The sequence below is a fragment of the Nuphar pumila genome, chromosome 16 (assembly GCF_984573655.1).
Source record: "Nuphar pumila chromosome 16, dmNupPumi1.hap1.1, whole genome shotgun sequence".
Classification (NCBI taxonomy): domain Eukaryota; kingdom Viridiplantae; phylum Streptophyta; class Magnoliopsida; order Nymphaeales; family Nymphaeaceae; genus Nuphar; species Nuphar pumila.
The window spans coordinates 19,063,255-19,135,343 of NC_143264.1; positions in this window are offsets into that span (position 1 = coordinate 19,063,255).

Here is a 72,089-nt window from a genome sequence, read left to right on the forward strand (position 1 = left end):
AAATAAATTCTTCCACACCCAGTTCAGACCTGCTGACTGGGGCATTTTTTCAAAATTTGGAGTGTTGTCTTTGCCACTAAGCTCGGCTCTCAACCGGCTTAGTAGCAAAGAGGGGCATCTGTGAACACCCCAAATTTTTCAAAGTTTTGTAAAAATGACCCTTTTGCCCCTGGTTTCATTTTCTGAGAAAACCAAAAGCTAAATTTTGATCATTCTTCAGATTTTCTGAATTAGAATCCATATTGATATATTCAAAATCAACTCCGGATCCGAATCCAGTACTTTAAATCCATATTTCCTCAAAATCCGGATCAAAACCCATTTTTGAAGAAATTCTCTCAAAATAGCTTTTAGTTCTCAGAATAATCCCCTTTTTGTAAATATTTTGCAAAAACACAAAAAAATTAGTTTTAATTCTTATTTTCTCACAAATCTTAGGTTTTCTACTTAAAAATACAAAAAAAATGGAAAAATAACACCAAAAACCAAAAAAATGGAAAAATTTTGAGAAAAAAAAAATGATGAATTAGTTTAAACTTTAAAAGTCAAATTTTTGCTAAAAAGCCCTGAGAGCCCCTTTTTGTAAAAACTCAAAAATCAGAGGGGGTCTTATGCAAAATGCTCTTTTTAGGGTTTTTTGGAAAACCCTTCGTGAATGGAAAAAAGGGGAGGGTGAGCCGCCTCCCTCAGTCGGGTATCTCCCGATTCTCTTCACCGAAACCCTAAAACCCTCTCTTACCATGGCGCACCCTCTAACCTCCCTTTGTCGAACCATCTCCTCCACCTTTAAAAGGGGCGTGGAAGGCCTCTTTTTGATCCATCGCCTTCACCCCCGCATCCCTTTGTTTTCTTCTCCTTCCTCTTGTTTTCACCCGTCTTCACCCTACCATTCTTCTCTCCTTCAATCCTTCTTCCTCTTCTTCTTATTTCCTGGATTTCTTCCACCTGACGGAGAAGAGCCTACCACTGAAGGTTCTACAACTACAGGTAAGTTCCCTTTTACTCCTCTTCTTAGATTTTCATTTTTTTTGAAGCAATATACTGCAATATTAGTCTGCTTATCGCAGCTCTGATTTGCACTCTGCAATAAAATTTCACCCTCGTTGGGGTTACATTTCCTTTATTATCCAATTTTTTTTTATTATTTTATTTTCCCATGAATTTCCATTCCATATGAACAGGGTGTTGACATTTCGTGGAATTCCAGTGTTTATCAAGATAGGATGACATTTCCTTCATTGTGATTTTAGTTTTTCTCTTCTTTTAAATTTTTTTTTTAGTCGTTATTGTTATTTCGGGTTAATATGTAGTCAGAGCTCTAGTGAATTCCTTTTCCTTCTTTCTGATTCATCATCGTGTTCTGTCTCATGACTTCTTCATTTCTTTTCTTAATTTTCTGGTTCCAACCTGCCAGAATATGGTATCGTTATGTGAATAGTTGAGTGTCAATATGTCACAGAGATCAGCATCTACCGTGAGATGCTCTGATTAATCGACCAGAAGTTTGGATTCATAATTGATTTATTACAAAGAGGGGCCTTATATCAGTTTTTTTTTTCTCTCTTCCCCTGTTTATATTATGTAGATTTAACATCCCTTTGCATTTCAGGAGGATCACGATTTACATCATTCCCGTCTATGGCTCATGTCATTTTCCATCTTCTTTATATATCATGATTCCCAGTTTTCCTTATTGGCGATCGATTTGTAACCTATGAATTCTTTTTTTTTTAGTTTCTTGTATATATTACGATCTCATCTCCTACTATTTCCTAGCTGCTTTCTGCCAATTAAGAATTGTTAGTGATATTTTGATCTTATGCTTTTTTCTCTATTTAGATATAATCCTTTTGTTTTGTTTTCCTGAGCTTACCCCATCGTTACCACAATCTGTGTTGCTGCTGGCATTACCATCCTTATTAGGAATGGTTCTGGGGTTGTGTGGTCTGAATCACTGCTCAAGATTTGAAATAATAACAGTGTTAATCTTCATTGGCTGATCCACTGTATCCCCATCATTCCCTTTGAATTTTGGTCTCTGTTTTTTTTTTATGATATATCGTCTTGCACCAATGGTATGTGTTGAAGTTCAGTGATAACCAATTCTCAAAGGGGAACTTCCAGCATTTCAATTCATTCATATCCTTGAAGTTATGAAACTCAGCTGCAATGAATGGCGTACATCTATATCATTTGAGTTTCTGAAATGACAGCTTCATCTCAGGGATCTGCGTCAGGTTTGATTTATCAGATCACCCATTCATTGAAAATCTGTTTGTCGTTATAAAAGAGGAAGTAATCTGGAGTTTGCTGATCCCACCAAGAACCAACCCATGGGTTACCTTCCAGAGTCATTTCGCAGGAGCTGATGAATGGGCTAATTGTCATAGCGTGTTATTTAGCAAAAGAGGTTATATTTTCTTCTTTTACCATGTTGAAATTTAAGTTGCAGAGGATCCACGGTTACAGGTAGTGACAACAGCCAGGAGAAGGCTTGCCAGCTGTTTCAACAACATTTCAGAGATGTATTAGAACCCTTATCCAATTCAAAAGGGAGTTGTATTAAGCACGTTGAAGAATTCAAAGACTTTTTTTTTGTGTAATCTGCAAAAGGACATTCATTAGCTACTTTTGGAGGTATGTGTTTATATTTTCACCTTTTTTTTTGCAAAACTCTTGAGATATCTGTCATGTTGAACTGTTATGCTAATCTTAAGTGCATTAAATCCTGAATGTATGATTTTGTTAATGGTGATCCAAGGAATTTGGAAGCCATCAGCTTCTCTAGTTGTATTTCCAGGTCGCCTTGCTGTTGTTACATATTTCCTCTCTCCCATTCATGATTAGATGATTAATTCTTTTGGTTTTCCCAAATTTGCAAGCACTATTGTTTGCGCCTCTTCCAAAATTTAGGAAAGGATCGTTTCCTTGACCCCCCCCTGAAATGGTAAGAAATCTTTTGTGTACATATTTCATATTAGCATCAGAACCTTAATCTAGTTATCAATTAATTAAAGTCATGCAGTCATAGAGACTGTTGCATCATTTTTTTATGTTATCACTGTCTTTTGGGGTCTGATATTCTTGTTGATGGTTCTGTGTTCCTATTAGCTTCCAGCTGGGTTGAAGGGACAAACACCTGTTGTTTATGCTCGTATGAGCCTGCAAGAATGGGGTTAATGGTTGTTGTCACGGCCAATTCAGGTGAGACTGCTGGTTGTACTTCAAGGGAGTTTCTACATTTCACTGCTAAGGCAATGATCAAGATATTTAGTAGTCAGCCATCACCTTCTAAAAAAAAATGGATTACATCCACATTTTTTTTTCTTCTTATGTATTTACTTGAATTTCATAGAAAACGTGCATAATTGGAGTTCTGGTGCTCTTGATGTGATGCAAAAATGGCTGAGCTATTTATGTGTTCAGATGGTTCCAAAAAAAAAAAAACTGCAGAAGCTTACACAACAGGAGCATTCAGATGGGAAATTAGCCTTTGCTCTCTGAAGTGCAAAGTCAAGCTCTGGTTTCAACGTGATGACATTTGACACTTCCTACTGCATGCTAAAACATTGGAGATCACAAATGTAACTTTTGTCAGGGTCACCCTGCCCTGAATATGATTACTTCAGTTCTTGTTTTGAGCATCCAAGAAGTGAAAAATCCTCTGAATTTGTAAGTTAAGAGACACCCACTGGTAGGATGAACCCCATGAAATGACTTCCATATGAAAAGGCAGCATTGCCCAGCCTTGTAGAGGGTTGTCCGGCTGAAGTATGAATCGATGTATCTCTGACAAGAATGTCATTTTGATGATATCCTGGGCACTGATTGCTAAATATCAATTATATACATAGCTCTGTTATTGGATATGGCTGGTAACCTAATTGTGGAAAGCAGGAGGGTCAGTTCTGGTCTTGATGCTTTATGGTAGTATGACTTGTGCTGCAAAGTGTTTGTAAAGTTTGATAAATTCGCCTCTTTCATATATATATATATATTTTCAGTCAGCCTGTACCTATACTAATTCCTTGTGTCCTACATCTTTCACCCTTGTAAATCATGTATTATGCTGCTACAAAAACTTTGTTCATCTCATTGCACACCCGGCTACATATGCACCTTTCATTATACTAACTGCTGTAAAGCAATTCGTTACTTAACTCATACTATTTCATGTTATGCATGGTTGATAAACTTGTGTATACACTTGTAAACACACCAAATTTTTACCTTCATCCAGTGTTTGTCCATTTCATAAGTCATCACAGATCATTGCATGTCATTGCACGCATTCTGCATAGCATTGTATGACATTGCATCTCATTTTCGAGATCCAGCACTTCTATTTCAAAACATTCAATCCAGATTTGAATTTTAAAGCTTTATTTCAAAATCAATTTCAAAACCTGGGTTTTTATTCAATACTCTGTCATTTTCCAACCCCAGGACTTTGTATTTCGAAATATTTTCTCAGAAAACAATCTGGATTCCTTTCAAATTCAAACTTTAATCGATTTCAATTCACAGATAAGACCCATTCAGATGGTGTCGCTTCTGAATGCCTCTATTCATCAAATTTCTCAAATTTTTGAAAGTTTCAGTCCGATCAGGACTCTGTCTCAGAGTCCTAATCCGGTCAGAAGTTTGGTTTTTAAGTCTGTTTTACTTCCATTCTCAATCTTTTTCGTTTGTTTTCGAAATTTAGGTCATTTCACAGAGTCCAGTTAGTTCAGGACTCTATTTTAGAGTTCGGTCGAGTTAGGAGTCTAACCCTGACTGTGTTTTCTAACTTATTTCATCATTTCTTGATAAAATCTTTTGAAAATTCTTTTGAAAATTCTTTCATTTGGCTTTTAAAATCTAAAATCTCAGAGTCCTAAGAGTTCAGGACTCTAACCCGGAGTTCCAGTTCGCTTGAGACCCTATTTTCAAAGATCTTGAATTTCAAATACTGATTTTAACCCCTTTTCAAAGCCATTTTCAGTGTTTATTTCAAAAATATTCAAAATTCGATGTGGGCCCACTCAGTTGGCACCATATCCAGAGGAATTCTAACTTAGTTAGGACCTTATGCCATTTCAAAAATCCTAATTTTAAGTTTACTTTTGAAAATCTTTTGAAAACTCCTTCAATTTCAAGTTTTAAAATCGCTTTTTGAAAAACTCAAGTAGGGCCCACTCGGGGTGGCGCCATATTCGAGTAAGTCAGGGCTAGACTAGGGTTAGTTGATGTCTTGGTTAGTGTTAGAGGTTTAGAAGAGTCAAAACCATTTTGAAAAACTCATTTTGAAAGTTAGTTTTTAAAACTAGTGTTTTTAAAGGTTTTTAAAGGTGTTTTAAAAAGCCAAATGTTGAAAATGCCAAGTGGCATTACATTTGGGGATTTTTTAGGAAAGTCTAGGGGTTAATTAGGTATTAGTTTAGATAATTTAGGCTAGGGGTAGTTAGGTCTTTCCACCCAAAAATCGCCCTCCCTTAGAAGAGTCCAATTTTTTTAAAACATTTGATTTTTAACCTAAAATTTTTTTATAAATAGAAGGCCATAGGGGGTCGATTTTCCCATCTCTCTCCTATTGAGTTCTTGGAGCTTCTCTCTCTTCTCCAGCCCTTTCTCCATTGCAGCAGCCTCAAGGTAATGTTTTTCTTTAATTTTTAGTTTTTATTTAATGTTTTTCATTGTTTTAAGCATGATTTAGCCATTGGCACCATCATCTTCATGGATTAAACCATGGATTTGACCTCAAGAACCATCAAGAATCAGCAAGAACGATCCAAGAAGGTGATCTAACCCTGTTTTGGATGATTTACAGAGATTTTAATCCATTAGAATTGATTTTAATATGATTCTTTGCATTATTAACCAATAAAATATATGATTTACCCTTTTTAATGGGTTAAATCTATGTTTTAAAGGTGATATCAAATTCCAGCCATTGATTCCCTGTTTTTAATTTATTTTCATGGTTTATTCATGTTTGTTTTACGTTCTATAGCATGGAAATATTTTTTATTTACTGTTTTATGATTTATTTTATTTATTTACATTAGTTAATGCATGGTTTTTCAAGTTTCTTAAATTTCTGTGTGTTCTAGGTTTAGAACAGCAAAGATGATGTTATTTCGGATGGAATTTCTAATTGTTTATTTCTGATTTTTTTATATGTGATGCATGCATGAGTTATTGAGTTACTGTAGAAAAATCAGAGGTTTTGGATCTCGGGAACTCTGTCAAAAAAATCAGACATCAAATCGGGTTTTTAAAGCTTTAAAATCGTGGTTAAAATCAAGAAGGTAACTTGCTGTGATGATATTTCTCTCATATTATATCCAATTTTAGATCTGTAAAGTGATATGGATTCACATTGAGTAGATATGTCTTCTGTAAAATTTTCAGATTTTTTGATCACTGTTTAGTATTTTTACCTATTTAGAGAATCTGTTTTTAAATTTAAAACTCGTTAGGGTTTACCAAAACCCTAATCAGACTTGTGTTAGTAATAAATCCCAAACCACAGATCCGATTTTAGATCTGTAAAAAGTGAGTATTGTTATTTTTCTGTCTACTGTTCACCACTAAAATTTCAGAGATTTTTGTTTAGAATTGTTATTTATTTCTGTATTTTCAATCTGGAATAGCTGTTTTAATCCCTGTTAAGAGTGATATATTTTAGCTCAGATTGCCGGAAGGGTTTCTCCCCAACCAGAGATGATTTTTCCGATCTGTAAATTGGGAAATCTCTGTTTTTTTTTCTAGTTAGTCTCTGTAAAATTTCATAAATTTTCATAGAGATTTGACACCTGGTTCAGGTCTTGGACTGAGACTGGTTGGTGAATTAGGTCAAAAATAGCATATTTTTAGGGTTTAATGCAATTTTCGGATTAATTTAATGTCAAAAAATTATTTTTATAATTCCAATTCGATATTAGGGTTATAACAAGTGCAGGTACTAATTTTTATGGATTTTGGAATCCATTTTATGGCTGAATTGAGCAAATTGCAAAACCGGGTTCCTGAAAGATCCAAAAACACTGCTAAAATCACAGTTTTTGTGATATTGTTGGATTTTCGTGCATAAGCATATATTTTTAGGGTTTTATTATGTTCATAAGCATCTTAGGATACTTTAGGTTTAATTTGATGCTCATTTGATTTCATTTAGTGCATAAAACCTAAGTTTTTACCAAAATTTATTTCTAAAAACCCTGATTCCAAGGCCATAGTCTTGCTGTCGGGGGCAATTTGGTCATTTGACCTAAATTTCGAAATCCCTAACCCTAATTTTCATATTTTTAAGCATGTCACATCATATTTAGCATAGTTTATTACATTCAAATTTCAAAACTTGCATTTTATCAAAATATCTTTCTAAAAACCCTAATTTCAAGGCCATAGTCTTGTTATTAGGGGTATTTTGGTCATTTGGACCCCAATTTCGAAATTTCATATTTTATCTTCCTTATTTATTCAATTTTATTTCATACTTTATCATTTTGATTTAAGGGAATCATGGCAAAAAGGCTTATATCTAGCAAAATCCAATAATTTCCTGATATTATTGGATAAATCTAGAAAAGCCAACATATTTTCATTAACCAAGTTTTCTAGTTTTGCAGGTACATTGAAGACTTTATTTTTCATGTATTTAAATTTCAATAGTGATGTAATTTGGAATTAAACTTTGGAATAAGAATTTACATTTCCTGCTTAGCTTAGGCAGCATTGCATATAGTTTATTTTTTTTAATAATGTTAATGTGTGATGAATGATGATTCATGCATATTCTTACAAATTCACCATGGTCTACACGAATGGAACATGCACTAGCTTCTATGAAGTTTATAAACTTGGTGGAATTTGTATTTATGGCCATAGTCAGAATATGAAGGATATCTAGATTTATGATCTTCACATTAGCCACATTCAGCTTACACTCTTAGGCTAACTTCAAAATGCACTGCATTTCTCAAAAATACAAAAAGTATTTCTCAATTCCTCAAATCCATATTCATTCATTTCATTCATTTGTCAACTCCAATTCAAAATCCAAGTCAAGGAAATTGAATTTCTCAAAATCTCCTAAGTCTTATAGCAAAATCGATTTTCCCAAAGACATTGAATTTCAAAGGATATTTCAAGTATTTCCCAAGTTACAAATTCAAATTTTCTAAGTTAGAATTTCAATTTCCAAGTTTGAATTCAGAGAAACCAAGTCTCTCAGAATCGATTTTCACCAAATGTCAAGAATTTCTCAAAATCGATTTTTACTTCTCTCAGAAGTACATTTCAAATCCCATTTCACGATTTCTCATGTGATATCATTTCCAAGATTTACATTTCCTAAATATTTCAATCATTCAAAGCAAATATCATGTTTTCAAATGTGCATTTTTCTGAAAATTCATAGCACATGCCTGATTCTTTGTGCATTTAGAAATTTGAATATGATTTAGACAAGTTGAATAGAGTAGAGCATAAGATTGATCCTTGGTTCAATTACCCCTGTTAAAGGTGGCAGGAACGGTTGAACCTCGTACCGACAGGCGAGTCCCATTCTACGGAATTTTCCCGCATTTTAAAAATGGAGGCGAGTTATTTTCAAAAAAAAACTTTTTCAAAGGTCAGTTTGATTTGCAAAAGTAAAATTTTGCGATGATAACAACACTCCACAATGCTTTAAATTTATTCATGTGTGCACAACACCCATTTATCATCATCATATATACTCATTTCATAAGATATTATATAGGTCACACATGTATGTATATACATATATCTATATATATATATATATACATATACACACATCTATATATATATGTATGTATACGTGCCTATAAATATAAATGCGTCATTTCCTATCTTTCCCTCATGCCATCTTAAGCTTTCATTGTAATATCTTTTGTGATATGTTTGTCTCTAGCTTAAGCTAACTCTTGTTTTGCAGGATTTCTCCTTTAGATTAGAAAGCCTTGACATTTTTTTTTTCAATTCAAATAATGTAATAGTTAGATCTTGAATGAAAATTTACATTTTCTGCTCTTAGGTAGAATGAGCATTATAAAATACCATGAATTACTTGTTTTCATGCTTTTTGTCTTTATTTCTCAAGAATCTCACATTGGTGAAATACGTATGGCACGTGCACCATTTCGTAAGAGGTAAATCAATCCTAAGTTGATGATCCACATCAATGGCCATAGTCAGGGTGTGGACAAAACTTAGGATTTTTATCTTTTACGAAATAACACGGGATCCACACTGAATCCATTTTCAAAATTCATCATATTTCCTTAAATATTTTCTCTTTTTATTAGAATTTAACTTAAAATTGACTCAAAATATATATCAATGGCCATAGTCAGGGTATATTGAGAGTTAATTTCATTTTAAATTCTATAAAAGCACCAAAATGTATTTTATTCTTCACTTGAATATAAATATAGATTATTATATAATACATTCAATGACCATAGTCAAGGATGTATTATATCTTCAATCTGATTTTAATTCATTTAAAGGATGGAATAGCTTTTCAAAAATCTAAATTCAAAAATTTAAATTCATTCATCATTTAGATAGAATTGCATCATATTTCTAAATTCTTTTTCATAAAATCCAAGTAATTCTTTCCTTCATTTCTCAGATCAAATCCTATTTATAAATTCAAATTCAATTCTATTCCTCAATAGGATTCAAGAATTCAATTTCAAAGTCCCATTTTGACTTTGAAACTTCAGAATCATCTTGTATTTCAAATTCCAAATTATATCTTAAATTTAAAATTCAATTTAACTTTGAAATTCATTTGTATATTCAAGATTCAATTTCTAAAAAATCATTTTCCAAGTTTAAATTAAATTTGGAAGTTCTTGATTCATCTTCTGAATTTAACTCCAAATCCATCTTAGGATCCAAGATTCAACACTCATATTGGATCTCCGACTTCAGATCCAATTCCTCCTTAGGATCAAAACTCCAATTCCATTTTTGGATCTCAGACTTCAGATCCAATTTTCTTATAGGATTTAGAACCAATTTCACTTTGGATCTTAGACTTCAGATCTAATTCCTCTTTAGGAATCCAGAGTCCAATTTCACTTTTGGATCTCAGACTTCGGATCCAATTCTCCTTTAGAATCTAGACTCCAATTTCACTTTGGATCTCAGACTTCAGATCCAAAATCCATGTTAGGATCCAGAATCCAACTCTACATTGGATCTCAGACTTCAGATCCAAATCCATCTTAGGATCCAAAACCCAATTCTACATTTGGATCTCAGACTTCAGATCCAAATCCATCTTAGGATCCAGAACCCAATTTTATATCAGATCTCAGATTTTAAATCCATCTTTAGATCCAATTCCATTCTCAATTCTAGGTTTCAAAACAAATTCCCATTTCGGATCCTAAATCCAAAAATCAACTTTAGACTCTATTTAGAATCCAGACTTTGGATTCAAAATTCCATCTTGAATTCCAACTTTTAAATCAATCCTATTTCTCAATTCTATTTAGATTTCCCACATTTCATTGTGATTTCAAAACTTCAAAGTTAGAATTCAATTCCATTTCATTTCTATTCTGATTCAAAGTCCATTTATGACTTTGAAGTTCCTTTTCTTCTTCTTTTATCTCAAAACTTGAAAATCAATTTCCAAATTCCAGATTTATTTTCCCAAGCCCTTGATTATTCTAAAAACTTAGACCTTTAATCCTAAGTTCTAAGTTAAAATCATTTCTTCACTTTATCAGATTCACCTCAGAAACACTTGGAAATTCTTCAAAACACTTTCAAAAAGAGCATACATCTTTGCATTTGCACAAGCATGATTCATTGTGCATTTAGACTTAGGATAAATACTTAGATAAATTCTTCGCAAAGAAAAAGGCATAAAATTCGACCCTTGGTTCGATTACCCCTGGTAAAGGCGCCAGGAACGCTCGAACCTCGTACTGACGAGCGGATCCCGTCTCCCAATTTTTCCCGCAAAATATTTCAAAAACGGAGGCGAGTTATTTCAAAAATTCTCAAAATTAAGGTCAAGTGAAACCCGCAAAGTAATTCCTCTTCTCTTCTTTCTCTTCTCTTCTTTCTCCTTTTCTCTCTTTTATTTTTCTCCCTTCAAAAAGGAGGAAAATAAGGGATTAGAAAGCAAAAGAGAAGGAAGAGAGAGAATATTACGAGAGAGGAAAAATTTTGCGATGATCACATCGGTGGAACTTGCAGAATCTGTCCTTCATTTTTCCCATAACCACTGGCGGGTCAGCTACCCTTGGAAGCTTAATCATATCACTGCCGAGCATATATTCTAATACTGTCTCGAGGGACTGGTCTAGAGGAGTAAACTTGCGGTTATAACTCCATCCTTCCCACTTCGGCTTTTCTTGTGGTCTTGATCTTTGTTCGAGGGTCTGCTGTGGCTGCTTATCATATTGAATAATCGACTTGCCTTTCTGATCACTTTTGTTGGGATTTGACCCTCCTGAAGCATAACTATGATTTTTTTCATTTCCTTTGTTCTGATTCTTGTTGTTACTGGCAGAGTAGGTAAAATGGGCTTTCTTCTTTGATTCTTGTTGACTGTTATTCTTTGTAAACATAAAACCTTCATAAGACCCATTCTCTATACTCAACTCGAGCCATTCGGCTCGTTCTGTTAGTTCTATGAAGCTCTTCGATGGAGATGTAGAAATTAGTCCCCTCAGGGGTTGCGAGAAGTTGCTCAGGATCAAAGATAGTGCGTGTCTTTCTGCTATTGGCTCACACATCTTATTGCAAGCGGATCTCCATCTATGAATGAAATCCCTGGCCTTCTCGTTTTCCTTCTGCCTCAGACTGCAGAGATGACTGAGAGTCAGGAGTGCTTCAGCATTGAATAGAAAGCGCTCAATAAATAAATTGACCACTTTGTCGAATTCTTTCAGTTCTATCGGATTAATGTGCTCTGAGTACCACTTTGCTGCGACACCTTCCAAACTGCGAGGGAAGCAGAGAAATAAGGCACGATTGTTCCTCTTGAACCTGGAACATTCTGCGAAGAATAGGGCGAGATGCGCTTTTGGATCGCCTGAACCATCAAACTTGATAAATTTCTTGAGGAGATTATCAAGATCATCATCCCCATCCAGTCCATCATAGAAGTCTTCGCTGGTGAAGACTTTCTTTCCCTTGTCGCGGGCTTGCAGATCCTTAACCATCTTCATCACATCTTTCAGTTGTGACTGCGTAGGGTCGTCAACAGACTGATTCTTGGATTTGTAGGCCGACCCCTGCCCCTGAGTCGACCTTCTGAATTCATACTTATTTTCACATTCCTTGTCAGCATCGTCAGCTGATTCTGACTCATCAGATATTTCCTCGTGACGACTCTGCTTTTTGCTGATCTTCACATTTTTGACGGCCTGACCCTTATCTTTCTGTTTGGTCTGAATTTGCTCAGTACTGGCCTCAGCTTGCTCTGCCAGCATCTTGGTCATCATTTTTTTGAACATGACGTACATTTGGGGATCGATGCCATCATCCGCCTGCTGACCCTGACTCTGGATGGATCGAGGTGAGTCCATCTCTTCTTCTGAAGCTACTGAGTACGCGACGCCTTCAACTGATGCGGCTTTCTTTCTGGATCTTGTATCAACCATCGGGTATCGCAAATGTTCTCTTGGATATTACTGATGCTCTCTGCAGGGCAGAACTGATGGTTAGGCTTCTGAAGGAAATTTGGTTTGGAGGAAAATATTTGTTGAGAATTTTGGTAGACAATTGAAATAATATCCCATTACTAGGGATTGAGTCGTCGCTGGGATTACGACAATTGTGTTGCTATTCTTTGCAGGATAAACAACTAAAAATATGCCTTGTTACCTAGGCGAGGTCGTCAAACCAATGTAAAATAAAGGAATTTTTATTGAGAGGAAAAACATGATTTTATCAATAATACACTTGACAGAGGGGAGGGGGTCAGACAATTTTCCACCACTCCAGATAATCAGAAGATACACGAGGACCAGGAAAAATAGTAAGACTGACAAAGGAATCCCAGCCATGTCTGGCAGAATGGTATGCTCTGGACCACTGATCTGATGCGAGATCGAATTCTGGCAGAACCCCGGCTAGTGGACGAATCTCTACGCGCTTCTGCCTCTGAGAGAACTGCCTGACACACCGCTCTGGATGATAGTATGCGCAGAAGAATGGGCCAAGTAGCCTGAATCGCTTGCCATAAGCATAAGTGTATCTGGGAGGTGATTCCTGACGATCAAAGTAGTCCCATACGACCTCTTCCTCCTGAAGGTTGTCGATCAAGAACCGGTATCGCGCAACTGGAAGAAGCTTTTCACCATTGTATCTGAAGGAACTGGCTCGGACTGGCACATGTCGGAGGAACCAAGACTGCAAGGCATAGGTGTACCCTTCGACTAGGATCGACTCTCCGAGTGCGAAACGAGTCAACCCTCGGTATAGAAAAGCGAGTGTGGCCATGGCTATTGAGAGGCGGCTGGTCTGTCGACTTCCCCATCTCTTTAGAAGCTGAACTATTCTGATATCCATGTAATTTCGTCCATCGGGAAAGAAAGCTAATCCCACCGTGCACAGAACCATCGCGTGCTGAATTCTCTCTCGAGCTGTTCTGGACAACGAGCTGACTTCCACTAATGTCCCATACTGTCTGTAGATTTCGAGCAGATCCACATATTCGTTTCCATCTTCTTCAATCAGAGGCCAAGACTTGCGTCCTGTCATGCGAGCTAAAGCGTCTCGGGGATCCAGACCCTTGACATTGATCAAAAACTGTTTCTCTAATGGATCTCCAGGCTGACCGGCTGGCTCGGGCAATCCCATAATCTCTGAAAATTCATCTATCAGTACTGTCATCTCGCCCCACGGGAACCAGAAGGTAGAAGTGCTCGGATTCCACCGCTCTGCTAGTGCATGGATCAAGTTGCCGTTGACTATCTGCTTTCCCACTGCGGATGCCAGTTCCAATCCACACTCGTCCAGATGGTCCGGAAACATACGAGAGAAGTTCTTGAACCATGAATAGTACCACCGGGGAAAGAAGGATCCGATGCTGAGGACTCGATGTTCGGGAAGACTTTGTCGCACCTCGTAGGAGATGTGACCCTCAGGGAAGACTGAATCAAGCTGACTGGATGCCATCGGACTGGAAGACATGGAAATTGGAATAAGACTTAGGAAAATACAGGAAATTTGAGAAAAATGCAGGCAGGATAAAAATAAAGCAGGAAATTTGAGATCCAGAAGAAAGGAAAGATGGGAAATCACCTGGAGTTTTGAAGGAAATTAAGGAAAATTTGGAAAATCGTCCAGGGTTTGATGAAATATGAAGAAATAAATGGAAAATGAAGTATTTGGAAAATCGTCCAAGGTTTAAAACATGGATAGTACATGGACATAGATTGGGGAATTTTGAGAAAATCGTCCAGTATTTTAGAAAATTGGGGAAAATATGGAAAATAAAAAGGAAATAACATATTCAATCAAATTCTGCACAAACAAGTATGCACATACAGCATTCCCTAAAAGCTGACTCTAGATGCACAAATTTTGAAATGGCTGTAGGACCTTAATCCTAACTCTAAGGTTCAGATCATCTGTATCCAATCTAGTTATGCCTATATACTCAAGCCAAGGCTCGATGTACGTGGCATAAAATCAATTCCTCCGGTTCTAGGTTCAAGTTTTCCAACATCCTTGAGCACCTGCCGATATACGTTGGACTATGGCCCTTGGTACGTGGCAGGGGGGTTTTCACTCAAATAGGTGGCCCAGTTGTGAGACTCTATCCCGAACTATGGTTCTGGAAGAGAGCCCAGCAATGTGAAGACCAGGACAATATAGGTGGGGTGGTTTTTTGAAAAACATGAGCACATGCAAGCAAATAGAAGGCTCTAAGTCCTAAAGAGATAGATTTTTGAAAAAAATTGAAGAAGCAAACATTGTTTTCATACAATTCCTAAATTGAGGAGTGTTGTATTAGACCTAAGTCTATGTGAGCATGAATAATTCTCCTCAATATGGTCCTACCAAACCATACCTAGTCTATATGTATTCCATGTCAGCTGGGTTCAAGTCTAGGCTCCTAGGTTCACATGATATCATAAAGCAAAACTCACATTCCATGGAAATCGATTTTGACAATTTGAACTAAGTAGAGCGTTAGATTGATCAGGCAACAACAGGTCCCATCACGGTCGCCAAACCTGTTATCATCGCAAAAATTTTTACTTTTTGCGAGTCAAACTGACCTTTGAAAAAGATTTTGAAAATAACTCGCCTCCGTTTTTAAAATGCGGGAAAATTCCGTATAATGGGACTCGCCTGTCGGTACGAGGTTCAACCGTTCTTGCCACCTTTAACAGGGGTAATTGAACCAAGGATCAATCTTATGCTCTACTCTATTCAACTTGTCTAAATCATATTCTAATTTCTAAATGCACATAGAATCAGGCATGTGCTATGAATTTTCAGAAAATGCACATTTTGAAAACATGATGTTTGCTTTGAATGATTGAAATATTTAGAAAATGTAAATCTTGGAAATGATATCACATGAGAAATCGTGAATTAGGACTTGAAAAATATTTCTGAGAAAAGTAAAAATCGATTTCTGGGGAAATCTTGAGATTTTATGAAAATCAATTCTGAGAGAACTTGGTTTCTCTGAATTCCAACTTTGAACTTGAAAATATAACTTGAAATTTCGAATTTTGAACTTGAGAAACACTTGAAACATACTTTGAGATTTTCATATTATGAGAAAATCGATTTCTCCATATGACTTAGAAAATTTTGAGAAAACTGATTTCTCTGAATTGAAATTTGAATTGGAATTGGAAAATGCATGAAATGAATGGATATGGATTTGAGAAATACTTTTTGTATTTTTGAGAAATGCAGTGCATTTTGAAGTTAGCCTAAGAGTGTAGGCTGAATGTGGCTAATGTGAAGATCATAAATCTAAGTATCATTCATATTCTGACTATGGCCATAAATACAAATTCCACCAAGTTTATAAACTTCATAGAAGCTAGTGCATGTGCCATTCGTGTAGACCATAGTGAATTCATAAAAATATGCATGAATCATCATCCATCACACATTAACATTATAAAAATACACTATATGCAATGCAACCTAAGCTAAGCAGGAAATGTAATTTCTTATTCCAAAGTTTAATTACAAATTACATCACTATTGAAATTTAAATACAGGAAAAATAAAGTCTTCAATGTACCTGCAAAACTAGAAAAGTTGGTTAATGAAAATATGTTGGCTTTTCTAGATTTATCCAACAATATCAGGAAATTGTTGGATTTTGCTAGATATAAGCCTTTTCCATGATTCCCTTAAATCAAAACTAATAAAATATGAAATAAAATGAAAAAAATATGAAAATGGAATTTGAAATTTTGAAATTGGGGTCAAAATGACCAAAATACCCCTAATAACAAGACTATGGCCTTGAAATTAGGGTTTTTAGAAAGATATTTTGATAAAATGCAAGTTTTGAAATTTGAATGGAATAAACTAAAACCAGATTAAAAATATGAAATTAGGGTTAAGGATTTCGAAATTTAGGTCAAATGACCAAATTGCCCCCGATAGCAAGACTATGCCTTGAAATCAGGGTTTTTAGAAATAGATTTTGGTAAAAACTTAGGTTTTATGCACTAAATGAAATCAAATGAGCACAAAATTAAAACTAAAGCATCCTAATATGATTATGAACATGATTAAACCCTAAAAATATATGCTTATGCAAGAAAATCCAACAATATCACAAAAACTGTGATTTTAGCAGTGTTTTTGGATCTTTCAGGAACCCGGTTTTGCAATTTGCTTAATTCAGCCATCAAATGGATTCAAAAATCCATAAAAATTGGTACCTGCACTTGTTATAACCCTAATGTCGAATTGGAATTATAAAATTAATTTTTTGACATTAAATTAATCCGAAAATTGTATTAAACCCTAAAATATGTTATTTTTGACCTAATTCACCAACCAGTTTCAATCCAAGACCTTAACCAGGGGTCAAATCTCCATGAAAATTTATAAAATTTTACAGAGACTAACTAGGAAGAAAAACAGAGATTTACCAATTTACATATCGGAAACATCATCTCCGGTTAGGGAGAAACCCTTCCGGCAATCTGAGCTAAAACATATCACTTTTAACAGGGATTAAAACGGCTACTTCAGATTGAAAATACAGAAATAAATAGCAATCCTAAACAAAAATCTCTTAAATTTTAGTGGTGAACAGTGTACATAAAAATAATAATACTCACTTTTTACATATCTAAAATTGAATCTGTGGTTTGGGATATATGAATAACACAAGTCTGATTAGGGTTTTGGTAAACCCTAACGAGCTTTAACTTTAAAAACAGATTCTCTGAAAGGGGAAAAATACTAAACAGTAATAAAAAATTCTTAAAATTTCACAGTAGACATATCTATTCAATGTGAATCCATAGCACTTTACAGATATAAAATCGGATATAAGATGAGAGAAATATCATCACAACAAGTTACCTTCTTGATTTTAACCACGGTTTTAAAGCTTTAAAAACCCGATTTGATGTCTGATTTTTTTGACAGGGTTCCCGAGATCCAAAACCTCTGATTTTTCTACAGTAACTCAATAACTCATGCATTCATCACATATAAAAAAATCAGAAATAAACAATTAGAAATTCCATCCGAAATAACATCATCTTTGTTGTTCTAAACCTAAAACACACAGAAATTTAAAAAAACTTGGAAAACCATGCATTAACTAATGTAAATCAATAAAATAAACCATAAAACAGTAAATAAAAATTATTTTTATGCTGTAGAACGTAAAACAAACATGAATAAATCATGAAAATAAAATAAAAACAGGGAATCAATGGCTGGAATTTGATATCACCTTTAAAACATAGATTTAACCCATTAAAAGGGTAAATCATATATTTTATTGGTTAATAATGTAAAGAATCATATTAAAATCAATTCTAATGGATTAAAATCCCTGTAAATCATCCAAAACAGGGTTAGATCACCTTCTTGGATCGTTCTTGCTGATTCTTGATGGTTCTTGAGGTGAAACCATGGTTGATCTTCCATAAGGAGGGGTGTCCAAGCCTAAATCTAGGTTTAAAGCATAAAAAAACATTAAATAAAATAAGAAAAGTGAAGAAGTTCATACCTCGGAGTTGCAGCAATGGAGGAAGGGCTGGAGAGGAGAGATAAGCTCCAAGATTTGCTCCCAAGGTGGCTGGAAAAATCGTCCCCCCTATGGGGGCCTTTTATAACAATTTTTTAGGTTTTAAAATTTAGCAATTTTGAAATTTTTGGACTTCTAAAGGGGGGGGGGGCGATTTTGGGGTGGAGTTACCTAACTACCCCTAGTCTAAATTATCCTAAATAATTCCTAATTAACCCCTAGCTAATCCTAAAAAATCCCCAAATGTGATGCCACTTGGCATTTTCCACATTTGGGTTTTTAAAGTTCTTTAAAAACCTTTTAAAACACTAGTTTTAAAATCCAAAGTTCAAAATGAGTTTTTAAAATAACTTTTGACTCTTCTAAATCTCTAACACTAACCAAGACACTGACTAACCCTAGTCTAGCCCTGACTTACTCGAATATGGCACCACCCCGGGTGGGCCCTACTTGAGTTTTTCAAAAAAAGATGATTTTAAAACTTGAAATTGAAGGATTTTTCAAAAGATTTTCAAAAGTAAACTTTGAAATTAAATTTTTTGAAATGGAATAGGGTTCTAACTGGGTCAGAATTCCTCTGGATATGGTTCCAACTGAGTGGGCCCATATCGATTTTTGAAAGTTTTGAAATAACTACTGAAAACAGCTTTGAAAAAGGGGTTAAAATCAATATTTGAAATTCAAGATCTCTGAAAATAGGGTCTCAAGCGAACTGAAACTCCGAGTCAGAGTCCTGAACTCTTAGGACTCTGAGATTTTAAATTTTAGAAAGCTAAATGAAAGATTTTTGAAAGATTTTATCAAGAAACGATGAAATAAGTCAGAAAACACAGTCAGGGTTAGACTCCTAACTTGACCGAACTCTAAAATAGAGTCCTGAACTAACTGGACTCTGTAAAATGACCTAAATTTTGAAAATAATCGAAAAAGACTAAAAATGAAAGTAAAACAGACTTAAAAACAGACTCCTGACTGGATTAGGACTCTGAGACAGAGTCCTGATCGGACTGAAACTTTCAAAAATTTGAGAAATTTGATGAATAGAGGAATTCAGAAGCGACACCACCTCAATGGGTCTCATCTGTGAATTGAAATCGATTAAAATGTGAATTTGGAATGAATCCAGATTATTTTCTGAGAAAATACTTCGAAATATAAAGTCCTGGGGTTGGAAAATGACAGAGTATTGAATAAAAACCCAGGTTTTGAAATTGATTTTGAAATAAAGCTTTAAAATTCAAATCTAGATTGAATGTTTTGAAATAGGAGTGCTGGATCTCGAAAATGAGATGCAATGTCATACAATGCTATGCAGAATACGTGCAATGACATGCAATGATCTGTAATGACTTATGAAATGGACAAACACTGGATGAAGGTAAAAAATTAGGTTGTTTACAATCCATGCATCACATCGCCAATGTGAGGAGAAAGAAAAAAAATACATGTACACTTATCATTACAGATTGCTGATGACATCAAAAAAGAGAAAAAAAAAACCTGTAAGCTGAGAAACTGTAGGCAAGAGTGCAAGTGACCAGCTGGGCTAAGACAGAGGACCTTGCCTACCCAAGAGATGTCATGCAGGCTTAGCAACAATCGGAACCAAAAATAGTCACTGCTCCTTGTGATTCAATGATGAACAGGTCGCTGCTCCAGATAGAGGAATCAACCTGCTAATGAATCCTTCAACTAAGACCTGAAGCTTCATGGCAATAATGGGTTTTATAACATCATTCAGTGATATTTATATTGACAAAAATCAGACCACCTGATGTCACGCAGGAAGTGCCCCTTATAAGGAGTGTATATCCACACTCAGATGTGCAACCTAAGCTTTCTTTCTTTCTTTTTTAACAGACGATGGAGCCACATGATGGCAATGTCGGAGAGAATGCCGATAGGTGACGTGACACACCAACACTATGAGTGTGTGATACTGCAAAAGTTCTGCAACAGTGAAAACCGAGTGTAGTGTATTCAGATATCACCATTTTCTGAAAGCTTCAAAAAAAATTCTTTTATTTCCCATGAGCTATGATGCATTCATATTCCTCTTTTATAGCTGTAGTTGCTGTTTGCAGAGAAACAGATGTCGTTAACAATGGAAGCATAAATAAAATAAAGAAATTTCCTGCAAAATGAATGGCTAACTACAAGCTATGGGGATTTCCCTCTCTTTTTCTCTTCTTTTTTTTTTATTTGCGAAAAAAAAGATGTTCTCAAGAGCACTATATCACTTAAAATGAGCATCTGCATAAGGAGGAACAGGACACTGAGGGCTAATACAGTCCAGACATTGTTTATCGCCCATCATCAACTTGCTTCTAACAGGAAGAGAGCATTCAGCTCAAGCATAGCAATTAAGGTGTCTGTAGCTTAGAAATAAGGTAACATTTTTTTCTTATCCATGAAATTAGGTGAACAAGATTTATGATGGTTTCAACTTTTCAAGCTACAAATAGAATCTTCCAAAAGACCCTGCAACAACGATTGATCTTGCCTTTATAACTCTTCCTTTTCAACCCTGCTCACCGAAGCTATAGGGTGATATAACAGCATTATCATGTTTGGATTTGAGGCTCTTAAAAAGGATAGATCAAGTTTTAAAACATAAACAAAGCTTTCCTATTCTATGGATATTGCCATATTCTTTATGGAGAGCAATACAACACAGCTTTTTGGTGGGGCCAGTTTTAAGATAAGATAACCATTGCCTAACCAAGAAATTTTGAATCAGATTCACACTATCTGTAATGAAAACATGGCCACGTGATCATACTGGAAATCCTTGCAAATTCTAAATGCCTAAAGCTAGAAATACAAACACAGATGAGCCAAATAGGCAGATGCACATTAAGATGATTATTATCACAACGGGGAAAATAACGGAGAAGACAATTAAAGGGATGAAACATAAAATCTAAAGGAATGTACAGGGTATTCCATCAGAACCATAGGGATGATATTAACAATGGGACTTCATAAATCTAAAACATCAACACAGTAATGAATGCAGTGAAATGGAAAACCCTGAATCGAGTAAGAGGAAAATGTCGATTAATAACCATAGCTAACAAAAAGCAAATCCGATCAGCAGCATTGCCGATTGATTCATCATGAAGGATTCAGACTCCCCTATATTTCAGGGTAACACGATGAAAATCAGGAATCGATCACGATGAAGATTGGCAAGCAATGTAGTCAATAGAATGAACGAAAGGGAAAAGAGAAAGAAAAAAAAATGTCAGAATGTTTTATTCCTTTACTGTTGCACTATGTAATCCGATTTACTATGCATAAATCGGTTTTACAAAGTGTGCATCCCCTGGACAAAGTAAATCAAAGGCATTAATGGGAAAATGAACCATGAGTAGAAGACTGTAGTAAGATGCGGATCGATCATGTTATGAACAGGCCGATCATACCTCCCAATGCTTTTATGATGACAAAAGAGATGGAGAAAAGCAAAATTGTAGAGGCATTTTGGGAAAATTTAAATAAGGAGGAAAGGAAAAGAAAAGAAAAAGAAGATGAGCTACTTACCCTTTTGTATTGCCGCAGATCTTGATTCCCGAAACGGATTGTTGAAGGAGTGATTGATCTTCAACTGCTTAAAGTGGTTGTCTCAGAGAGCCTGGAGATGGAAGATGAGGCAGGGAGCTTTGTAGATGACCAAGAGAACAAAGGTAAAGGGGAAGGAAATGGGCGTTTAGAAGGAAACGGCCGAAGAATGAAGATGATCAATATGACTGGCTGCTCAGTGATGCCTCCTCCCCCTTCTCTGTTGCTTTCTTTTATAGATAAAGGAAGAAGAATCGAGAAGGAGGGGTTTGTTAGAAATCAACGGGGGGAGGTGAGATCAATTGATCGAAGCGTTCTCCGCCCTTTGGTCCCTGCGATGAACTCTCGAGAAGGAGCCGTTGCACATTTCGCTGTAGGGGTCCTACTTTTTTTTGAAATTTTTGAAACAATGTTTGTTTTCAAAGGAGTTTTTCTTTTTCTTTTTTCTAAAAAGGGGTTCTAGTGGAAGTAAGTTTCAGAAGAGGTTTTTAATCTACATATACATATATATATATTGAAATAAAACTGTGAAACTAGGGAGAAATAAGGGATTTAGAAATCATTTTATAATTTTTGAGAAATATTTACAAAAGAGGGGTTTTTCTGAGAATTCAAGGCTATTTTGGGGAAATTTCTTCAGAAAATGGGTTCGGACCCAAGTTTTGAGAAAAATATCCAAGTTTTAAACCTTGAATCGAGGAATATATCGTGATGGATCCAAACGGATACCGGACGAAGTGTCTGAGCCTTTCAAAAGGTTATTTTGGTAATTTTGAGAATTTGATTTAAAAATTAGACAACGAAGCTCAGATTTGGATCTTTTATTTGGATCCGGATCCGAAATTGAGTCAGATATATAAAATAAATTTAATTTCAGTAAAACTTTGAGAAATAAAATGGAATTTATATTTAAAGGTGACTCAATTGCTCAAAAAAATGAAATCAAGGGCAAAAAGGGAATATTTAAAAGATTTTGAAAAATTTGGGGTGTTCACAATTGCCAAGTGGGAAGTTCTATTAATGCAGTATGACTTAGAATACGTCTCTCAACAGTTAATCAAAAGCCAGGCTATCGCCGACCAGCTAGCCGATTTTCCTTTGTTAGAAGAAGTGAAAGCAGATGATGATTTTCCTGATGAGCGCATTCATAACGTTCGGAAATCTCCAGTTTTGAATCTATTCTTTGATGGGTCCAAAAACATGTCTGGCATAGGAGTCAGAATCTTGCTGATCACGCCAGAGAAGGAGATAATCTCTTTCTCTCTCAAACTTGATTTTCAGTGCACTCATAATATGTCCGAGTGTGAAGCTTTAATACAAGGACTGGAAATTTTGCAAGACTTCAAAATTAAGAGAGTGCATGCTTTCGGCGATTCATTGCTCATCGTTAGCCAAGTCAAAGCCGAGTGGAAGGTAAAAGACCAGAAGTTGCTTCCTTATCAAAAGATCATTCTAGCCCTCATCGACAATTTCGATGAATTTCAGCTTTTTCATATCAAAAGAGAGTTTAATCAAATAGCTGACGGTTTGGCCAGCCTAGGATCCATTATGTCTTTCAAAGACAGAGAATCTTGTCGTTCTTTTGAAATTGGCAGACTTGACCAACTTGCCTTTATTCCAGTAATGTGAATCAACCAGGCGGAACAGAAGAAGAAGCCTTGGTATCAAGATATCAGAAATTTCATCGAAACTAGTAAGCTTCTATCAGAATTGTCGAAGAAAGAAAAGAAAGCAATTCAACGCATGTCCGCTCGTTATTTTATTCTCGCCAATGTTCTCTACCATCGTGGGTTCAGTTCTGAGTATTCCAGGTGCCTAGACGAAGAAGAAGCCAAGGAAATCATTCGAGAAGTGCACGAAGGCATTTGTGGTGGCCACGTCGGTTACCAAACTCTTGTTAAGCAGATCATTCGGGCAGGATATTATTGGAAGACCATGCAGTAAGACTGTTATCGTTTTGTGAAGAAATGTGTACAATGCCAGATGCATGCACCTTCTATTCATGCGTCAACAACATATTTGCAATATGTTGTCTCTCTATGGCCGTTCTTTATGTTGGCCTTGGATGTTGTAGGTCCCATCACCCTTTTTGCTTTGAATGGCCACAAATATTTTCTTGCCGCAATAAAATACTTTACTAAATAGGTGGAAGTTGTCACTCTATGCATGGTAGAAGGCTGACATGTGGTCTCATTTATTCACAAGAATATTCTTTGTCGTTTCGGTATACCGCATGACATTGTTTCAGATAATGGTATTCATTTCAAGAATGAGAGAATGAAGACCTTTTGTTCGAAATTCAGAATTCATCATCATTTCCCAGCTCCATACTATCTCCAAGGGAATGGTTAGGCGGAAGCTACAAGCAAAATTTTGATTTGTATCTTGGAAAGAACCGTTGAAACATGGCGTGATTGGCACAAGAAAATCCATGATGCACTTTGGGCATATCGAACCACCGTTCGAACCCCGACCAACGCAACTCCTTCAGAGCATGTTTATGGAACTAAGGTGGTATTGCCTCTTCATGTTCAGAAACCTGCCTTTAAATTTGCATCTCTTCTAGAGCTACCACTTGATCAGTTTCAGCAGCAGAGGTTGATACAACTTGATCTACTCGATGAGAGAAGACTCAAAGTAGCAAAGCATGCCCAGTCTTATCGTCAGAGGATAGCTAGGCAATGTCAAGTCGGTCATTGAAAGAAGATTCCAAGTTAATGATTTGGTCCTTAGATCAATGGCTTATCTCAAGCACCGCCCACGTGGCAAATGGTAACCAAACTGAGAAGGACCCTATGTGGTTAAAAAAACATTACCACGAAATTCATATCGTCTGATTAACGCAGATGGTGTAGAATTACCCGATCTTATCAATGCCCGACATTTGAAAAAAATTCTATACTTAGAAAACTTCTATTCTACCTTTTGTATCCTTCAATAAATTCCCTTCCAATAAATGATCAATTATTCTTTTACCAGAATATTTCTTTCCTCCAGACTACACTGGGGCATTTTTGTTATAAAATTCATTTTTTATTCAAAATACCCTATATGCAGGCAGGATCAAACAAAATCTTTCATCATTCACTCGTTCACATTCATTCGCATACATTCATGTTTTATCGCATGTGTTTGCATTTGCTTACATCCATTTTGCATTCGCATCAAATTTCATTCGGGATAAGGGACAAATCTAGAGATCCCGATCAACTGTCCGAGTCTTAGTGACGGTGAAGATTGGAAATCTCTTATCATAACTAAACAGATAATCTTTTAAAATCTGATGCTCGTACTGGTAATCTTTCAAAAATCTAGTGCTCGTATTGGTAATCTTTTAAAATCCAGTGCTCGTACTGGTAATCTTTCAAAAATCCAGTGCTCGTACTGGTAATCTTTTAAAATCTGGTGCTTGTACTGGTAATCTCTTAAAAAATTAGTGCTCATACTGACGGTCTTTCAAAAATCTAGTGCTTGTACTGGTAATCTTTTAAAATCCGGTGCTCGTATTAGTAATCTTTCAAAAATTTGGTGCTCGTATTGGTAATCTTTCAAAAATCTAGTGCTCATACTGGTAATCTTTTAAAATCCGATGCTCGTATTGGTAATCTCTTAAAAAACTACTGCTCGTACTGACGATCTTTCAAAAATCTAGTGCTCATACTGGTAATCTTTTAAAATCTGGTGCTCATACTGGTAATCTTTCAAAAATCCAGTGCTCGTACCGGTAATCTTTTAAAATTCAGTGCTCGTACTAGTGATCTCTTGAAATCCAGTACTGGTACTTTGTCAAAATTCAGTATTCATATTGGTCATAATCCAAACACTAGACACACATTGGGGTTCAGACTCAATGTTAATCTTCAGATCTGCGAACCAAAAACAATCTTCGTCAGACCCTTGGGTCACTCCAGTCTATCAATCATACCTTTGGGTCATCTATTTGGTTAGTCAGACCTCCGATCATCAATTTTTAGTAAGCAAAACCTTTGGGTTAGCAGATTCTATCAAAGTCAATCACATCTTTCAAACCTTCGGGTCGCGTCCGCCAACTAGCTCAACATCATTTATCAATCATTTCTCTTGCGAGGGACCCTTTTTCCAGGGAGAGTTCGAGGGAGCTCATTCTTTTTGCATGTCTTTAGTGTTCTTTTGTTGAACCCCTTTTTCTAGGGAGAGTTTAAAGGGACTCGTGCTTCACAAATAGTTTGCAAAACAATCTTTATTGTCACACAAGGAACCCTTTTTCCAGGGAGAGTTTTGACGGAAGCTCGTTCTCCTTGTAACCCTAAATGTCTTTTGTTAGGCCACTCCGTCATTGAGGACCCTTTTTCCAAGGAGAGTGTGATGGACTCGCTCCTCCATGATATCCTTTTCAACCTTTGTTAGCAGCCCCCTTTCCATAAGAGAAGTCTAGAAATAGGGAGTTTTGACGAAAACTTTATCTCTTCGAAAGTTCATTTTGCAAACACCTCCTCTTTAGGGAAGAGAGGAGTATCTTTTTGTTACCCGTTCAGGTAAGGGTCAAGCCTAAGTCTCTCTTTTGGGAAAAGGAGAGGAGAATCTAGCCATGGATGTGTCATTTAGACCTCAAGCGATTTCTTTCATTATAGATTCCAAGAATATTTTGCCAATTTGTCATGAAAAATAGTTGTTAATCTCAAAAATCTTTTATTGCACAAAAGAATTACCTCAGATTACTTTCAGTATTACTTCCAAAAAGAGTGAAGCTTTTGCGAAAAAGGATTCAAAATCCAAATTCTTTCTATTGACCAACCAAAGGGATGAAGAATAAATCCTTGATATGGCCAGTAAAGAAAATTCAATGTTGTTGCAAAAGCCATAAGTGATTGATATTGATCACAGTCAATGACACATTTTTAAAGATCATTCTTGTGGAAATAAGGCAGTCAAAATATCCTGGATGATACAGAAAAATCCACTCAATTTCCATATATTCTCAATCATTTAAGTTGCAATTAAATATCTGCAAAAGGTATCTCTCAATTGTTGTCAAGTTGAAGACGAATATGCGAGTTAGACCCCCGGGGCCAAAGAAGATTTGGATCATCTCCAAGATGGAGTTTGTGACGGATCCTTCAAGGGAAAGTTCAGATCACCACAAAGTTGAAGGCGAATGCGATGAACCTCCCTACAAACCCTAAAAAATATTTAATTTCAGCTATCATCAAGAGACCACCAACCAATGAGCCAATATCGTCAATATAATCCATGAGGCAAAGAAGGATCGGAACATCTTCAAGATGAAGGAGTTTGTGATGTACCCTTCCAAAAAAGAGAAAATCTATGACATCTTCAAAATACAGGATGATGTAATAAATTCCCTAGAAACTCAAAAGAGCTCCAATCATATCAAAAAAGTGCAGAAAGACCATCATGAGAAAAGAATCTCAGGATATCAAACTGCTGAATCTACCAAGAATCTTCTTTAATTTTGTGAAATTCTTTTATCAATATCCTTTCACCAATTGCTTTCATAATGAGAATTCTTTTTTTTCCATTCATATCAAAGAAATTGATAGCCTCCTTAAAAGAAAGTCAATTGCAAGCAATTTGAATTCGAATCTTAATTCTACGAAGTTAAGTCCAGTTGGAGGTAATACTTCAGGTAGAAAAGAGGGAATATTTTTCATATAAATATACTTACATTTCAATCATTTTTTAATCAATCACAATTTTTATCTTATTGGCAATCTTTTCAAGTTATCCTCACAGGAAGTGAGAGCTTGATATATATCTTAATGCATCCAGGCATTGTTTTTATCCCTTTTAGGATCGGATGATGGGAGTTGTTCAAGATCCTTCCCTTCTTGTTTTGATCTGAGCGTATGGGCTCTCAGATTCGCACACTTCCCTGTGCTCCCCACTATCCCACCATAGACAGTTCTTGTTCACGGTAAGGGTTAAACCTGAATTGTTTCTGTAAAAGGTCATCTGTTTTAAAAGCCATCTAGTCTTAGCAATGAGACGTCCAAGACCTATCCCTTTTCAAGCTTTAGGGAACTCCCTTTCTTCCTTTTGCAAACCCCTCTCAGAGTTTTTGTGCAAAATTCGAATGTCCCATCATGGCTTCTTCATTTGAAGATTCTGTTTATCGTTCCCCTTTAGGTTAAGGGTTAAACCTGAACCTCATTTTTCCACGAGGTATCGTTCCCCTTCAGGTTAAGGGTTAAGCCTGAACCTCATTTTTCCATGAGGTATCATCCTCTTCAGGTTAAGGGTTAAGCCTGAACCTCGTTTTTCCATGAGGTACCGTCCCTTTCAGGTTAAGGGTTAAGCCTGAATCTCATTCTTTCATGAGGTATTTTTCATTCCATCCAGGTTAAGAGCCAAGCCTGAGCCTCATTTCGATGAGGTGAATCTTCTTCTTTATTCTTTATTCCATATCTGTCATTACTATCAGAGCCAATTCTTTCATACCCGGTCAGATTCTTTTAACTGGGGCATTTTTATAGTCCAAATTTGGTGTGTTTTCTTTGCCACTAAGCTCGGCTTCCAACCGGCTTAGTAGCAAAGAGAGGTATTTGTAAACACCCTAAATTTTCACCCTCATCCAGTGTTTATATTTCATGTGTCATTGCATATCATTGCACACATTTGGCATATCATTTCATTGCATGTTATTTCATCTTATTATCGAGATCCAGAACTCATGTTTTCAAAATATTAAATCCAGATTCAAGCTTTTAAAACTTTTCTTTCAAAGTCAATTTCAAAACCTGGGTTTTGAATCGACATTCTACCTTTTGTCAACCTCCAGGATCTTATATTTTAAAGTGTTTTTCTTAGAAAACAATCTTGATTTATTTTAAACTCAATTTCAATCGATTTCAATTCTCAGATAAGACCCAGTTAGGTGGTGTCGCTTTTGGATTCCTTTATTTATAAAAAATCTCAAAAATTTCAGAGCCCTATTTGGATCAGGACTCTGTATTTTCATCTTTTTTAATCTTTTCAAAACTCCATTCTGATTTTAAACATAATGTAGTCATATATCTTGCCCATTCTCGTCATTTTGGCCAAAATTTCATAATCCCAGACCAATCAGGACTCTTTTTCCAGAATCCTAGTTGGATCAGGACCCTTTTTTCAGAGTCCTAGTCGGATCAAAACTCTATCTTTTACTAACCTTTTTACTTATTTTTTAGAAAACTTGTCAAAATCCTTTGTTTTTGGCTAAGATTCTAGAGTCCCAGTCGAATTAGAACTCTTTCTCAGAGTCCTAATTGAATCAGGACTCTATCCTGATTTCGTATGTTACTCCTATTCTTTACTTGTTTTCAAAACCTTCTTATCTGACTTTCAAAATCTTTCATTTTAGCCAAAATTCTAGAGTTCTAACCGGATTAGGACTCTTTCTCGGAGTCCTAATCGAATCAGGACTCTATCTTTTATTGGTATTCTGCCTATTTTTAATCAAATCTTTCGAAATGAGTTAAAAAGTCAGAGTTCTAGTTGAACCAAGACTTTATTCAAAGAGTCCCAGTTGGATTAGGACTCTGACCCTGATTTTAATTTTGAGAGAATCTTTCGAAAATTCTTCTATTTATCTGTTCAGAAATCAAAATTGTTATACCTTTATCATGAAATTTCAAAATTCTGGGATTTTATCCCAGAGTCCTGATCGAATCAAGACTCTATCCAAAGTTTGTTTTCTCACCACATTTTCACTGGTTTTCAAAAGCTTTGTTTAAATCTCACCATTTACTTCCTAGAAAACCAAAAATTCTCAGAGTTCTAGTCGAATTAGGACTCTTCCTCAAAGTCCTAGTCAGATCAGGACTCTGAACCAAACTTCAATTTTATCGTATTTTCATCTATTTTTCAAAATCCTTTCATTTATTTTCTCAGAAAATCCAAAATTCTGAGAGTCCTAGTCTAATTAGGACTCTGTCTCCAGAGTCCCAGTTGGATTAGAAGTCTGTTTGATTTCAATACTCGTCATTATTTTCACTGTTTTCCCAAGTTCTTTCATCTATTTTTCAGAAAATACCAAAAAAAATTTAGAGTTTTAGTCTGATCAGGACTTTGTCCCAGAGTCCTAATCCAGTTAAAAGTCTATTCTGAAGTTTGGTTTTACTTCCAATTTTTATCTTTTTCACTTGTTTTTCCAAAATTAGTCTATTTTGTAGAGTCCCAGTTTATTCAGAACTCTATTTTAGAGTTTCAGTTGAGTTAGGACTCTAACCCTGACTGCATTTTTCAACTTGTTTTTACCAGTTCTGGTAAAATCTTTCAAAAACTTCTTCATTTGGCTTTTAAAATCTAAAATCTCAGAGTCCTAATTGGTTTAGGACTCTGGTCCAGAATTTGAGTTCGTTTAGAACTCTGTTTTCAAAACCTTTGAATTTCACATGTTGATTTTAACCCCTTTTCAAAATCATTTTCAATTTTTGTTTCAAGTTTTTCAAAACTTCGATGTGGGGCCCACTCAATTGGTGCCATATCTGGAGGAGTTTTGACCCAGTCATAACTCTGTGCCATTTCAAAACTTTGAATTTCAAGTTTTATTTTGAATGTCTTTTGAGAAAACCTCTTATTTTCAAGTTTTAAAATCGCTTTTTAAAAAACCAAATGGGGCCCACTCTAGGTGGCGCCATATTTGCCAAAGTCAGGGTTAGACTAGGGTTAGTCAGTGTCCTAGCTAGGTTAGGGGTTTTAAAGAGTCAAAATCCATTCTAACTTTGGTTTTAAACTATTATTTTTCTCAGCTTTAAATTGAAGTTAAAAAATAACCAATGTGGAAAAACGCCAGGTGGCACCACATTTGGGAATCTTTTAGTCTAGTTAGGAGTTTAATTAGAGGCTAAATAGGTTAGTTAGGGTTAGGGGTAGTTAGGTAACTTCACATCAAAATCGCCCCCCCCCCCCCCTTTTAGAAGTCCAACCCTTTTAGAACTCTTTTAGAAAAAAACCTAAAAAAATTCTATTTAAAGAGAGCCCAAGGGGGGTCAACCCCCACTCTTCATCTTTGTGAATCTTGGAGCTTCTCTCTCCTTTCTTCAGCACGTCTTCTTCCTCCATTGCAGCTGCAACTTCAAGGTAAGGTTTTCATAAATTTTTTTATGCTTTATTTAATATTTTTTCACGTTTTAATATGGATTTAACCATTGGTGCCCTCTCTTTCATGGTTTTAACCATGGATTCTCATCCAAGAACCTCAAGTTTGGTCCAAGAAGATGATCTAACCTTGTTTAGTGCTGTATTTTGAGATTCTAATCTATTAGAATTGTTTACATTATCGTTTTTCATGTTCTTAACCTATGAAACATGAGATTTATCCGAAAAAATGGATTAAATCCATGTTTTCAAAGGTAAAAGTAATTTCAGCCATGGATTCCCTGTGTTTTATTTATTTTTTTATCATATTAATGTTCATTGCATGTGTTTCAGCATTAAAATAAATTTTGTGTTGCTGTTTAGGTATTTTTTTATTGTTTTCTATTATTAAACCATGTTTTTTTAGTGTTTCTTAGATTTCCATGTGTTTTGATTCTAGAACTGTAGAAATCATGTTATTCCATGTCTAAATCTTTGTTAAAAATTGCTGAAATTTTTATATGTGGTTCACGGATATGTTATTGAGTTTCTGTAAAACATCAAAGGTTTTGGGATTCAGGAACTCTGTCAGAAAAATAAAAGATCGAATCGTGATTTCTAGGTGTTAAAATCACTATCGAAATTCATAGGTAACTTGCAAGTGTGTTATTTCTATCATCCAAAGTTCGATTCATGATCCGTAAAGTGCAGTGGATTTGTTAATGCCTATTATTTACTGTGATTTTACTGTATTTTTATATTATTGTTCACTATTTTTCCTTTGTTGTAAAGTCAGACCCATGTTTTAAAACTTGTTATGATTAATTAAAACCCTTGTTCAAATCGTGGCAATCATAGATCTTTAACCGTAAATCAAATCAATGATTTGTAAAAAGTGAAGTTCATTATTTACATGTCTATTATCCACTGCTGAAATCTCAGAATTTTTTTATGAAGTCTGCTATTTTTCTCTGTATTTGCAACCGAAAGTGCATGTTTTGATTAATTTTATATTCGTTAAATTCAAGTACAGATTTCATAATGATATCTCCCCAACCGAAGATGATTTTTCTGATCTGTAAAAAGAAGATTATTTGTTTTTTTTTTAGTAATTCTCTGTAAAATTTTATGATTCTCTATGGTGGATTGGCTCCTGATTCGGGTCTGACACTGAAATAGGTACGTGCTCGCGGGTAAAAATAGCATATTTTAGAGTCTTTTTATAATTTTTGTATTAAAATCATGTAAAACTTTGATCTTTCTATTTTCAATCTACTTTTAGGGTTACAATAGGTTTATGTGTCAATTTTTTTCAATTTTGGATATGATTTGATGCTTGTATGAGTTAAATTACAAAATAGGGTGCCCATAGGATCCTGAAACACTGCCAAAATCATGATTTTCATGATATTTCTGATTTTTTGGGTATAAGTTCATGTTTTTAGGGTTTTTTCATGTTTAGAATCATTCTAGGACACCTCATGTTCGATTTAGCTGCTATTTGATCTTTTTAAACCCTAAATCTCAAGTGTTTACCAAAATATTTTCTGAAAACCCTAGTTTCAAGGCCATGGTCTTACTATGATGGGCAATTTAGTCATTTGACCTCAATTTCGAAATCCCTAACTTTGATTTTCTTATTTTCAATCATATCATATCATCTTGTGTTTGATTTATTCTCATTTGAATTTTAAAATTTGCATCATAAAATATCTTTCTGAAAACCCTGATTTCAAGGCCATAGTCTTGTTTTCAGGGGTATTTTTGTCATTTTTCACAAATTTCTGAATTTCAAAGTTGTTTATCTTTATTATTTCTTCCGTTTTATTTCATATTTCATTATGTTTATCTTAGGGAATCATGAAAAAAGCCTTTTGTCTAGATAAGTCCAGCAATTTCCAGATATTGTTGGATAAATCTAGAAAAGCCGACATGTCTTCACTAACAAGCTTTTCTAGTTTTGCATAAACATTCAAGAAGAATATTTTTATTTATTTTTCTTTATTCAATTCAATGTAAATATCAAATGTAGTATTTAGAATAAGATTTATATTTTCTACTTAGAATAGGGAGCATTGCATATAGTTTAATTCTGCAAATTTCAATATCTGATGTATGTCAATTCATGAATATTTTTACAAATCCACTATGGTCTACACGAATGGAATTTGCACAATCTCTTTGGAAGTTGACAAACTCGGTGGAATTCATATTCATGGCCATAGTCAGAATACGAATAAGACCCACATTTGTGATCTTCGTATTAGCCACATTCAACCTACACTCTTAGGCTAACTTCAAAATGCTCTGCATTTCTCAAAAATACAAAAGGATTTTCTCAATCCTTCAAAACAATGTCTTTCAAATACATATTCATTCATTTCATTCAATTTGCAAATTCCAATTCCATTTTAGAGAAATCGATTTTCTCAAATATTTCCAAGTTTTACTCAGAAAAAATTTTTCTAAAAAATCTAAGCTTTCAAGTGGAATTTCAAATATTTATCAAGTTTAAATCACGGTTTTCCAAGTCATAATATCTTCAATTTCAAAGTCTGAATTTAGAGAAATCAAGTTTTTCCCAAAGTTATTTGAAATTCCTCAGAAATCGATTTTCACAAAATACTTGTATTTCTTCAGAAATCGATCTTCTCTTCTTCAGAAACTCTCTCCCAATCATGATTCACGATTTTCAAAGTGTTATATTTTCCAAGAATTTTCCAAGTATTTCAAATATTCAAAGCAAACATCATGTTTTCAATCTGCATTTTCAGAAAATTTATAGCACATGCCTGATTCTTTATGCATTTAGGAAATAGAACAAGATTTAGACAAGTTGAGCAAAGTTAAGCACACTTTTGATCCTTGGTTCAATTACCCCTGGTAAAGGCGCCAGGAACGGTTGAACCTCATACTGACAGGCGAGTCCCATTCTATGGATTTTTTCCGCATTTTAAAACGGAGGCGAGTTATTTTCAAAATCTTTTTCAAAGGTCAGTTTGACTTGCAAAAGTAAATTGTTGCAATGATAGCAGCAACGAAGGCTTCCTGCCTACAGGCTGTAGAGGCAGAGACTCTGCACTCTGCCTGTAAGGGTGCTAGAGGTAGGGGGCTCACCTCTGCCTGGCAAAAAGCAACAGAGCCAGGGAGCAGGGGCTTCCTGCCTGCTAGGACAGAAAAGGCAGGCGAGGGAGCAGACGCTCTGTGCCGAACCTGCCACAACAGAACAGGGGGTGCCACCCCCTATCAGAACACGAATCGGGACAGGGTGGCACAACCCTGCTATAAGCGACACAGGCAGGCGACGACAAGATCAAGGCAGGGGGGCGAAGCCTCCTGCTGGAAAACAAATGAGATGCAGGGGGCTTCGCCCTCTGCTTGGAAAACTAGAGGAGGCAGAGCCCCCCACCAAAAAATCGAGAGACAGGGGGCAAAGCCTCTCAACGAGAAGAGCACACAGAGGCAGACCCCCATCAAAAATACCAGCATAGGCAAAGGGGGTTGCCTCTGCCAGGAAACAGGAAGAAGGTAGGGGAGGCTTCGCCCCCTGTCGAGAAACCAAAGGAGGCAGGGGCTTTGCCCCCTGCCGACAAACCATAGGAGGCAGGGGGTGAGACCCCCTACCGGGAAGCAAGAAGTGGCATGGGCGGAACCCCCTACCGAAAAACAATCACGAGGCAGGGGGCTTCAACCCCTACCAAGGAACAACAAAGTGCATGGGGGTCTAGCCCCTACCAGACGGACAAAGGCAGGGAGGCCCACTCCCTGCCTGTCGGAGTTGTAGAGGCAGGGGGGGCAACCCCATGCCAAGCATGAGAAGATGAAGGCAAATAGTAGGGGGCTTTACCCCTATCTGACGAAGACCAAAAGTGGCAGGGGGCTTTGCCCCCCGCCTGACGAAGGCCATGGAGAGGCAGGGGCGAAGCCCTTGCCTAATGAAAATCAACAAGAGGTCAGGCAGAGGCGATGGCCCTGCCTGTCAGCCGGAATAACATAAGAGGACAAAGACAGACGAGGGGTGAAAGCCTTTGCCCGAAGACCGACATCAGAGCTACCCCAGCGAAAGAGAAAAGACAAGAGGAGAAGGGGTAAATCGTTACCTGAGGGCCGATGGGGTTCCCAGCATGATGGTCGACGATCGGGGTTGGAGGTCGGCGATGATGGAGGCGTCGATTAGAGAAGGGGTCTGGTAGAGATGGCCGCCAGTTGCCGACAGAAGTAGAGAAAGAGAAAGGGGATCAGGGGTGGTCGGTGACAGCCACAATAACTAGAAAAGGGGGCAAGGTGAGCGGCAGCGATCGCCGGGAAACATAGTAGAGAGGGAGAGACCAGGGGAGGTGCTCGAGAAAGGGGGATTGTTGTTTGGATGCTGGCGGAAGGTGGCCAGATGCAAGGCAAGCATCATCTGACGAGGGTCGCTATTATCGTCGCAAAATTTTTCCCGTCTTCCCTTCCCTGCGGAAGAGAGAGGAAAATGCTTTCGCAATTCAAACTTGATCGGATTTTGGAAATTGTTTAGAAATACTCGCCTCCGTTTTGAAAATTGTGGGAAAATCCATGGGATGGGGCTCGACCTGTCGGTACGAGGTTCGACCATTTCTGCCGCCTTTAACAGGGGTAATCGAACCAAGGACCAAAATTGTGCTTGACTTAGTTAAACCATCAAAATCGCGTTCTATCCTAAATGCACAGAGAATTCAGGCATGTGCTATGAGATTTTGGAAAATGTAAGTTGGAAAAACATGATGTATGCTCAGAAAACATTTGGAGTTGAAAGATATTTCTCAGGGAAAGACAATTTCTCAGGAAACTCAGATGAAAGGGGTTTTGAAATCACGAGAAAGTTCATAAAGGTGTGGGAAAATCATGAATGAATGAAAATCCTGAGAAAATGGAAAGAATTCTTGAGAAAAGGGTAAACATTTGAAGGGAAAATGCTTGTCAGGAAAAGCTTCAAGTTTTGAAAGCTTTCTTTGGAAAATTCTTTGGAGAGGGAGAATTGAAACTCGGGAAACTGAAATCCTGAGAATCTTAGCCTTAAAACACTTGGAAGTCGATTTTGATCTTTGAGAAAGGTGAGAGACTTCTTTTGAAAATCTTGAGAAAATAACCTTTTCCATGGAAAACTGTGGAAAAACTTGACTTGGGAAAACCGATTTTGAAAAATTCTCAGAGTTTCTTGAGAAATTGATTTCTTGAGAATGAAATTTTCTTAAGAAAACCAATGATTTTATGATGCAAATGATATGAGTGAATGAATGCACTTTGAAAAGATTTTGTTGGAAAAATGTGTATTAAGTCAAAATAAATCCTTCACATATTCTGACTGTGGCCATGAAGATGTTCAGAGCTTAATTGATTTAATGCACAATACTTTGCAAAATTGGAAATATGATGTGCATTTTAAGATAGCCTAAGAGTGTGGGCTCAATGTGACTGGTAGAGAGATGATGGATCTGGGTCTCGTCCATATTCCGACTAGGGTCGTAAATATGGACTCCACCGAGTTCATTAACTCCCTAAGAGTTGGTGCATGTGCCATTCGTGTACATCCATAGTGCTTTTTGGAATAGAATGCATGAATCACTTAAACAGGATATTGCATGAATTCAAACTATATGATATGCATCCTAATCTAAGCAGAAAATAAAATTTCTTACTCCAAAATTTACATTATTACATCACTAATTAAATGAAATAAAAGAAATTGTAGACTTCAGCTCCCTTTTTTGAATGTCCCTGTCAAACTTGAAATGGGGTTAGCTCAAATATGTGGGTTTTTCCAAGATTTTCCAATAATATTCTGAAATTATTGGACTTAGTCGGATATAAACCCTATTTTCATGCTTTCTTGATATTTGAAATGATGTAAATGCAAGAAATTCAGTCAGAAATAGTTTGAAATTTGAAATTGTGGTCAAAATGACCAAAATACTCCTAATATTGAGGTTATACCTTTAAAATCAAGGTTTTTTTAAGGAAAACTTGGTAAAATTGAGATTTTGAAATTTGAATTGAACCAAATAATGGTGAAATGCAGTATGAGACATGATGACATGCTGCTAAACACATTAAGACTGTAAAATCAGAATTTGACATGCTACCCTTCATCAAAAATAACGAATTTTGCTTGTTTTTCGCTTCGATCTGGGTCCCGCGAGGCCTTGTTTTGATGATACAGCTAGACCGAGCATTAAACGAATTCCAAATGCTGTCAATTTCAGTATGAAGCATCTACCTATTCTGATAAATAGCCTAGAATGCTAAAACTCATGAAATGACATGGTTTAGATACTAAAATTTAAAGAAAATCTTAAAAAGGGCGAATTTCGCCTACGGACCCGAACCAAATGCAACACTTAATGCAGTAATATGAGAATTCCACCATAGAAACATCTGAGATTTTTCATACTGCTAAATGACATGAAATAAGCAATTTTGTATTTTACAGCCTCGGGATTTGAACTACGGTGAGTTCGGTAACGAGAATTTGGTTCTGACGGAGGCAAAATCAACCTGATCCGATGTAAAATTGCATAAAAAATAGCATCCTACCATAGAAATTTCTGATATTTAACTGAGGAACTAACGATACACACAGGAACAACTTTCTTTTTTATGATTTTGGCATTTGATCAACAAGAACAGAGATAAAAATACAAATTTTCATGCCTAAATCAACAGGATAGATAAATATCACAAAACAGGAGACTGACAAGACAAATCCGAAACAGATAACAAAACTATTCTAAAAATCATAAGCTTTTATATACAAATAGAGGACATCCCGTACATAACATTCACTTTTTACAAATTCTGATTTGGAGCAACACCCAAAGAGAACCTATCGACTTAAGTCGATCCAAAGTCTCAGAGGCCCAAATCAGGCTCTGACACATGTCCCAAGCTCTTGGATTTTTGTCAGACATGAAAAGACATTAGAAAAATCGGAGAAAATCATATTAAACACTAGACATCATCCTGAGTTCAGGACATCTTTCGGATAAAAAATCGGACCTAATATGAGAGAGATCTCGATTTTACAAGTCGGAGATAAATTTTCAAAACGTATCCCGGGTAACGAAACCCGACCTACCATTTTGAACTTTTACCGCAGTAAACAAATTCAAATCATTTCAAATTTTTGGAAGATTGTTGGGGACACCTAGAAACGTATTCCATGATTTTTTTAGCATTTGTAACGAAAAATAAATACATGAAATAACGTGTGGACTGACTGACAAAAACAGAGAGTTACATAAATGAAGCTGAATGCATGGGATATTAAATAAATTCATGAAACATTATATTTAAATGAAATAAAACATAAATCTAACCTATTTTTAATGCATGAACATGATGAATGCATGAAATCTAATCAAGAAAGCATTAGAAACATTTTTTATATATGTCGTTTTATGAGAATAGCTTGATCCATCCCTCGGATGAGCTCTTTCTTCAAACGACAAAACGAATCAAACCAAAGGCATTATCATGATAAAATCGATTGGAATAGGGGTTTACCTTGCATTTTTTTGCAGCTTTGGAACTCCCAAAATGAACGGCTACCGACGGCTTCTTTTGTCCTTCGATCCGGGCTTCCGAAGGTTCCCGAAAATTGATCCGCGCCTAGATCGAATTGAAAGTGGTGCGAGCAAGATTGGTGCTTCAATGCACCCTCTTCACTGAGCCCAAGGGGGGCGTGAATTCAGAAAATTAAAATCGTGTACTAGAGGAAATCCAAGTTGAAAATGCCAAATCCAAAAAGAACTCCCCTTTAAGCTGGGTGTGGGACCTTGTATTTGTAGCAATTCTGGAGAATTTTGAATTTCAAGCAGGCTTAATCTGAGCCCTCCATGTGGCGCCATCTCAGGGTATGCCACTTGGATTTTTGAAAAAATAAAAAATGAGAATTTTGTAGGCGAGACACCTCAGCAGGGAAATTTGGAATTTTTCAAAAAGCTTGTTTGATGTTCTCTGCAGGAGGCTCCCAAATGGCGCCACCTCAGAGGGTGTTGCTTGGGTTTGAAATTCAAAATTTGCCTTTTGCAGGGAGCCCTCATGTAGCGCCACCTCATGGGGCTACTTTTATTTTGAATAAAATAAAAAATGAAAATTGAAGCCAAGTGAGGCTCTGGAATGGCGCCACTTCAAAAGGGGGTTTGAGGTTTGATTCTAGAGGAGGTAGGAGCATGCCATGTGGCGCCACCTCTGAGGAGTTCAAATATTCAAATTTCTGCTTTTTCTAGAGGGAGCAGAGGCTTACACGTGGCGGAGGGAAGAGAAGGAGGGCCAAGTACATGTGGCACCATCTCAGACCAAATAGAAAAGGTGAAGTTCAGGATTTGCGCCACCTCTGGAAGGATTTGAATGTTTAAATTCTAGCTTTTTTTGAAGAGAGCAGAAAATGACATGTGGCATTTGCTTTTTCTGAGAAGAGCAGAGAATGACATGTGTCATTTGCTTTTTCTGAGAACAGCAGAGAATGACATGTGTCATTTGCTTTTTCTGAGAAGAGCAGAGAATGACACGTGTTTTCTGCAGGAGACACACTTCAAATGGCGCCACCTCAGAGCAGACAAGCCTTACTTTTTCTGAACAGGACAACACATGACACTTGGCATCTCATGGTGACTTGGGAATGACACATGGCACAGGGTGAAGATGGTGGACACTGACACATGGCATGGAATGAAGAGGATGTCTAATGACATGTGGCAACATCTTAAGGTGGCCCATACTGACACATGTCGGAGGAGAGAGAAAATGACATGTGTCACCAATCCAGGGACAAGGCTCCTATATTTTTGGATTTTTCAAAATTCAGTTTTTTCAAAAGAAAAGCCTAAGTGACACCAGCTCAGGGTGGGCCCCACATTGCTTCTTTATTGAAATAAGGACAAGACAGTAAAACCACTTTTTGGAATTTTCATAAAATCTAGACTAATTGGCAAAACAGAAATTTTGAAAAGAGTTGGCCTCTGTAGGGCAATTTTGTAAAAGGAAGATATTTGAAATTGTCAAAAGGGAAAAATCTGAGATAAAGTGGCTGAAATCCATATTGAAAACTATCCAGATCATTTCCTGAGAAAATATTTTGAAATTCAGAGTCCTGGGGGTAAAATGGGAAGAATTGACAATTTTGAAGACCCAGGGTTTTGAAATCGATTTTAAAAATGGTTGAAATTCGAATCTGGACTGAAAATTTTGAAATTGAGAGTTCTGGACCTCGAAATGACATGTTGTGCAGTGCAGTGATATGAAATGCTCATGCAATGCTATGCAATGACATGTCTTATGAAATGTAATCTTGAATCCGGATTTGGAGATTTTCATCTCCTGTCAGGAATAGAATTTTGAACATCTGAGCTAAAAATAGAGCAAAATTGAGAGTTGTAGATGCAATCTGGACTTTCTGCGAGGTCCGGGCTCAGAAAATAACTATTTTGCCCTTCGACGATTTAAAAGGCTGGATGATGATGCTTGGTGGAAATGTCGGAGAGGTGAATGAAAATTTGGGGTGTTTACAGATGCCCCTCTTTGCTACTAAGCCGGCTTGTTGCCGAGCTTAGTGGCAAAGAAAAACACACCAAATTTGAGCCATATAAAATGCCCCAGTAAGAAGGATCTGACTGGGTGTGAGGAAATTAGCTCGGTGATTATGGTAGAATGAAGGAGAAAGATTCACTCTTTGATAGCGAAGTTCAGGTTTTTGCCCTTAACCTGGATGGGACAGAAATACCTTGCATGGAACGAAGCTCAGGTTTTAACCCTTGGCCTTATTGGGGAATGAAACATCTCATAAAATGAGACTCATGTTTGTACTCTTAACCTGATCGGGCGGAAAATGAAATACTTCTTTGATTGAGGCTCAGGTTTGTACCCTTATCCTGATTGGGTAGAAAGTGAAATACCTCTTCAAATGAGGCTCAGGTTTGTACCCTTATCCTGATCGGGCGAAAAATGAATTACCTCTTTGATTGAGGCTCAGGTTTGTACCCTTATCCTGATCGGGCGGAAAATGGAATACCTCTTTGAATGAGGCTTGGGTTTATACCCTTATCCTGATTGGGCGGGAATCAAGTCCTTAAGAGAGATTTAAAATTGGTGTCTGGATGTATCAAAGACAGACATCACGCTCTCACTTCGCGTCCGGATAGCTAGAAAATATTGTCAAAATATTGAGAATTTTGTTATTGATCCAAAATATTTGAAAATGATGCATATTGTGGCAAAAACATTCTTTCTTTTCTACCTGAAGCACTACCTCCAAACGAGATTCACTTCGTAGAATCGAGATTGGGAATCCAAATTACTTGTGATTGACCTTCTTCAAGGAAGTTATCAATTTTCTTGATATGAACAGGAAAGAGAATTTGATATTATGAAAGCAATTGATGAAAGAGTATTGATAATAGAATTTCACAAGTTTAAAGAAGATTCTTGATAAATGTGGTAGTTTGATATCCTGGGAGCTTCTCTCATGACAATTTTTCTGCACTCTTTTTGGGCTCTTTTGGGTTTCGGTTACATTCTCCTTTATTTTGGAGATGTCCTGACTTTTCTCTCTTTCTTTTCCCTCTCTTGCTCTCTTTTGGAAGGGTACGTCACAAACTCCTTCAACTTAGAGATGTTTTGATCCTTCTTTGACGGTATTGACTTATGGATTAGAGATCTTTGAAGGATAGCTGAAATTAAATATCTTTTAGGGATTGTCGGTAGGTTCATCGCATTTGCCTTCATCTCGACAATGCTTTTGACTTTCCCTGAAAGGATCCGTCACAAACTCCGTCATCTTGGAGATGTTTCAAATCTTCTTTGGCCCCGGGGGTCTACTCGCTTAATTCGCCTTCATCTTGACGACAATTGAGAGATCCCTTTTGCAGATATTTAATTGCAGCTTAGGTGATTTTGAGGAGACGGGGCTTGGATGAATTCTCTCTTTTTCTAGCGCTCAGGATATTTCCACTGCCTCATCTTCAGAAGAATGGTCTTTAGAAATGTATCATAACTGCGATCAATATCAATCATTTGTGGCTTTGCAATAACATTGAATCTTCTTTTCTAGCCATATCGAGGATTTATCCTTCATCCTTTTGGTTGGCCAATAAAAAGAATTTGAATTTTGAATCTCTTTTCGCAAAAGCTTCACTCCTTTGGGAGTAATGCTGAAGGTATACTGAGGTAAAGATTTGTATAATAAAGTTTTTGAAATAAACAAATAATTGATTGACAGATTGACAAAATTTTCTTGAAATCCTTGGTGAAAGAGAGCACTTGAGGTTCGGCTCAACACATCCGTGACGAAAATTATCCTTTCTTTTTCAAAGGCTGCGACTAACAATATCACTTCAATTAAGAACGACCATTGCTGAGAATAATATCAGTTCAATTAAGAATGATCATCGGTTCATTTGGAACACTATCAGTTCAATAAAGAACGACTTATCAGTTCACTTGGAACACTATCAGTTCAATGAAGAACGACTATTAGTTCGATGAAGAACGACTATCGGTTCGACTATGAGTTCGCTGGGAACACTATCAGTTCAGTGAAGAACGACTATCAATTCACTTGGAACACTATCAGTTCAATGAAGAACGATTATCAGTTCACTTGGAACACTATCAGTTCGATGAAGAACGACTATCAGTTCACTTGGAACACTTATCAGTTCAATGAAGAACGACTATCAGTTCATTTGGAACATTATCAGTTTGATAAGGAACGACTATCAGTTCACTTGGAACACTATCAGTTCGAACGATTATCAGTTCGCTTGGAAACACTATCAGTTCGATGAAGAACGACTATCAGTTCGCTGGGAACAATATCAGTTCAATGAAGAACGATTATTAGTTCACTTGGAACACTATCAGTTCGATGAAGAACGACTATCATTATAGAGAGTTGGATTGCTTCTATAAACGGTTTTAGGATTATCCCCTTATCCTGAATGGGGAATGGAAATTGGATGACCTGGTGGTCGAAATTGAGGATTTTGGTAATTTGAAAATTGGAAATTGGGTGACCCAGAGGTCAAAATTGAAGAATTGAATGACCCGAGGGTCGAAATTGAAGAATTATGGAAAATGATTCAGGTTTATCCCTTAACCTGAAGGGGAAATTTTGACACAAATTTAATGCAAATGCATATGATTGAATGCAAATTGATGCAAATGAATGCAAAATTAATGCAAATGGGTACATATATATGCAAAATGAGAGATTGGTTTATCCTGCCTGCATACAGGATGTTTTGAGATAAAGATAAATTTTCAAAAAAAATGCCCTAGTGTGACTAGGGAGGAAAATTAAGAATAAAAGAAGGATAATTTATGAATAAAGCGACAAGCTTCTTGACTGATAGACATTCTCAAGATCATTCCTCACAAGAGAGACATTGTTAAAAGGAAGAAGAAGCAAATAAGATGGCGTCAAGCTATTGAAAAATTTGATGACTTTATTGATGCTTTAAAATCAAGGAAAGAGAATGAGATTACATTATTCTCTTGAAAAAGCAAGATGAGAAATGGTAAATTGTTGGCATTGTCATCTTCTGGAATGATTGTGGAAAAAACTTAGTCAGGATGACTAGTCTTCCTTTTCATCTTCAACGAGGAGCTTTTTGTCAATGCAGTCTTGAACAATGTTCTTAAGGACGAAGCAGTTTTCTTTATCGTGCCCTACTGCTCGATGAAACTTGCAAAACTGTTCTTTGAATCTGCCCATAATTGCTGGAGGATCATCGGCTTTAGGCAACCGGACAAGGTCTTTCTCAAGCATATACTCGAGAATACTCTCGAGTGTCTGATCCAGAGGGGTGAATTCTCGATCAGTTCTCCAGTCCTTGCACTTTGATTTTTCCTAATCTTTCTTTTGATGCTGAGGGCTGGATTGAAGAGGTTTATCACTGTTGATGTCCTTCCCTTTTTGCCTTTTGATTCTCTCCAAACTGTTGCCATGATCATTCTTGTTGCCTTTGCTATTATTGAAAGACTTAGCCGCAAAAGTGAAGTGAGCCTTCTTTTTGGCATCTTGATTGTTTCTTGCAATGGTAATGCCTTCATAGACCCCATTCTCTATTCCCATCTCGAGCCATTCGGCTCGTTCAATGAGTTCAATGAAAGACTTGGATGGTGAGGTAGAAATTAATCCTCTCAGAGGTTGCGAAAAATTATTGAGGATCAACGATAAAGCATGCCTTTCTGATATAGGATCTCTCATTTTGTTGCAGGTCTCTCTCCATCTGCGAATGAAGTCCTTGGCTTTTTCACTATGTCCCTGCTTCAGATTACAGAGGTGATTTAACATTGGTAGCGCTTCAGTATTGAACATGAATCGTTCAACGAACAAATTCACAACTTTGTCGAACTCTTTTAGTTCTATAGGATTTATATGTTCCGCGTACCATTTGGCTGCGACTCCTTCCAAGCTGCGGGGAAAGCATAAGAACAGTGCTCTGTTGTCCTTCTTGAACCTTGAGCACTCAGCAAAGAATGTGGCGAGATGGGCTTTCTGGTCGCCACAATCATCGAACTTGATGAATTTATGGGGAAGGTTCTCTAGATCTTCATCACCTTCTAAGCCGTCATAAAAGTCCTCGCTAGTGAAGACTTTCTTGCCCTTGTCGCGGGCTTGCAGATCTTTTACCACTCTGGCCATTTCCTTGAATTGCGCTTGCAAGCGCTCTTCTGCAACTTGACTTTTTGGTTTGTGGCTCCTCCTTTGGCCACGTTTCTGGAATGCCGGAGGCACCTCATACTCTTCATCGGTGTTTTCAGTTGAGTCTGCTTCATTTGAAATCTCCTTTGGCTGGACCTGCTTTTTGGAAGCCTTCTTATCACTGTGACTATGGAACTTCTCTCTGAATGGATTTCTTTCTGAGCTGGTCCCGGACTGCTCATTCATCATTTTTCAGAACATGGCATACATTTGTGGGTCTATGCCATCATCCTCTTGTTGCTGCTCTTGACTCCTCTCGGATCGCGGGAAGCCCATCTCTTCTTCTGAAGCTGACGAATATTGAGATGTCGTTGTTCTTTTGCCTGATCTTGTTCGAACCATCAAATGCTGTGGATGCTCTCTTGTGTTCTCTTTCTTTCTCTTTCTCTGCAGGACTCTGCATGGCAAAGACATGATCAAATTTTGAGGAAAATTTTTGGATTTTTGGAGGAAGATATTGAGGAAAATATGGTAGACCATTGAAATAGTATCCCATTACTAGGGATTGAGTCGTCATAAGGATTACGACAATTGTGTTGTCATCCGTTTGCAAGAGAAATGAACAACGGAAAATGTGCCTTGTTATCTAGGTGAGGTCGTCAACCACGAGGAAAACACCATTTTTGAAGGAAAGAGATATCTTTTAGAAAAACAATCCGCAAATGGATTTAGAATAAGGAGAAGGCAAGTGGGTAAACAATTTCCACCACAATAATCAAGGTATGCACGAGGAAAATAAGATAAAGAATTTTGCAAATAGACAAAAGGATTGAGAATCCAATGAGAGAAAACATATGATTTTTGAAAATTGCAGGCAGTATAAAAATGCAGCTGGAAATTCAAGATCCAGTGGAACGGGAGAATGAAAAATCACCTGGAGTTTTGAAAGAAATTGGATATTTGGGAAAATCATCCAGGGTTTGAGAAAATAAAGGGAAAAGATGAGAATATGGATATTTGAAAATATTTTGGGGGAAAATATGAGAGACATAAAGGTAGCATACAAACTCACATCCTACACAAACATTTATGCACATTCAGCACTCTCTAAAAAGGCTGACTCTAGATGCATCATTTTGAAAAACAGCTGTAGGACCCTAATCCCAACTCTAGGTCCAGATCATCTTTATCCAATCCAGTTATGCCGATATACCTGAACCAAAATCCGAGGTACGTGGCATAAAATCTCAAACTCCGGTTCTAAGGTAAGGTTTTCTAACATCCTTGAGTGCCTACCAATATACTTTGAACTGTGGCCCGCGGTACGTGGTAGGGGGTGTTAACCCAAATAATTGGCCCAGTTTTGAGGCTCTGTCCCGAACTAGGGTTCTGGAAGAGAGCCCAACAACGTGAAGACCGGGTAATGATAGGTAAGGGGGGGTTGGAAAAAATGATCACATGCAAGAAATAGAAGGCTCTAAGTCCTAGAGAGATAGATTTTTGAAAATCTTTGAAGAAGCATACATTGTTTGCATTCAGATCCTAAATTGAGGAGAGTTGTATTTAGACCTAAGTCTATGTGAGCATGAAAATATCTCCTCAATCTGGTCCTACCAACCCATGCCTAGGCTATATGTAGTCAATGTCAGCTAGGTCAGAATCTAGGTTCCTAGGTTCGCATGATATCAAGAGTAAAGAGCTGACATTTTGTGAACACGATTTCGATAATTGAACTAAATCAAGCACGATTTTGATCAGACAAGGACAGGTCCCATCACGGTCGCCAAACCTGTTATCGTCGCAAAAATTTTTCCGTCTTCCCTTCCTTGCGGAAGAGAGAGGAAAATGCTTTCGCGATTCAAACTTGATCGGATTTTGGAAAATGTTTAGAAATACTTGCCTCCATTTTGAAAATTGCGGGAAAATCCATGGGATGGGGCTCGATCTGTCGGTACGAGGTTCGACCATTCCTGCCGCCTTTAACAGGGGTAATCGAACCAAGGACCAAAATTGTGCTTGACTTAGTTAAATCATCAAAATCGTGTTCTATCCTAAATGCACAGAGAATTCAGGCATGTGCTATGAGATTTTGGAAAATGTAAGTTGGAAAAACATGATGTATGCTCAGAAAACATTTGGAGTTGAAAGATATTTCTCAGGGAAAGACAATTTCTCAGGAAACTCAGATGAAAGGGGTTTTGAAATCACGAGAAAGTTCATAAAGGTGTGGGAAAATCATGAATGAATGAAAATCCTGAGAAAATGGAAAGAATTCTTGAGAAAAGGGTAAACATTTGAAGGGAAAATGCTTGTCAGGAAAAGCTTCAAGTTTTGAAAGCTTTCTTTGGAAAATTCTTTGGAGAGGGAGAATTGAAACTCGGGAAACTGAAATCCTGAGAATCTTAGCCTTAAAACACTTGGAAGTCGATTTTGATCTTTGAGAAAGGTGAGAGACTTCTTTTGAAAATCTTGAGAAAATAACCTTTTCCATGGAAAACTGTGGAAAAACTTGACTTGGGAAAACCGATTTTGAAAAATTCTCAGAGTTTCTTGAGAAATTGATTTCTTGAGAATGAAATTTTCTTAAGAAAACCAATGATTTTATGATGCAAATGATATGAGTGAATGAATGCACTTTGAAAAGATTTTGTTGGAAAAATGTGTATTAAGTCAAAATAAATCCTTCACATATTCTGACTGTGGCCATGAAGATGTTCAGAGCTTAATTGATTTAATGCACAATACTTTGCAAAATTGGAAATATGATGTGCATTTTAAGATAGCCTAAGAGTGTGGGCTCAATGTGACTGGTAGAGAGATGATGGATCTGGGTCTCGTCCATATTCCGACTAGGGTCGTAAATATGGACTCCACCGAGTTCATTAACTCCCTAAGAGTTGGTGCATGTGCCATTCGTGTACATCCATAGTGCTTTTTGGAATAGAATGCATGAATCACTTAAACAGGATATTGCATGAATTCAAACTATATGATATGCATCCTAATCTAAGCAGAAAATAAAATTTCTTACTCCAAAATTTACATTATTACATCACTAATTAAATGAAATAAAAGAAATTGTAGACTTCAGCTCCCTTTTTTGAATGTCCCTGTCAAACTTGAAATGGGGTTAGCTCAAATATGTGGGTTTTTCCAAGATTTTCCAATAATATTCTGAAATTATTGGACTTAGTCGGATATAAACCCTATTTTCATGCTTTCTTGATATTTGAAATGATGTAAATGCAAGAAATTCAGTCAGAAATAGTTTGAAATTTGAAATTGTGGTCAAAATGACCAAAATACTCCTAATATTGAGGTTATACCTTTAAAATCAAGGTTTTTTTAAGGAAAACTTGGTAAAATTGAGATTTTGAAATTTGAATTGAACCAAATAATGGTGAAATGCAGTATGAGACATGATGACATGCTGCTAAACACATTAAGACTGTAAAATCAGAATTTGACATGCTACCCTTCATCAAAAATAACGAATTTTGCTTGTTTTTCGCTTCGATCTGGGTCCCGCGAGGCCTTGTTTTGATGATACAGCTAGACCGAGCATTAAACGAATTCCAAATGCTGTCAATTTCAGTATGAAGCATCTACCTATTCTGATAAATAGCCTAGAATGCTAAAACTCATGAAATGACATGGTTTAGATACTAAAATTTAAAGAAAATCTTAAAAAGGGCGAATTTCGCCTACGGACCCGAACCAAATGCAACACTTAATGCAGTAATATGAGAATTCCACCATAGAAACATCTGAGATTTTTCATACTGCTAAATGACATGAAATAAGCAATTTTGTATTTTACAGCCTCGGGATTTGAACTACGGTGAGTTCGGTAACGAGAATTTGGTTCTGACGGAGGCAAAATCAACCTGATCCGATGTAAAATTGCATAAAAAATAGCATCCTACCATAGAAATTTCTGATATTTAACTGAGGAACTAACGATACACACAGGAACAACTTTCTTTTTTATGATTTTGGCATTTGATCAACAAGAACAGAGATAAAAATACAAATTTTCATGCCTAAATCAACAGGATAGATAAATATCACAAAACAGGAGACTGACAAGACAAATCCGAAACAGATAACAAAACTATTCTAAAAATCATAAGCTTTTATATACAAATAGAGGACATCCCGTACATAACATTCACTTTTTACAAATTCTGATTTGGAGCAACACCCAAAGAGAACCTATCGACTTAAGTCGATCCAAAGTCTCAGAGGCCCAAATCAGGCTCTGACACATGTCCCGAGCTCTTGGATTTTTGTCAGACATGAAAAGACATTAGAAAAATCGGAGAAAATCATATTAAACACTAGACATCATCCTGAGTTCAGGACATCTTTCGGATAAAAAATCGGACCTAATATGAGAGAGATCTCGATTTTACAAGTCGGAGATAAATTTTCAAAACGTATCCCGGGTAACGAAACCCGACCTACCATTTTGAACTTTTACCGCAGTAAACAAATTCAAATCATTTCAAATTTTTGGAAGATTGTTGGGGACACCTAGAAACGTATTCCATGATTTTTTTAGCATTTGTAACGAAAAATAAATACATGAAATAACGTGTGGACTGACTGACAAAAACAGAGAGTTACATAAATGAAGCTGAATGCATGGGATATTAAATAAATTCATGAAACATTATATTTAAATGAAATAAAACATAAATCTAACCTATTTTTAATGCATGAACATGATGAATGCATGAAATCTAATCAAGAAAGCATTAGAAACATTTTTTATATATGTCGTTTTATGAGAATAGCTTGATCCATCCCTCGGATGAGCTCTTTCTTCAAACGACAAAACGAATCAAACCAAAGGCATTATCATGATAAAATCGATTGGAATAGGGGTTTACCTTGCATTTTTTTGCAGCTTTGGAACTCCCAAAATGAACGGCTACCGACGGCTTCTTTTGTCCTTCGATCCGGGCTTCCGAAGGTTCCCGAAAATTGATCCGCGCCTAGATCGAATTGAAAGTGGTGCGAGCAAGATTGGTGCTTCAATGCACCCTCTTCACTGAGCCCAAGGGGGGCGTGAATTCAGAAAATTAAAATCGTGTACTAGAGGAAATCCAAGTTGAAAATGCCAAATCCAAAAAGAACTCCCCTTTAAGCTGGGTGTGGGACCTTGTATTTGTAGCAATTCTGGAGAATTTTGAATTTCAAGCAGGCTTAATCTGAGCCCTCCATGTGGCGCCATCTCAGGGTATGCCACTTGGATTTTTGAAAAAATAAAAAATGAGAATTTTGTAGGCGAGACACCTCAGCAGGGAAATTTGGAATTTTTCAAAAAGCTTGTTTGATGTTCTCTGCAGGAGGCTCCCAAATGGCGCCACCTCAGAGGGTGTTGCTTGGGTTTGAAATTCAAAATTTGCCTTTTGCAGGGAGCCCTCATGTAGCGCCACCTCATGGGGCTACTTTTATTTTGAATAAAATAAAAAATGAAAATTGAAGCCAAGTGAGGCTCTGGAATGGCGCCACTTCAAAAGGGGGTTTGAGGTTTGATTCTAGAGGAGGTAGGAGCATGCCATGTGGCGCCACCTCTGAGGAGTTCAAATATTCAAATTTCTGCTTTTTCTAGAGGGAGCAGAGGCTTACACGTGGCGGAGGGAAGAGAAGGAGGGCCAAGTACATGTGGCACCATCTCAGACCAAATAGAAAAGGTGAAGTTCAGGATTTGCGCCACCTCTGGAAGGATTTGAATGTTTAAATTCTAGCTTTTTTTGAAGAGAGCAGAAAATGACATGTGGCATTTGCTTTTTCTGAGAAGAGCAGAGAATGACATGTGTCATTTGCTTTTTCTGAGAACAGCAGAGAATGACATGTGTCATTTGCTTTTTCTGAGAAGAGCAGAGAATGACACGTGTTTTCTGCAGGAGACACACTTCAAATGGCGCCACCTCAGAGCAGACAAGCCTTACTTTTTCTGAACAGGACAACACATGACACTTGGCATCTCATGGTGACTTGGGAATGACACATGGCACAGGGTGAAGATGGTGGACACTGACACATGGCATGGAATGAAGAGGATGTCTAATGACATGTGGCAACATCTTAAGGTGGCCCATACTGACACATGTCGGAGGAGAGAGAAAATGACATGTGTCACCAATCCAGGGACAAGGCTCCTATATTTTTGGATTTTTCAAAATTCAGTTTTTTCAAAAGAAAAGCCTAAGTGACACCAGCTCAGGGTGGGCCCCACATTGCTTCTTTATTGAAATAAGGACAAGACAGTAAAACCACTTTTTGGAATTTTCATAAAATCTGGACTAATTGGCAAAACAGAAATTTTGAAAAGAGTTGGCCTCTGTAGGGCAATTTTGTAAAAGGAAGATATTTGAAATTGTCAAAAGGGAAAAATCTGAGATAAAGTGGCTGAAATCCATATTGAAAACTATCCAGATCATTTCCTGAGAAAATATTTTGAAATTCAGAGTCCTGGGGGTAAAATGGGAAGAATTGACAATTTTGAAGACCCAGGGTTTTGAAATCGATTTTAAAAATGGTTGAAATTCGAATCTGGACTGAAAATTTTGAAATTGAGAGTTCTGGACCTCGAAATGACATGTTGTGCAGTGCAGTGATATGAAATGCTCATGCAATGCTATGCAATGACATGTCTTATGAAATGTAATCTTGAATCCGGATTTGGAGATTTTCATCTCCTGTCAGGAATAGAATTTTGAACATCTGAGCTAAAAATAGAGCAAAATTGAGAGTTGTAGATGCAATCTGGACTTTCTGCGAGGTCCGGGCTCAGAAAATAACTATTTTGCCCTTCGACGATTTAAAAGGCTGGATGATGATGCTTGGTGGAAATGTCGGAGAGGTGAATGAAAATTTGGGGTGTTTACAGATGCCCCTCTTTGCTACTAAGCCGGCTTGTTGCCGAGCTTAGTGGCAAAGAAAAACACACCAAATTTGAGCCATATAAAATGCCCCAGTAAGAAGGATCTGACTGGGTGTGAGGAAATTAGCTCGGTGATTATGGTAGAATGAAGGAGAAAGATTCACTCTTTGATAGCGAAGTTCAGGTTTTTGCCCTTAACCTGGATGGGACAGAAATACCTTGCATGGAACGAAGCTCAGGTTTTAACCCTTGGCCTTATTGGGGAATGAAACATCTCATAAAATGAGACTCATGTTTGTACTCTTAACCTGATCGGGCGGAAAATGAAATACTTCTTTGATTGAGGCTCAGGTTTGTACCCTTATCCTGATTGGGTAGAAAGTGAAATACCTCTTCAAATGAGGCTCAGGTTTGTACCCTTATCCTGATCGGGCGAAAAATGAATTACCTCTTTGATTGAGGCTCAGGTTTGTACCCTTATCCTGATCGGGCGGAAAATGGAATACCTCTTTGAATGAGGCTTGGGTTTATACCCTTATCCTGATTGGGCGGGAATCAAGTCCTTAAGAGAGATTTAAAATTGGTGTCTGGATGTATCAAAGACAGACATCACGCTCTCACTTCGCGTCCGGATAGCTAGAAAATATTGTCAAAATATTGAGAATTTTGTTATTGATCCAAAATATTTGAAAATGATGCATATTGTGGCAAAAACATTCTTTCTTTTCTACCTGAAGCACTACCTCCAAACGAGATTCACTTCGTAGAATCGAGATTGGGAATCCAAATTACTTGTGATTGACCTTCTTCAAGGAAGTTATCAATTTTCTTGATATGAACAGGAAAGAGAATTTGATATTATGAAAGCAATTGATGAAAGAGTATTGATAATAGAATTTCACAAGTTTAAAGAAGATTCTTGATAAATGTGGTAGTTTGATATCCTGGGAGCTTCTCTCATGACAATTTTTCTGCACTCTTTTTGGGCTCTTTTGGGTTTCGGTTACATTCTCCTTTATTTTGGAGATGTCCTGACTTTTCTCTCTTTCTTTTCCCTCTCTTGCTCTCTTTTGGAAGGGTACGTCACAAACTCCTTCAACTTAGAGATGTTTTGATCCTTCTTTGACGGTATTGACTTATGGATTAGAGATCTTTGAAGGATAGCTGAAATTAAATATCTTTTAGGGATTGTCGGTAGGTTCATCGCATTTGCCTTCATCTCGACAATGCTTTTGACTTTCCCTGAAAGGATCCGTCACAAACTCCGTCATCTTGGAGATGTTTCAAATCTTCTTTGGCCCCGGGGGTCTACTCGCTTAATTCGCCTTCATCTTGACGACAATTGAGAGATCCCTTTTGCAGATATTTAATTGCAGCTTAGGTGATTTTGAGGAGACGGGGCTTGGATGAATTCTCTCTTTTTCTAGCGCTCAGGATATTTCCACTGCCTCATCTTCAGAAGAATGGTCTTTAGAAATGTATCATAACTGCGATCAATATCAATCATTTGTGGCTTTGCAATAACATTGAATCTTCTTTTCTAGCCATATCGAGGATTTATCCTTCATCCTTTTGGTTGGCCAATAAAAAGAATTTGAATTTTGAATCTCTTTTCGCAAAAGCTTCACTCCTTTGGGAGTAATGCTGAAGGTATACTGAGGTAAAGATTTGTATAATAAAGTTTTTGAAATAAACAAATAATTGATTGACAGATTGACAAAATTTTCTTGAAATCCTTGGTGAAAGAGAGCACTTGAGGTTCGGCTCAACACATCCGTGACGAAAATTATCCTTTCTTTTTCAAAGGCTGCGACTAACAATATCACTTCAATTAAGAACGACCATTGCTGAGAATAATATCAGTTCAATTAAGAATGATCATCGGTTCATTTGGAACACTATCAGTTCAATGAAGAACGACTTATCAGTTCACTTGGAACACTATCAGTTCAATGAAGAACGACTATTAGTTCGATGAAGAACGACTATCGGTTCGACTATGAGTTCGCTGGGAACACTATCAGTTCAGTGAAGAACGACTATCAATTCACTTGGAACACTATCAGTTCAATGAAGAACGATTATCAGTTCACTTGGAACACTATCAGTTCGATGAAGAACGACTATCAGTTCACTTGGAACACTTATCAGTTCAATGAAGAACGACTATCAGTTCATTTGGAACATTATCAGTTTGATAAGGAACGACTATCAGTTCACTTGGAACACTATCAGTTCGAACGATTATCAGTTCGCTTGGAAACACTATCAGTTCGATGAAGAACGACTATCAGTTCGCTGGGAACAATATCAGTTCAATGAAGAACGATTATTAGTTCACTTGGAACACTATCAGTTCGATGAAGAACGACTATCATTATAGAGAGTTGGATTGCTTCTATAAACGGTTTTAGGATTATCCCCTTATCCTGAATGGGGAATGGAAATTGGATGACCTGGTGGTCGAAATTGAGGATTTTGGTAATTTGAAAATTGGAAATTGGGTGACCCAGAGGTCAAAATTGAAGAATTGAATGACCCGAGGGTCGAAATTGAAGAATTATGGAAAATGATTCAGGTTTATCCCTTAACCTGAAGGGGAAATTTTGACACAAATTTAATGCAAATGCATATGATTGAATGCAAATTGATGCAAATGAATGCAAAATTAATGCAAATGGGTACATATATATGCAAAATGAGAGATTGGTTTATCCTGCCTGCATACAGGATGTTTTGAGATAAAGATAAATTTTCAAAAAAAATGCCCTAGTGTGACTAGGGAGGAAAATTAAGAATAAAAGAAGGATAATTTATGAATAAAGCGACAAGCTTCTTGACTGATAGACATTCTCAAGATCATTCCTCACAAGAGAGACATTGTTAAAAGGAAGAAGAAGCAAATAAGATGGCGTCAAGCTATTGAAAAATTTGATGACTTTATTGATGCTTTAAAATCAAGGAAAGAGAATGAGATTACATTATTCTCTTGAAAAAGCAAGATGAGAAATGGTAAATTGTTGGCATTGTCATCTTCTGGAATGATTGTGGAAAAAACTTAGTCAGGATGACTAGTCTTCCTTTTCATCTTCAACGAGGAGCTTTTTGTCAATGCAGTCTTGAACAATGTTCTTAAGGACGAAGCAGTTTTCTTTATCGTGCCCTACTGCTCGATGAAACTTGCAAAACTGTTCTTTGAATCTGCCCATAATTGCTGGAGGATCATCGGCTTTAGGCAACCGGACAAGGTCTTTCTCAAGCATATACTCGAGAATACTCTCGAGTGTCTGATCCAGAGGGGTGAATTCTCGATCAGTTCTCCAGTCCTTGCACTTTGATTTTTCCTAATCTTTCTTTTGATGCTGAGGGCTGGATTGAAGAGGTTTATCACTGTTGATGTCCTTCCCTTTTTGCCTTTTGATTCTCTCCAAACTGTTGCCATGATCATTCTTGTTGCCTTTGCTATTATTGAAAGACTTAGCCGCAAAAGTGAAGTGAGCCTTCTTTTTGGCATCTTGATTGTTTCTTGCAATGGTAATGCCTTCATAGACCCCATTCTCTATTCCCATCTCGAGCCATTCGGCTCGTTCAATGAGTTCAATGAAAGACTTGGATGGTGAGGTAGAAATTAATCCTCTCAGAGGTTGCGAAAAATTATTGAGGATCAACGATAAAGCATGCCTTTCTGATATAGGATCTCTCATTTTGTTGCAGGTCTCTCTCCATCTGCGAATGAAGTCCTTGGCTTTTTCACTATGTCCCTGCTTCAGATTACAGAGGTGATTTAACATTGGTAGCGCTTCAGTATTGAACATGAATCGTTCAACGAACAAATTCACAACTTTGTCGAACTCTTTTAGTTCTATAGGATTTATATGTTCCGCGTACCATTTGGCTGCGACTCCTTCCAAGCTGCGGGGAAAGCATAAGAACAGTGCTCTGTTGTCCTTCTTGAACCTTGAGCACTCAGCAAAGAATGTGGCGAGATGGGCTTTCTGGTCGCCACAATCATCGAACTTGATGAATTTATGGGGAAGGTTCTCTAGATCTTCATCACCTTCTAAGCCGTCATAAAAGTCCTCGCTAGTGAAGACTTTCTTGCCCTTGTCGCGGGCTTGCAGATCTTTTACCACTCTGGCCATTTCCTTGAATTGCGCTTGCAAGCGCTCTTCTGCAACTTGACTTTTTGGTTTGTGGCTCCTCCTTTGGCCACGTTTCTGGAATGCCGGAGGCACCTCATACTCTTCATCGGTGTTTTCAGTTGAGTCTGCTTCATTTGAAATCTCCTTTGGCTGGACCTGCTTTTTGGAAGCCTTCTTATCACTGTGACTATGGAACTTCTCTCTGAATGGATTTCTTTCTGAGCTGGTCCCGGACTGCTCATTCATCATTTTTCAGAACATGGCATACATTTGTGGGTCTATGCCATCATCCTCTTGTTGCTGCTCTTGACTCCTCTCGGATCGCGGGAAGCCCATCTCTTCTTCTGAAGCTGACGAATATTGAGATGTCGTTGTTCTTTTGCCTGATCTTGTTCGAACCATCAAATGCTGTGGATGCTCTCTTGTGTTCTCTTTCTTTCTCTTTCTCTGCAGGACTCTGCATGGCAAAGACATGATCAAATTTTGAGGAAAATTTTTGGATTTTTGGAGGAAGATATTGAGGAAAATATGGTAGACCATTGAAATAGTATCCCATTACTAGGGATTGAGTCGTCATAAGGATTACGACAATTGTGTTGTCATCCGTTTGCAAGAGAAATGAACAACGGAAAATGTGCCTTGTTATCTAGGTGAGGTCGTCAACCACGAGGAAAACACCATTTTTGAAGGAAAGAGATATCTTTTAGAAAAACAATCCGCAAATGGATTTAGAATAAGGAGAAGGCAAGTGGGTAAACAATTTCCACCACAATAATCAAGGTATGCACGAGGAAAATAAGATAAAGAATTTTGCAAATAGACAAAAGGATTGAGAATCCAATGAGAGAAAACATATGATTTTTGAAAATTGCAGGCAGTATAAAAATGCAGCTGGAAATTCAAGATCCAGTGGAACGGGAGAATGAAAAATCACCTGGAGTTTTGAAAGAAATTGGATATTTGGGAAAATCATCCAGGGTTTGAGAAAATAAAGGGAAAAGATGAGAATATGGATATTTGAAAATATTTTGGGGGAAAATATGAGAGACATAAAGGTAGCATACAAACTCACATCCTACACAAACATTTATGCACATTCAACACTCTCTAAAAAGGCTGACTCTAGATGCATCATTTTGAAAAACAGCTGTAGGACCCTAATCCCAACTCTAGGTCCAGATCATCTTTATCCAATCCAGTTATGCCGATATACCTGAACCAAAATCCGAGGTACGTGGCATAAAATCTCAAACTCCGGTTCTAAGGTAAGGTTTTCTAACATCCTTGAGTGCCTACCAATATACTTCGAACTGTGGCCCGCGGTACGTGGTAGGGGGTGTTAACCCAAATAATTGGCCCAGTTTTGAGGCTCTGTCCCGAACTAGGGTTCTGGAAGAGAGCCCAACAACGTGAAGACCGGGTAATGATAGGTAAGGGGGGGTTGGAAAAAATGATCACATGCAAGAAATAGAAGGCTCTAAGTCCTAGAGAGATAGATTTTTGAAAATCTTTGAAGAAGCATACATTGTTTGCATTCAGATCCTAAATTGAGGAGAGTTGTATTTAGACCTAAGTCTATGTGAGCATGAAAATATCTCCTCAATCTGGTCCTACCAACCCATGCCTAGGCTATATGTAGTCAATGTCAGCTAGGTCAGAATCTAGGTTCCTAGGTTCGCATGATATCAAGAGTAAAGAGCTGACATTTTGTGAACACGATTTCGATAATTGAACTAAATCAAGCACGATTTTGATCAGACAAGGACAGGTCCCATCACGGTCGCCAAACCTGTTATCGTCGCAAAAATTTTTCCGTCTTCCCTTCCTTGCGGAAGAGAGAGGAAAATGCTTTCGCGATTCAAACTTGATCGGATTTTGGAAAATGTTTAGAAATACTTGCCTCCATTTTGAAAATTGCGGGAAAATCCATGGGATGGGGCTCGATCTGTCGGTACGAGGTTCGACCATTCCTGCCGCCTTTAACAGGGGTAATCGAACCAAGGACCAAAATTGTGCTTGACTTAGTTAAATCATCAAAATCGTGTTCTATCCTAAATGCACAGAGAATTCAGGCATGTGCTATGAGATTTTGGAAAATGTAAGTTGGAAAAACATGATGTATGCTCAGAAAACATTTGGAGTTGAAAGATATTTCTCAGGGAAAGACAATTTCTCAGGAAACTCAGATGAAAGGGGTTTTGAAATCACGAGAAAGTTCATAAAGGTGTGGGAAAATCATGAATGAATGAAAATCCTGAGAAAATGGAAAGAATTCTTGAGAAAAGGGTAAACATTTGAAGGGAAAATGCTTGTCAGGAAAAGCTTCAAGTTTTGAAAGCTTTCTTTGGAAAATTCTTTGGAGAGGGAGAATTGAAACTCGGGAAACTGAAATCCTGAGAATCTTAGCCTTAAAACACTTGGAAGTCGATTTTGATCTTTGAGAAAGGTGAGAGACTTCTTTTGAAAATCTTGAGAAAATAACCTTTTCTATGGAAAACTGTGGAAAAACTTGACTTGGGAAAACCGATTTTAAAAAATTCTCAGAGTTTCTTGAGAAATCGATTTCTTGAGAATGAAATTTTCTTAAGAAAACCAATGATTTTATGATGCAAATGATATGAGTGAATGAATGCACTTTGAAAAGATTTTGTTGGAAAAATGTGTATTAAGTCAAAATAAATCCTTCACATATTCTCACTGTGGCCATGAAGATGTTCAGAGCTTAATTGATTTAATGCACAATACTTTGCAAAAATGAAAATATGATGTGCATTTTAAGATAGCCTAAGAGTGTAGGCTCAATGTGACTGGTAGAGAGATGATGGATCTGGGTCTCGCCCATATTCTGACTAGGGCCGTAAATATGGACTCCACCGAGTTTATTAACTCCCTAAGAGTTGGTGCATGTGCCATTCGTGTACATCTATAGTGCTTTTTGGAATAGAATTCATGAATCACTTAACAGGATATTGCATGAATTCAAACTATATGATATGCATCCTAATCTAAGCAGAAAATAAAATTTCTTACTCCAAAATTTACATTATTACATCACTAATTAAATGAAATAAAAGAAATTGTAGACTTCAGCTCCCTCTTTTGAATGTCCCTGTCAAACTTGAAATGGGGTTAGCTCAAATATGTGGGTTTTTCCAAGATTTTCCAATAATATTCTGAAATTATTGGACTTAGTCGGATATAAACCCTATTCTCATGCTTTCTTGATATTTGAAATGATGTAAATGCAAGAAATTCAGTAAGAAATAGTTTGAAATTCGAAATTGTGGTCAAAATGACCAAAATACTCCTAATATTGAGGTTATACCTTTAAAATCAGGGTTTTTTTAAGGAAAACTTGGTAAAATTGAGATTTTGAAATTTGAATTGAACCAAATAATGGTGAAATGCAGTATGAGACATGATGACATGCTGCTAAACACATTAGGACTGTAAAATCAGAATTTGACATGCTACCTTTCATAAAAAATAACGAATTTCGCTTGTTTTTCGTTTCGATCCGGGTCCCGCGGGGCCCTGTTTTGATGATACAGCTAGACCGAGCATTAAACGAATTCCAAATGCTGTCAAATTCAGTATGAAGTATCTACCTATTCTGATAAATAGCCTAGAATGCTAAAAGTCACGAAATGACATGGTTTAGATACTAAAATTTAAAGAAAATTTTAAAAAGGGCGAATTTGGCCTATGGACCCGAACCAAATGCAACACTTAATGCAGTAATATGAGAATTCCACCATAGAAACATCTGAGATTTTTCATACTGCTAAATGACATGAAAATAAGCAATTTTGTATTTTACAGCCTCGGGATTTGAACTACGGTGAGTTCGGTAACAAGAATTTGGTTCTGACGGAGGCAAAATCAACCTGATCCGATGTAAAATTGCATAAAAAATAGCATCCTACCATAGATATTTTTGATATTTAACTGAGAAACTAACGATACACATAGAAACAACTTTCATTTTTATGATTTTGGCATTTGATTAACAGGAACAGAGATAAAAATACGACTTTTCATGCCTAAATCAACAGAGTAGATAAATATCACAAAACAGAAGACTGACAAGACAAATCCGAAACAGATAACAAAACTGTTCTAAAAATCATAAGATTTCATATGAAAATATAGGACATCCCGTACAAAACATTCACTTTTTACAGATTCTGATTTGGAGCAACACCCAAAGAGAACTCATCGACTTAAGTCGATCCAAAGTCTCAGAGGCCCAAATCAGGCTCTGACACGTGTCCCGCGCTCTCGGATTTTTTTCAGAGAGCAAAAAACTTTAGAAAAATCGTATAAAATCATATTAAACACTAGACATCATCCCGAGTTCAGTACATCTTTCGGATCGAAAATCGGACCTCATATGAGAGAGATATCGATTTTACAAGTCAGAGATAAATTTTCAAAACGTATCCCGGGTAACGAAACCCGACCTACCATTTTGAACTTTTACCGTAGTAAAAAAATTCAAATCATTTCGAATTTTTGGCAGATTGTTAAGGACACCTAGGGACGTATTCCATGATTTTTTTAGCATTTGTAACGAAAAATAAATGCATGAAATGACGTGTGGACTGACTGACAAAAATAGAGAGTTACATAAATGAAGCTGAATGCATGGGATATTAAATAAATTCATGGAACACGATATTTAAATGAAAAAAAACATAAATCTAACTATTTTTAATGCATGAACATGATGAATGCATGAAATTTAATCAAGAAAGCATTAGAAACATTTTTGATATATGTCGTTTTATGAGAATAGCTCGATCCATCCCTCGGATAAGCTCTTTCTTCAAACGACAACACGAATCAAACCAAAGGCATTATCATGATAAAATCGATTGGAATAGGGGTTTACCTTGCATTTTTATGCAGCTTTGAAACTCCCGAAATGAACGGCTACCGACGGCTTCTTTTGTCCTTCGATCCGGGCTTCCGAAGGTTCCCGAAAATTGATCCGCGCCTAGATCGAATTGAAAGTGGTGCGAGCAAGATTGGTGCTTCAATGCACCCTCTTCACTGAGCCCAAGGGGGGCGTGAATTCAGAAAATTAAAATCGTGTACTAGAGGAAATCCAAGTTGAAAATGCCAAATCCAAAAAGAACTCCCCTTTAAGCTGGGTGTGGGACCTTGTATTTGTAGCAATTCTGGAGAATTTTGAATTTCAAGCAGGCTTAATCTGAGCCCTCCATGTGGCGCCATCTCAGGGTATGCCACTTGGATTTTTGAAAAAATAAAAAATGAGAATTTTGTAGGCGAGACACCTCAGCAGGGAAATTTGGAATTTTTCAAAAAGCTTGTTTGATGTTCTCTGCAGGAGGCTCCCAAATGGCGCCACCTCAGAGGGTGTTGCTTGGGTTTGAAATTCAAAATTTGCCTTTTGCAGGGAGCCCTCATGTAGCGCCACCTCATGGGGCTACTTTTATTTTGAATAAAATAAAAAATGAAAATTGAAGCCAAGTGAGGCTCTGGAATGGCGCCACTTCAAAAGGGGGTTTGAGGTTTGATTCTAGAGGAGGTAGGAGCATGCCATGTGGCGCCACCTCTGAGGAGTTCAAATATTCAAATTTCTGCTTTTTCTAGAGGGAGCAGAGGCTGACACGTGGCAGAGGGAAGAGAAGGAGGGCCAAGTACATGTAGCGCCATCCTAGACCAAATAGAAAAGGTGAAGTTCAGGATTTGCGCCACCTCTAGAAGGATTTGAATGTTTGAATTCTAGCTTTTTCTGAAGAGAGCAGAAAATGACATGTGGCATTTGCTTTTTCTGAGAAGAGCAGAGAATGACATGTGTCATTTTCTTTTTCTGAGAAGAGCAGAGAATGACATGTGTCATTTGCGTTTTCTGAAAAGAGCAGAGAATGACACGTGTCTTCTGCAGGAGACACACTTCAAATGGCGCCAATCAGAGGAGACAAGCCTTACTTTTTCTGAACAGGACAACACATGACACTTGGCATCTCACGGTGACTTGGGAATGACACATGACACAGGGTGAAGATGGTGGACACTGACACATGGCATGGAATGAAGAGGATGTCTAATGACATGTGGCGGCATCTTAAGGTGGCCCCATACTGACACGTGTCGGAGGAGAGAGAAAATGACATGTGGCGCCAATCCAGGGACAAGTGTAAACACCCCAAATTTTCACCCTCATCCAGTGTTTGTCCATTTCATAAGTCATTACAGATCATTGCATGTCATTGCATGTATTCTGCATAGCATTGCATGTCATTACATCTCATCTTCGAGATCCAGCACTCCTATTTCAAAACATTCAATCCAGATTTGAATTTTAAAGTTTTATTTCAAAATCAATTTCAAAGCCTGGGTTTTTAATCAATACTCTGTCATTTTCCAACCCCAGGACTTTGTATTTCGAAATATTTTCTCAGAAAACAATCTGGATTCCTTTCAAATCCAAACTTTAATCGATTTCAATTCACAGATGAGACCCATTTAGATGGTGTCGCTTCTGAATGCCTCTATTCATCAAATTTCTCAAATTTTTGAAGGTTTCAGTCCGATCAGGACTCTGTCTCAGAGTCCTAATCCGGTCAGAAGTTTGGTTTTTAAGTCTGTTTTACTTCCATTCTCAATCTTTTTCGTTTGTTTTCGAAATTTAGGTTATTTCACAGAGTCCAGTTAGTTCAGGACTCTATTTTAGAGTTCGGTCGAGTTGGGAGTCTAACCCTGACTGTGTTTTCTGACTTATTTCATCATTTCTTGATAAAATCTTTTGAAAATTCTTTCATTTGGATTTTAAAATCTAAAATCTCAGAGTCCTAAGAGTTCAGGACTCTAACCCGGAGTCCCAGTTCGCTTGAGACCCTATTTTCAAAGATCTTGAATTTCAAATATCGATTTTAACCCTTTTTCAAAGCCATTTTCAGTGTTTATTTCAAAAATGTTCAAAATTCGATGTGGGACCGCTCAGTTGGCACCATATCCAGAGGAATTCTAACTCAGTTAGAACCTTATGCCATTTCAAAAATCCTAATTTTAAGTTTACTTTTGAAAATCTTTTGAAAACTCCATCAATTTCAAGTTTTAAAATCGCTTTTTGAAAAACTCAAGTAGGGCCCACTCGGGGTGGCGCCATATTCGAGTAAGTCAGGGCTAGACTAGGGTTAGTTGATGTCTTGGTTAGTGTTAGAGGTTTAGAAGAGTCAAAACCATTTTGAAAAAAACTCATTTTTGAAAGTTAGTTTTTAAAACTAGTGTTTTTAAAGGTTTTTAAAAGTGTTTTAAAAACCCAATGTGAGAGAATGCCAAGTGGCACCACATTTGGGGGATTCTTAGGTTTAGCTAGGGGTTAATTAGGAACTATTTAGGATAATTTAGACTAGGGGTAGTTAGATAACTCCACCCCAAAATCACCCCCCCTTTAGAGTCCAAAATTTTCAAAATTGTCAATTTTTAAACCTATTTTTTTTATTATAAATAGAGGCATAAGGGGGGTCGATTTTCCGAATCTCTCTCCTATTGGATTCTTGGAGCTTCTCTCTCCTCTCCAGCCCTTCCTCCATTGCAGCAACCTCAAGGTAATGTTTTTCTTTAATTTTTAGTTTTTATTTAATGTTTTTCATTGTTTTAAGCATGATTTAGCCATTGGCTCCATCATCTTCATGGATTAAACCATGGATTTAACCTCAAGAACAATCAAGAATCAGCAAGAACAATCCAAGAAGGTGATCTAACCCTGTTTTGGATGATTTACAGAGATTTTAATCCATTAGAATTGATTTAAATATGATTCTTTGCATGATTAACCAATAAAATATATGATTTACCCTTTTTAATGGGTTAAATCTATGTTTTAAAGGTGATATCAAATTCCATCCATTGATTCCCTGTTTTTAATTTATTTTCATGGTTTATTTATGTTTGTTTTACGTTCTATAGCATAGAAATAATTTTTATTTACTGTTTTATGGTTTATTTTATTGATTTACATTAGTTAATGCATGGTTTGTCAAGTTTCTTAAATTTCTGTGTGTTTTAGGTTTAGAACAGTAAAGATGATGTTATTTCGGATTGAATAACTCATTGTTTATTTCTGAATTTTTTATATGTGATGCATGCATGAGTTATTGAGTTACTGTAGAAAAATAAGAGGTTTTAGACCTCGGGAACCCTGTCAAAAAAATCAGACATCAAATCGGGTTTTTAAAGCTTTAAAATCGTGGTTAAAATCAAGAAGGTAACTTGCTGTGATGATATTTCTCTCATCTTATATCCGATTTTAGATATGTAAAGTGCTATGGATTCCCATTGAGTAGATCTGTCTGCTGTGAAATTTTCGGATTTTTTGACCATTGTTTAGTATTTTTCCCCTTTTAGAGAATCTGTTTTTAAATTTAAAACTCGTTAGGGTTTACCAAAACCCTAATCAGACTTGTGTTAGTCATAAATCCCAAACCACAGATCCGATTCATGATCTGTAAAAAGTGAGTATTATTATTTTTCTGTATACTGTTTACCATTAAAATTTCAGAGATTTTTGTTTAGAATTTCTATTTATGTTCGTATTTTCAATATGAAATAGCTGTTTTAATCCCTGTTAAGAGTGATATATTTTAGCTCAGATTGCCGGAAGGGTTTCTCCCTAACCGGAGATGATTTTTCCGATCTGTAAATTGGGAAATCTCTGTTTTAATTCCTAGTTAGTCTATGTAAAATTTCATAAATTTCCATGGATATTTGACCCCTGATTCAGGTCTGGGATTGAAACTGGTTGGTGAATTAGGTCAAAAATAGCATATTTTTAGGGTTTAATGCAATTTTTGGATTAATTTAATGTCAAAAAATTATTTTTATAATTCCAATTCGACATTAGGGTTATAAAAAGTGCAGGTACCAATTTTTATGGATTTTGGAATCCATTTAATGGCTGAATTAAGCAAATTGCAAAACCGGGTTCCTGAAAGATCCAAAAACACTGCTAAAATCACAGTTTTTGTGATATTGTTGGATTTTCGTGCATAAGCATATATTTTTAGGGTTTTATTATGTTCATAAGCATCTTAGGATACTTTAGGTTTAATTTGATGCTCATTTGATTTCATTCAGTGCATAAAACCTAAGTTTTACCAAAATTTATTTCTAAAAACCCTGATTTCAAGGCCATAGTCTTGCTATCGGGGGCAATTTGGTCATTTGACCTAAATTTCGAAATCCCTAACCCTAATTTCATATTTTTAATCATGTCATAGCATATTTGGTTTGAGTTTATTCCATTCAAATTTCAAAACTTGCATTTTATCAAAATATCTTTCTAAAAACCTTAATTTCAAGACCATAGTCTTGTTATGAGGGGTATTTTGGTCATTTGGACCACAATTTCGAAATTTCATATCTTATCTTCCTTATTTATTCCATTTTATTTCATATTTTATCATTTTTATTTAAGGGAATCAAGGAAAAGGCTTATATCTAGCAAAATCCAACAATTTCCTGATATTGCTGGATAAATCTAGAAAAGCCAATAAATCATCACTAACAAAGTTTTCTAGTTTTGCAGGTACATTGAAGACTTTATTTTTCATGTATTTAAATTTTAATAGTGATGTAACTTGTAATTAAACTTTGGAATAAGAATTTACATTTCCTGCTTAGCTTAGGTTGCATTGCATATAACTTATTTTTATAATTTTAATGTGGGATGGATGATGATTCATGCATATTTTTACAAATTCACCATGATCTACACGAATGGCACATGCACTAGCTTCTATGAAGTTTATAAATTTGGTGGAATTTGTATTTATGGCCATAGTCAGAATACGAATGATACTCAGATTTATGATCTTCACATTAGCCACATTCACCCTACACTCTTAGGCTAACTTCAAAATGCATTGCGTTTCTCAAAAATACAAAAAGTATTTCTCAATTCCTCAAAATCATATTCATTCATTTCATGCATTTGCCAATTCCAATTTAAATTTTAATTCAAAGAAGTTCATTTTCTTAAAGTTTTCTAAGTCATATGGAGAAATCGATTTTCTCAGAATATGAAAATCTCAAAGTATGTTTCAAATATTTCTCAAGTTCAAAATTTGAAATTTCAAGTTCAAAGTTGGAATTCAGAGAAACCAAGTTCTCTCAGAATTGATTTTCATAAAATCTCAAGATTTCCCCAGAAATCGATTTCTACTTTTCTCAAAAATATTTTCCAAGTCCTAATTCACGATTTTCCATGTGATATCATTTCCAAGATTTACCTATTCTAAATATTTCAATCATTCAAAGCAAACATCATGTTTTCAAAATGTGCATTTTCTGAAAATTCATAGCACATGCCTGATTCTATGTGCATTTAGAAATTAGAATATGATTTAGACAAGTTGAATAGAGTAGAGCATAAGATTGATCCTTGGTTCAATTACCCCTGTTAAAGGTGGCAGGAACGGTTGAACCTCGTACCGACAGGCGAGTCCCATTCTATGGAATTTTCCCGCATTTTAAAAAACGGAGGCGAGTTATTTTCAAAAACTTTTTCAAAGGTCAGTTTGATTTGCAAAAGTAAAATTTTGCGATGATAACAACAAGGCTCCTATATTTTTGGATTTTTCAAAATTCAGATTTTTCAAAAGAAAAGCCTAAGTGACACCACCTCAGAGTGGGCCCCACATTGCTTCTTTATTGAAATAAGGACAAGACAGTAAAACCTCTTTTTGGAATTTTCATAAAATCTGGACTAATTGGCAAAACAGAAATTTTGAAAAGAGTTGGCTCCTGTAGGGCAATTTTGTAAAAGGAAGATATTTGAAATTGTCAAAAGGGCAAAATCTGAGATAAGGTGGCTGAAATCCATATTGAAAACTATCCATATCGTTTTCCTGAGAAAATATTTTGAAATTCAGAGTCCTGGGGGTAAAATGAGAAGAATTGACAATTTTGAGGACCCAGGGTTTTGAAATCGATTTTAAAAATGGTTGAAATTCGAATCTGGATTGAAAATTTTGAAATTGAGAGTTCTGGACCTCGGAATGACATGCTGTGCAGTGCAGTGATATGAAATGCTCAGGAAATGCTATGCAATGACATGTCTTATGAAATGTAATCTTGAATCAGGATTTGGAGATTTTCGTCTCCTGTCAAGAATAGAATTTTGAACATCTGAGCTAAAAATAGAGAAAAATTGAGAGTTGTAGATGCAATCTGGACTTTCTGCGAGGTCCGAGCTCAAAAAATGACTATTTTGCCCTTCGGCGATTTCAAAGGCTGGATGATGATGCTTGGTGGAAATGTAGGAGAGGTGAATGAAAATTTGGGGTGTTTACAATCGCCTATCAGAGAAGGGGGAGGTGGTCGGTGAGGGCCTTGCCAACGAGCTAAAGGAGGTATAGGAACATGATGAGAGGCGCGATGATGCTCGCCAGCGGCGACGGGTCAGGAAAGGCGTCGAGAGGGAGAGTGCTCGGGGTCATCTGCCAAATACAAGGAGGAAGATGGCACCAAGGACAGGGGGTCGTCGATGCTTGGAGGTCGCCAGAGCTGGGAGGTCGACAACGACTCTGGTCACCAGTGTCTGCAAGGAAGAGGCCAGAGACAGGCGACAAAGAGACATAAGGGAGGAGAGAGAGAGAGTGGCGAGGGTTTTACCCCTTGCTCCTCTCAGTCTGCATCTTTTAAAGACAGAGGCTCTTGAACATTCGATAGCCCAGGTTCGGGTCTGGCTCAGGTTCGAACTCGGATCCTGGTCTCACACGGTGGACCAAACCTCGACACGGGTCTGACACGTATCCAGCACTTGTCTGACACTTTTTTTTTAGAGGCTCTATATCCTACCTCCCTTAAAAGAATTTCATCTCAAAATTTCATTGCATGATACTCGTAGAGATCGTAGTCTGAGGAAATCGGTATTGACCGGATGCACGTGTGTGCGAGCACCTAAATACATAAGCTTCTAAAGGGATCATGACAGCACATAATGAGTCCCTAAGAAAGGTTCAAAGCCAACAACTTGGCGTCATCGTCGCAAAATTTTCCCGTCTTCCCTTCCCTTGCGGGAGAGAGAGGAAAATGCTTTCGCGAGTCAAACTTGACCGGATTTTTGGAAATTGTTTTGAAATGCTTGCCTCCGTTTTTGAAAATAGCTGGAAAATCCATGGGATAGGGCTCGACTTGTCGGTACGAGGTTAGACCGTTCCTGCCGCCTTTAACAGGGGTAATCGAACCAAGGACCAAAATTGTTCTTGACTTAGTTAAATCATCAAAATTGTGTTCTATCCTAAATGCACAGAGAATTCAGGCATGTGCGATGAAATTTTTGTAAAATGTAGGTTGGAAAATATGATGTATGCTCGAAAAATGCTTTGGAGTTGGAAAATATTTCTCAGGAAAAGGATGAAAGTCCATCTCTCAGAAAACTCAGATGAAAGGGTTCTGAAATCACGAGAAAGTTCATAAAGGTGTGGGAAAATCATGGATGGAGGAAAATTCTGAGAAAATGGAGAGAATTCTTGAGAAAAGGGGTAAATCTTTGAAGGGAAAATGCTTGTCAGAAAAAGCTTTCTTTGGAAAATGGTTGAGATTCATTGGAAAATTCTTTGGAGATGGAAAGTCAAAACTCGGGAAACGGAAATCCTAAGAATCTTATCCCTGAAATACTGGAAAATCGATTTTGGTTTTGAGAAAGATGAGAAATTCCCTTTTGAAAGTCTTAAGAAAATAACAATTTCCAGGGAAAATCACGGGAAAACTTAACTTGGGAAATCCAATTTTGAAAAATTCTCAGAGTTTCTTGAGAAATCGATTTTCATGAGAATGAAATTTTCTTGAGAAAATCATGAGAAAAACCAGTGATTTCATGATGCAAATGACATGAGTGAATGTCATTTTGTGAAAGCCTCTTTTCAAAAAATATGTTATTCTAGAATTAAACTAAGTAGAATTGTCACATATTCCGACTATGGCCGTGAATACGTTCATAATTTACTTAGTCGATTCCAAAATGTTTTGTAGAATTGAAAATATGCAGTGAAATTTTGGAAGATAGCCTCAGAGTGTAGGCTCAATGTGACTGGTAGAAAGATGATGGATCTGGGTTTCGTACATATTCCGACTAGGGCCGTAAATATGGACTCCACCGAGTTCATCAACTCCCTAAGAGTTGGTGCACGTGCCATTCGTGTACATCCATAGTGCTTTTCAAATAAAATGCATGAATCACATAAACAGGATATTGCAGAAATTCAAACTATATGATATGCATCCTAATCTAAGCAGAAAATAAAATTTCTTACTCTAAAATTTACATTATTACATCACTAATTAAATGAAATAAAAGGAAATTTCAGACTTCAACTCCTTCCTTTGAATGTCCCTGCCAAGCTTGAAATGGGGTTAGCTCAAATATGTGGATTTTTCCAAGATTTCCAATAATATTCTGAAATTATTGGACTTAATTGGATATAAACCCTATTCTCATGCTTTCTTGATATTTGAAATGATGTAAATGCAAGAAATTCAGTAAGAAATAGTTTGAAATTTGAAATTGTGGTCAAAATGACCAAAATACCCATGATATTGAAGTTATACCTTTAAATTCAGGGTTTTTTTAAGGAAATTTTGGTAAAATTGAGATTTTGAAATTCGAATTGAACCAAATGATGATGAAATGCAATATGGGGCATGATGACATGCTTCTAAACACATTAGGACTGTAAAATCAGAATTCGGCATACTACCATTCATCCAAATTAACGAATTTCACTTGTTTTTCGCTTGGATCCGGGTCCCGCGGGGCCCTGTTTTGATGATACGGCTAAACCGAGCATCAAACGAATTCAAAATCACACCAAATTCGATATGAGGAACCCCTCTACACTTATGAACAGCTTAGAATTCTAAAACTCATGGAATGACATGATTTAGATGCGAAAATTTACAGAAAATCCTAAAATAGGCGAATTTCGCCTGCGGACCCGAACCAAATGTAACACTTAATGCAGTAATACGAGAATTCCACCATAGAAACATATGAGATTTTTCAGACTGCTAAATGACATGAAAATAAGCAATTTTGTATTTTACAGCCCCGGGATTTGAACTACAGTGAGTTCGGTAACGAGGATTTGGTTCTGATGGAGGCAAAATCAACCGAATCTAATGTAAAATTGCATAAAAAATAGCATCCGACCATAGAAATTTCTGATATTTAACTTAGAAACTAAAGACACACACAGAAACAACTTTCATTTTTATGATTTTGGCATTTGATCAACAGGAACAGAGATAAAAATACGACTTTTCATGCCTAAATCAACAGAGCAGATAAATATCACAAAACATGAGACTGACAAGAAAAATCTGAAACATATATTAAAACTGTTCTACAAATCATAAGCTTTCATATGCAAATGTAAGACATCCCGAACATGACATTCACTTTTTACAGATTTGGATTTGGAGCAACACCCAAAGAGAACCCATCGACTTATGTCGATCCAAAGTCTCAAAGGCCCAAATCAGGCTCTGACACCTGTCCCGAACTCTCGGATTTTGTCAGACATCAAAAAACTTCAGAAACATCTGAGAAAGTTAGATTAAAAACTATACATCATTCTGAGTTCAGAACATCTTTCAGATCGAAAATCGGACCTCATATGAGAGAGATCTCGATTTTACAAGTCGGAGATAAATTTTCAAAATGTATCCCGGGTAACAAAACCCGACCTACCATTTTGAACTTTTACCGCAGTAAACAAATTCAAATCATTCTGAATTTTTGGCAGATTGTTAGGGACTAAGTGTGCATACTATGATTTTATCAGCATTGTTAACGAAAAATAAATGCATGAAATGACGTGTGGACTGACTGTCAAAAACAGAGTGTTACCTAAATGAAGCTGAATGCATAAAATACTAAATAAATTCATGGAACATGCTATTTTAATAAAATAAAACGTAAATCTAACCTATTTTAATGCATGGACATGATGGAATGCGGAAATCTAATCAAGAAAGCATGAAAAACATCCTTTGATATGTGTCATTTTATGAGAATAGCTCGATCCATCACTCGGATAAGCTCTTTCTTCAAAACGACAATACGAATCTAGAAAGGCTATTACTATAATGAAATTAATAGGAATAGAAGTGCACCTTGCATTTTCCTGCAGCTTTGGAACTCCCGAGGTGAGTGGCTATGAATGGTTTCTCTCGTCCTTCAATTCGAGCTTCGGCAGGTTCACGAAATTCGATCGACACGCCTAGGTTGAGTTGGAATTGGTACAAACAAGGTTGGTGCTTCAATGCACCCTCTCAATTGAGCCCAAGGGGGGCGTGAATTCAAAATTCCAAAATCGTGTAGTAGGGCAACTCTGAGTGAAAGTGCTAAATCCAAGGGGAGCACCCCTAAGCTGGGCGTGGGCCCTTGTATTTGTAGCCTTTTCTGAGATTTTTGAATTTCAAACAGGCTCAATTTGAGCCCTCCATGTGGCGCCATCTCAGAGCATGCCATTTGGATTTTTGAAATAAATAAAATAAGAAATTTGTAGGTGAGACACCTCAGCAGGGAAATTTGAAAATTTTCAAAAAGCTTGCTTGATTTTCTCTGCAGGAGTCTCCCAAATGGAGCCACCTCAGAGGGTGCTATCTGGGGTTTAAAATTCAAAGTTTGCTTGTTTTGCAGGGAGCCCTCATGTGGCGCCACCTCATGGTGGGCTACTTTTATTTTGAATAAAATAAAACAAAAAAAATGAAGCCAAGTGGGAGCTCTGGAATGGCGCCACCTCAAAAGGTGTTTGAGATTCAAAGCTGGAAGGAGGGGAGAATGCCTTGTGGCACCACCTCTGAGGAGTTTAAATATTCAAATTTCTGCTTTTTCTGAAGGGAGCAGAGGCTGACACGTGGTGCTATATCAAGGTGGCTCTACACTGCCATGTGGCAGGAGGACAGGAACAAAGGAAGCAGAATGCGCCACCTCAGAGGGTGTTGTTCCTACTTTTTCTGATGCAGGGGGATTTGGACATGTGGCGGTTCAGGATGGCTCTGCTTCTGACAAGTGTCAACTAGCTGGAGGAGTCTTCTCAAATGGCGCCACCTGAGGGTAGGTTTGAAATTCAAATGGGGTTGGTTATAGAGGAATGGAGGGTGGACATGTGGCAGCACTTTTGGGAGATCCTGCAGTGACACGTGGCGGAAGGAAGAGAAGGAGGGACAAGTACATGTGGCGCCATCTCAGACCAGATAGAAAAGGTGCAGTTCAGGATTTGCCCCACCTCTGGAAGGATTTGAATGTTTGAATTCTAGCTTTTTATGAAGAGAGCAGAAAATGACATGTGTCATTTGCTTTTTCTGTGAAGAACAGAGAATGACATGTTTCATTTGCTTTTTCTGAGAAAAGCAGAGAATGACATGTGTCATTTGCTTTTTCTGAAGAAGGCCAAGAGTGACATGTGTCCTCTACTTTTTCTGAAGGAAGCTAAGAGTGACATGTGTCACTTTTCTGAGAAAAGTAAGGAGAGACATGTGTCAGTC